Source organism: Apium graveolens, chromosome 10 (assembly GCF_009905375.1).
Source record: "Apium graveolens cultivar Ventura chromosome 10, ASM990537v1, whole genome shotgun sequence".
NCBI lineage: Eukaryota > Viridiplantae > Streptophyta > Magnoliopsida > Apiales > Apiaceae > Apium > Apium graveolens.
In genome coordinates this window covers 237,660,009-237,732,097 of record NC_133656.1, presented here as the reverse complement: position 1 = coordinate 237,732,097, position 72,089 = coordinate 237,660,009, and the positions used below count along the sequence as shown (strand labels likewise).

The following is a 72,089-nucleotide window of genomic DNA, read 5'->3' as shown; positions in this document are numbered from 1 at the left end:
TGCAAAAATTTCAATCATACAAGCAACAACGCAGCCAGAAATTGAACCGGAAAATTATGCCGCCGCCACGGTTAATTTTTCGGCCAACCCATTCCCTTTATCCTCCGTGCATCATATATTTACCATTCGATTCATTTTTCAACGACCTATAAGCTGGTGTAATCAATTTAAATCAATAACCCCCACAGCAAAAACACCTAATTTCTAAGAACATTCAAACACATACACCCTAATTTTATTATTTTGAAAATCAAACTCACTTTTTGTTATGGATAAAAAAATAATATATATAAGTGATGTATTTAATACTAAGGAACGTGAGCTGCGAAGCTCGATTTGACTGCTCTTGTGCTTTCGTGACTCAATCTGCCTTAAGCAAGATGCCTACGTACCTTGCTGATTAGCCAAGGATCAAGTCAAAAAACGTAGTTCTGATTTGTGGGGTGAGACCCCTTATATAGATGTTGAGAGTCCTTGAATTGGACTTGGTATAGGAGACTTGGTGGGCAAGTCTCATAATTAGAATGGACTTTGGAGTCCTAGATAGTAGGAAACTGATTCCTTATCCTTTTAGGTCCCCTTGAGGCCAATCTACAAGGATTTATATCCCCACTAGGACTTATCTTAATAGTTGTTTTCCTCCTTTAATTATTAATTATGAAATTAATAAATAATCAGGGCTTTTGGGCCTTCTTTGTTCCATCAGGCCTGATCTGGTCCATCAGGCCTGATCAATGTGTTGACCTTTTTTGGTCTGAATGTCATACATCTTCTTATTGGGCCTAGCAGCCCACACCTTACAATATTTAATTATACAATCAGGATTTATTTATCCCTATCATTTGCCCCCCCCAACTTTTGGGAAACATTGATTAGGTTTTGCAGAAGTTAAATCTATTTATTCCCTTACAGGGTTTCGTTTTTGCATAAAGTGTGGAGCGACCTACACATTTACAACGATTTTTCCTTTAATTCAGGAATTATCTTAATTTCCTAGGAATTTTTCCTAATTTTCTGGATTTTTCCCTTAATTTCTGGGTTTTTTCCCTAATTTTCTGGGATTTATCCTTAATTTCTGGATTTTTCCCTAATTTTCTGGGACTTTATCCCTTAATTTCAGGATTTTCCCCTAATTTTCTGGACTTTATCCCTTAATTTCTTGGATTTTTCCCTAATTTTCTGGATTTATCCTTATTTTCTGGGATTTATCCTTAATTTTCTGCCTTAAAATCGATCAGGATGTATAAAAAATCGATCAGGATTCCTGACCGATTTCGATCAGGATCCTGATCGAACTAGCTCAGAAACTAACATTCTGGTCGACGGGATCTTCGATCAGGATCTATGCGGAATCGATCAGGACTCTGATCGAACTGGCCTTCAAAGTGACACTCTAGTCGACTGAAACATAGGCTTACTCGACCAGAATTCCTGATCGATTTCGATCAGGATTCTGATCGAACTAGGTGGCTTTCTACCGTTCTGATCGAATGAAATATCGATCTGGATTCTCTTCTGTGTCGATCGGGACTCTGATCGATCTTAGTGGTTTTCTTCCTTCTTGCTCGAATGAGATATCGATCAGGATCCTTTTTGGGGTCGATCAGGACTCTAATCGAACTTAGGGGATTTCTTTCCTTCTATTCGAATAAAGTATCGATCAGGATCCTGTTTGGCGTCGATCAGGACTCTGATCGAACTTAATAGGTTTCTTCCCTCTTGATCGATTGAAGTATCGATTAGGATTTTCTTCTTTGTCGATTAGGACTCTGATCAAACCATTTTAAAATTCTGGTCGATTTTTGACCCTTCATTTTCCAAAGGAGCTTCTAGATTATTCCTGATATTTCTGGTAGATGGGCTTTTAGGTTGGGCCTGGCTAAATGGGCCTAGAAACGCCTCGTATTCTGAGCTTTTCACCTATATAAGTGTAGTGTGAAGTGAGAATCCTCACTTCATTTCACATTTCTCATTTTCTCTCATAAATCTCTCTAGAGTTCTCCCTTTGAGAAGGCGATTTCCGGCGACCTCAGCCACCGCAGCTCCACCTTTCTCAGGTTTTTCTGGGTTTCAAGCCTTCAATCGAAGCATATCAATGGCGGATCGTGACTTGGCTCGTTTGCAGAAGATGAATGTCTCTAAGAGAGGTACAAAGATTCAAATTCAATCTCCATATACTTCCCTACTTGATATGATTAACTTGAGAGGTGATGAATATCCCTCTCTATCTGAGTTAGATTCGTTTAACCATGGTAACACCTTTCATGAGTTAGATGGTAGGATAGAGTCCATGAACACCCTGTACAGACTTCCACCCCACCTTAGGATCACTCCAGCCGCCCCTGGGGATAGGACTTGTAATTGGGAGGGGGATACTTTGTTTATCTATCGAGGAGCCCTGACCGCGGGTCTTAGGTTCCCATTCCATGAATTTATTCCTCGCTTACTTGCCGATGTACAAATTAACCCTTGTCAACTCCCTCCTAACGCTTGGAGGAATATTATCTGTTTTATGGTCCTTTGTCTTAGAAACAATTTTCCTCTTTCCGTAGCTGTCTTTAGGAAAGTTTTCCAATTCTATAATAGCTCCATGAGTCAACCAGGTTGGGTTTTAATTCGTCAACGGCCCAAAATCCCTCATATCTTTGATAGTAATTTCATAGTTGAGAATAACCCCAAATGGAGGGACGAGTTTGTGAGGCTGACCTGGGCTGGGGGTGATTGGGCCACACTCTTCCGTAGGCCCTTTTGCAAAGTGTCAGATGGGAGTCCAGGTAGCATCAGATTATCTGATGAGGAGGAGGTGGCCTACCAAGCCTTAATTTTAGATGATGGGAAAACAGACACCTGGACCCTCTTAGAGGAGTTTTCCTTGAAGAAAGTCGGTCTCTCTCAGGCCAGTGATAAGGGTAAATTTATAACTGGATAACCATTTTTCCTTCCCTTTAATTGTAACATTTTATCTCTCCTGCAATTTAATATTCTTTCTATCTTTCTTTTTCAGCTTGCGAGGCCATCAATAATGTCAACAGGCCCAAGGAAGGGGAGTCAGGCCGCCAGAAGAGGGCCAAGCTAAACAGGGACCCCAGGAGCAAACATGACGGTCCTTCTTTTCTTAATCCCCACGTCCCGGTGGTCGAGCTGGGGGACGATGTGGATCCTCCACTTAAGGCACATTCCTTCAGGCCTAACTGGGGCTTCAGGAGGAGCGATACGGTGGTTGGATCCACCAAACACGCTAAGGATTGGTCGTACCATTCCATTACTCCCCACGACTTTACTGACATTGTTACGGGGAGTGATATCGAGACTATTGAGCTTCTGGGTTCTCAAGCCCAAGCTGCGGTAACATTCTTTTTTCTCTTTTTCTTTGAATCCCAACTTTCTCGTATTTCAACGAACTTGTGCTAACTCATACATATTTCTTTGCAGAGTAATACCTACTTCCAGGCGGCCCTCCATCAGGCTAGGTCCTGGAAGGGTAACTCAGATGGGTTTGAGAAGGAGATGAAGAAATGGGAGGAGAGAGCCAAGGTCCTGGAGAAGAAACTGGACACGAAGAAAGAGGAGCTGGCTAAGGCTCATTCCGAGCTGGTGAAACTTAGGAGCGATAAGGATAAGCTCATTGATGACTACATGGATTCTGACAAGTTTAAGAATCTCATGGAGATTCATGATGAGGGTCTTTATTCCCTACAGTTTACTCAGGGATGGGATGCGGCCGTAAAGGCGGTTTCTGAGAAGCACCCGGGCTTAGTCGACCTTAAGGACTTTATAAGTCCTGAGCAGGCTGAGTCGGAGGACAGCATAGATGCCCTCTTCAACTCCCATCAGCCAGATGATCGCATCTTGGATCCTAACACTGCTTCTCCTCCCGCTTCTCTTGCGAAGGATGCTGAAGGCGCTGATAAGGAGCAAGAGAATGGAGGCTCCCGCATGGAGGAATAGTTTTTTTTTATTTTGTAATTTTATCCTTAACTTATGTCTGGACTTTTGTTTGTATTAAAACTTATTACCCTCCGGGGTTATTTTATATGCTACTCTCCCTATTTGCATCTCTCTCCTTTATTTTTCCGATACTTTAATATGCATTCAAACTTGACCTAATGGGCCACACAAGTATTATCACAACTCAAACATCCATAGATTGAAATAATTTCGAACTCTTCAATTTCAAGTCTGGTTTTCCAAAACCTTACATAATATGGGTTCGACCCTGATCAATAATAGCTAGAAAATAAAAATCATACGCAAACGAAGCTTCAAGGTGCTTTTAAACCTACTTGTCACAATGACAAGTGAGAATCGTACTTCGACTATCTTACACGTAGTAAACCTTCAGGTTTTGCGCGTGCCAGGTTCTCGGGACTTCAAAACCATCCATAGTCTCTAGCTTGTAGGTTCATCTACCCTGAACGCTCTTGACTTTGTACGGCCCTTCCCAATTTGGGGCAAGTTTCCCTTTCTGTCCTACCCCAGAAGCTTCTATCTTCCTCAAGACTAGGTCACCTTGTTTAAAGAACCTTTCTTTAACCCTTAAGTTGTAGTAGAATGAAGCCTTCTTCTGATACTCTACTATCTTTGCATGTGCTTCATCTCGCACTTCATCGATTAAGTCTAGAGCCAACATTTGTCCTTCCTCATTTTCCTCAGCATTGAAAGCCTGAATCCTTGGAGAGGAATGTGATATCTCCACTTAAACTACTGCTTCTGCCCCATACGCCAACATGAAGGGAGTTGCTCCTGTCGTGACTCTACAGGTAGTCCTATAGGCCCATAATATGGGAAGTATCTCATCCACCCAATTATTTCTTGACTTCTCGATCTTCTTCTTTAGTCCATCAAGGATTATTCGATTTGCTACTTCCGCTTGCCCATTGGCTTGTGGGTGAGCCACGGAGGTGAACCGTAACTCAATTTCATTTTCTTCACAATACTTCATGAATTCCTCGTTGTTAAACTGCGTTCCATTGTCGGTGACTAGGACACGGGGAATTCCATATCGGTACATAATGTTTTCCCACAGGAATTGTGCAACCTGTTTAGTTGTGATTTTGGCCAAGGGTTTGGCTTCAATCCACTTAGTGAAATAATCAATGGCTACAATCGGAAACTTCCTTTGTGCCGTGGCCATAGGGAAAGGCCCTAGAATATTCATCCCCCATATAGCAAAGGGAATAGGCGGGTTGATAGATGTCAGCATCTCGGGAGGTTGTCTAACAACAGGTGCATGCTTCTGACAGCGGTCACACTTCTTCACATATTCTTTGGCATCAGCCATCATTTCCGGCCAATAAAAGCCTAGACGAGTTATCTTATGAGCCAAGGCCCTGCCCCCAAGTGTTGTCCACAAATGCCTTCATGCACTTCTTCAAGAGCCAAACGTGCCTCATCGGGCCTGAGACACCTCAAGTAGGGAACCACGAAAGATCTTTTGTAAAGAATCCCATCTATCAAAGAGTACCTTAGTGCTCGAACAGTTAACTTCCGTGCTTCAGTTGCATCACTTGGCAACCAACCGGTTTGAATGTGAGCCTTGATAGGATCAATCCATGACGTCCCCAGGCCTATGGGAGCCACAAGCTTAACATCTATGCTTCGTGTCTTTAAAACATGGAAGTACACACTTCCCAAACTTTCTTCTATCTCAGATGAAGCAAACTTTGATAGCGCATCTGCCTTAGCATTTTCTTCCCTTGGAATGTGTTCAACATGGCATTCATTAAATTGGGTCATCACAGCCCTTACTAGGCGGACATACTTAGCCATCGTATCATCCCTTGCCTCAAATTCTCCCTTTACCTGGGATATGATCAGCTTCGAGTCTCCCCGGACCTTTAAGTTTTTGACTCTAAGTGTCCCAGCTAGACCAAGGCCAGCTATCATGGCTTCATATTCTGCCTCATTGTTTGTGGTTGGGAAGTCTAGCTTCATAGCATACTCAATTAGGAACCCATCAGGGCTTTGCAAAACCAATCCTGCTCCACTGGAGTTTGTTTTTGATGCTCCATCAAAATAGAGAACCCAATATTCTTTATCATCCTTCTCTTTGCCCCCATTATCGATTCCCTTGTCTTGAGGTATGGCATCTTCCTGCCCCCTGACTTCTTGGTTGGGTATGGTACATTCCACCACGAAGTCAGCTAGTGCCTGGGCTTTTATTGCGTACGTGGCTTATACTTGAGATCGAACTCTCCCAGCTCTATTGCCCACTTAATCAATCTCCCACTTACCTTGGGACTGTGAATGATATTTCTCAGGGGCTGATTAGTTAGCACCTCAATCTGGTGAGCCTGAAAATAAGGACGCAACTTTCTCGAAGCCATTACCAAGGCTAAAGCGAATTTCTCAATAGTTAAATAATTCAACTCAGCACCATGCAAAATTTTGCTGACATAGTATACGGGTTTCTGGACTTTCAGCTCCTCCTTAACCAACACTGCGCTCAAGGCGCTCTCTGAAACAACCAAGTACAAGAATAAAACTTCATTCAAAGATGGCTTGGCCAACAACGGGGCTTGCGCCATATATTTCTTCAATTCTTCAAAAGTCTTCTGATTTTCCTCACTCCATACAAAGTCCTTGATATTTTTTAGTGACTTAAAGAATGATAGGCACTTGTCTCCTGACTTGGAGATGAATCGTCCCAGCGCAGCAACCCTTCATGTGAGCTTCTGAACATCCTTGACAGTTTTTGGTGGTTCCATGTCCAGGATCGCCTTTATTTTATCGGGGTTAGCCTCAATTCCTCTCTTTGAGACCATCAATCCCAAGAATTTCCCATATCCTACTCCGAAGGCACACTTCGTAGGATTCAACATCATCTTGTGGTACCTCAGGACCTCAAAAGCTTCCCTCAAATGGGTTATATGATCAGTCTTTACTAGACTCTTGACTAACATGTCATCAACATAGACTTCCATAGTCTTTCCAATAAGGTCCTTAAAATTTTTATTTACCAACCTTTGATAGGTGGCTCCTGCATTCTTAAGACCAAATGCCATAACAAGATAACAATAAACACCAAAGTCAGTGATGAATGATACCTTTGGAATGTCATACTTGTGCATTTTGATCTGGTTGTATCCGCTAAATCCATCCATGAAACTCAGCATCTCATGCCCAGCAGTGGCATCGATCAAAGTATCAATCCTTGGCAATGGAAAACAGTCTTTAGGGCATGCATCATTCAGGTCAGTGAAGTCTATACACATCCTCCACTTCCCATTAGCCTTCTTCACCATTACAGGGTTTGCCAACCATTACGGAAATTGAATCTCCTCAATAAAACCAGCCTTTAAGAGCTTTTCTACTTCCTGTTTTATAGCCTCTTGTCTTTCGGGGGCAAAATTTCTTTTCTTTTGTTTCACTGTCTTCCTGCTTGGATCCACATTTAGCTTATGAGTAATCAGCCCCGGGTCTATGCCCGGCATATCAGCTGCTGACCAAGCAAACACATCACTATTTTCTTGCAAAAATTTCACCAACTTCCCTCTAAGGGGCTCCTCTAATGTGGCTCCAATAAAAGTCATCTTCTCAGGATTCTCGGGGTCTAAAGGAATCGAAACCAAGTCTTCTGCTGGCTTTCCTCTCTTCTCATCATTTTCTCGGACATCCATATCCTCAATAGGAAGAACCTGCCCCCGACTCCATCTGCCCTCAAAGAGGCCACATAACAGCTTCTTGCCATTTTTTGATCTCCTCTTTCTTCTCCAATCCCATCTCGAGTCGGAAATTTCATAACTGAATGATAAGAAGAAGGGACTGCCTTAAAGGCATGTATCCCTGTTCTTCCCATGATAGCATTGTAGGTCGAACTAGCCTTTACTACCACAAAGTCCAACATCTGTGTTGCTTGCCTTGGTTCCGTACCTATGGTGGTTGGCAACTTGATTAAACCTTCTACAGGATATTCTACTCCAGCAAATCCATATATCGGCATGTCAGTTGGTGTCAACTGGGAGTCGTTATATCCCATCCTTAGAAAGGTGTCATGGAGCAAGATATTCACAGAAGCACCATTATCCACAAGGACCCTCTTAACCGGGCTATTTCCTATTATCGGTGTTATGACCAGCGGGTCGTCATGAGGAAACTTTACACCCTCTAGGTCAGAATCATCAAAAGCCAATGTTACTTCTGTCCTGGCCCTCTTCGGGGCTTCTCCTATAATATGCATAACCTCTCTAGTATATGCCTTTCTGGAATTTTTGGATAATCCGGCAGCAGTTGGACCTCCAAAGATCGTGTTTATCACAGGCCCTCGAGGTCGCGGCCCTCCAAAAATTGTATTTATAACTGGCCCTCTAGGTTGGGGATTCCGCCCCTGATCGTCTTGGTCCCTCCTACGATCTTCAAAGTTCTTCCTTCCATTATTATTCCTGTCCTCTCCTTCTCCAGTATACTTGTTCAATCTCCCTTTTCGAATCAAAAACTCAATTTCGTCTTTCAATTGCCTACACTCATCGGTGTCATGGCCAACATCTTTGTGAAATCTGCAATACTTACTCTTATCTAGTTTGGCGGGATCAGCCTTCAAGGGCTTAGGCCAGCGAATATCTCTATCTTTCTCAATCTCCATCAAAATCTGGCTTCTAGGAGCATTCAGCTTATCATATTCAGTGAACTTTTGTCCAGGTCCTCCCTTCTTGGGGGTTGAATCAGAATTTTGTTCGGTTCTAGGATACTTGTCCTTTGCAATATATTCTAAATCAGTTTTTCTCTTCTTGTTTCCAGTGGGCTCATTACTTACTACGGTCTTCCTCATACTTTCTTCAACCTTGATATACTTCCCTGCCCTCTCTTGGAGCTGCAACATGCTTTCAGGGGGACGTTTGGCCAAGGACATCTTGAAAAACTCGTCCCTAGTTCCTTGTTGCAGTGCTATCATGGCTACCTTATCATCAAGGTCCGGGATTTTTAAAGCCTCCTTTGTGAAACGATTCAGGTAATCTCTCAAGGATTCCTTAGCTCCCTGCACAATACTCATAAGAGATGCTGAACTTTTCTCATGGACTCTTCCACTGATGAATTGCTTAATAAAAGCCTGACTTAACTCTCTGAACGATCCAATAGAGTTTGGGGGTAAACGACTGTACCATTTTGAGCCATACCCGACAGGGTTTGAGGGAAGGCCCGACACTTAATAGCGTCATTTACGGGTTGTAGCAGCAGTGCATTAGAGAATGTCCTGACATGGTTAGCGGGGTCTCCAGTGCCATCATAGGCTTTGATAGTGGGCATCTTGAATTTCCTTGAGATATGGGCATTCATTATCTCTTCTGTGAAGGGTGGAGTTGGATCATCAGGATCTCCAAGGGGAAGGAGATTGTTTGGATCAGTTCTTGGGACGACAGCCCTTCTTCGTACCGGACCATCCAGGTCTATGACAGGAGGAGGATTTCTCCCCCTAGGAGGTATCTGGGGTCTGGTGGCCTGGTGAGCTTCCAAGTCACGCCTCAGCCTTTGGATCTCAGCCTCATGAGCTCTTATCCTTTCCTGCACTTCCTGGGGATTCGCCCCTTGGGTGCTTCGAGGGCATTGCCTTCCATCGGCCATCGGCTCCTTGCCAGGACGTCTCCTTCTTGGGGCCACTTCATCATCCGAAGATTCGGAATCTCTCTCAGTGTAAGGACCAGAAAATTTCCGATCCTCGGGGATAGGAGCCAAACCTCGTATATAAGGGGGGGATTGCCTTCGTGCTTCACTTCGCCCAGCATATCCACTTCCTCCAACCTCGGGGTATAGGGGCATCCCATAAGGGGGGTTAGTAGTAACAACAGTTGAATATTCATACCCGACGGGTCGAGAATTCACAGGTATATGTACTTGTTGAACTTGAGGATTCGTACCTTGAATAGTCGGGGGAGTCGTCCCTTGTGGCTGAGGTTGAGTTGCCCCTATCTGGGCTTCCGCTTGAGTAGATGCATAAGTTGAGTGGGGAGGAATCTCCACGGTTGACGAAATCACCTGAGTTGTCCCTGATGGTGTTCCCTCCTCTAGAGCGCTAGTTGTTCTCCGTGTTCTCGCCATGGTTGTTGTTCACTTCCCACAGACGGCGCCAAATGTTATGGATAAAAAACTAATATATATAATTGCTGTATTTAATACTAAGGAACGTGATCTGCGAAGCTCGATTTGACTGCTCTTGTGTTTCGTGACTCAATCTGCCTTAACAAGATGCCTACGTACCTTGCTGATTGCCAAGGATCAAGTCAAAAAATGTAGTTCTGATTTGTGGGGTGAGACCCCTTATATAGATGTTGAGAGTCCTTGAATTGGACTTGGTATAGGAGACTTGGTGGGCAAGTCTCATAATTAGAATGGACTTTGGAGTCCTAGATAGTAGGAAACTGATTCCTTATTCTTTTAGGTCCCCTTGAGGCCAATCTACAAGGATTTATATCCCCAATAGGACTTATCTTAATAGCTGTTTTCCTCCTTTATTTATTAATTATGAAATTAATAAATAATCAGGGCTTTTGGGCCTTCTTTGTTCCATCAGGCCTGATCTGGTCCATCAGGCCTGATCAATGTGTTGACCTTTTTGGTCTGAATGTCATACATCTTCTTATTGGGCCTAGCAGCCCACACCTTGCAATATTTAATTATACAATCAGGATTTATTTATCCCTATCAGACATGCATATCTACCAGTGCATGAGTAACCAAAAACCTTACTATCTTTCCAATTTCGTATATATACATTCCACTCATTTTGGTCTAAGAAAAGAAACCCCTTCAATCATGACATTCCTTAAGCAGAGGGAATTATATCAGAATTGTGTTCCTGATCCTCCGTAAATCGAAAGACAAAAAAGATGGGAGATGATAACATCTATTCGTGTCTTCAGACATATGATCATTTTTTGTGTTTTAACTTTTTCGATCCGGATTACGGTTTGACCCGTACGCGTCCCGACGTATAATTTTGGAGACGATAAACGTTTTATAGATCAACAAAACCCGTATTCTCGAAAAGCGGAATAATATTACGTTATTTTCGTATAAAGTGTTTTATAAAAAGCCCGGTTTTGATAATTATCCAAATCTGATATTAAATTTATTGTTTTTATAGTTACTTAGCGGCTAAGTAATCTATTTTCTGATCCGATATGATCCAATGAGATACTTGTTACATGTTTAAGATGTATTTATATGAATCGATCTGCAATCTGGACTCGTATTTATGTGCATCTTTACCGAGGTACTCGTTTTATCTCGTTTTATGTGTGTTGAATGTATTTTATGTGTTTTCGGGGTTTTTTGTTAATTTAAGTATCGTTTCTGTTTTTCAAAAATAAACGGACCGGGACCCCACCGGGACGTCAAAGTCCACAAAATTCGTGTTTTTATTTTTATAAAATCAATCGTATTTCAAATACCCAATATTTTTGCATTTTTAAATTATTCATAATTTTTGGGAAATTTTGATATAAATGTTGTATTTTATCGCTTTTAAAATTATTTCCCGTAAAACATCATTTCCAGGCTAGTTTTTTTAAAATTACGAGATCCAGAGATCGATTCGTGATTTATCGGGTATAAAATTCTTTAAGTATAAATACCCAAAATTCTGATTTTTTCTATTTATATAAAAATCATAATAATTTGGATAATTAAAAAAAATCAGAAATATTCTTGGGGGTGAAATTCGTTCTTGGCAGAAATCAAGTGATTCCCAAAGTTCGGATCATCCGTTGGTGACGTTCTAGTAACCGAATCGAAGCCCTTTTCAAGCTCGATCTTTTGACACCGATATCACCGTATAAGGTTGATTATCTTGTAAAATCGATTATTTTGACATTCGTCGAAATTGGGTGTTCTTCGTGTGATGATTATCTGTTTGTTTTGATTGTAGAAATAGCTTCCTCGGATTGTTATTAGTAGATTCATGCTAGTAGTACGTGTATTGTATTGATTGATTGTTACAGTTGAACAAAAGCTTTAATCGAAAATTTTAATTCGATTTTCAGGTTTATATGATTGTTGTTTGATGATTTTAATGATACGATTAGATTGTATAGGCTGTAAGCTTTAATTCGAGCTATAGCCCGTTGATTTTGGTTCAGGATGGGTGGATTAATGTTTTCGCCGGAAAAAAATGAATTAGGTTCGTTTTTTTTGATCGGACGATGAGTTCTTGTGATGTTGTAGTGAAGTTATGGTCATTTTTGGGTTGTACTCGCTTCTAGGATCGTTTTGGTGTAAAAAAATGGGGCTGAAGGGGTAGTTTTGGCCGGGTTTAGAGCTTGCCGGGAATGGTTGAAGGTCGCCGGAATCTGGACATTTTCCGGCGAGTTTTTCAACTATTCCGGTTATCTTCCTCAGCCATGCCACCCTTTGATCCAAAATCAGAAGCCCCAACTCTCAAAACTTGTTTGTGATTTAAAATTTAATAAAAATTCTGAAAAATCATTTTTAAATCCAAAAAATTTATTTAGTTAATTATTTTTATTAATTAGCTAAATTATTAAGATTCCAGAAATTATTTCTTTATTATTTTATAGAATTCCTAATTTGATTTCATTATTTATAATTTATTTTGAGTAATTATTTATGATTTAATTAATTGATTAATTCATTTAATCAATTAATTTTATTCATAAATAGTTAAATGAAATGTAATTATTTATAACTAAGTCAAATAATATTTTAAAATTATTTTGAGCTTTAAAAAGTATATAAAGGTATTCAATATTCAATTAATATTATTATTAATTGAATTATATTTATTTTATTCATAATAAATAGAACGTTCGTCCGTTTAATACGAAACGAACGCGTATAGACTCAGAAAAATATTCCGCTTTCATTAAAAATACTTTCGAGACCCAAAACCTTTTGTTTCGAAAGGTCGCTCATTTTGTAAATCGATTCTGAGTCGCGTAGTGACTGAAAAATCATATTTTGACCCGATTTCAGTTTTAAATATACCGAGTCGAATATTTTGACGAACCGAGTGCTGTGTTATATGAATTATGTGATATGTGGAGTATGTGTTTATATGCTATGTGAATTACGTGTGTAAGTGGGTCAAGAGTCCTGTGTTTGACTGTCTTCTTTATGTGTGGGCTATCGTATGGGTAGACGATAGGATTTTGACGCGCAGTTCGTCGAGTAGTTATCATTTAGACGATTAAAATGTTATTTTCTAATTATAGATACGAGTTTTTCAAGATGATCAGGACCCGATGGAATGAATGAAGATTAGAGTTGAATAGTATGGAATATTGGATTGCAGCACTGTATGAGCAACATGCCAAATGATTAGTAAAATAAAGACGGTGATGTTTCGAGGCAGAATGTCAAAATAAATGCGTCTTTGCGAGTATGACTAACTGCTAAAACCCAAAGGCAAGTATTCCTATCATCACTTATTGTTCAAGTGATAATTATTTTGAATCTTATCATGTAGGTATTGTTTTCCCTATTCTCAGTTCAGAATAGATAAATGTTTTACATGTCGCTGAATTAAATGATTCCGTTTATGGAAGTACTCATCTGCTATTCTATGTTCAGAATAGCTAAGTGATTTTACTTATCCAATTATCGGATTTATAAATGTTTTGGATTTTGATAAAAGTGATTTGGTTGCGAATATTCCTACCCAATAATTGGGGGAATAAAATTATTTTGGGTGTCGATTATTATGTTCAATAAAAGGTTTTAAGATTGGATCATAATTGCGTAAGTGACCGGGACGGACGGTCCAGCGGAGGGCTATTTCTAAGTGTCATATGAAATATTATGACACAATTTTTGCCACAGGCAGGTATATTGCCTTTTGTTTGAGTACTCGTGTTTTTGGGGTCACGTTTCTACGAATCATGACCTTGTGCTATCACACGGGCTGATCAGCATGTGATAGTACGTCCGTCGGAGAATGATCCCAATCTAAATTATCATATTGTTTTTAAAATTCATAGAATAAATGATTTATCAACTGTTTCTGTTTTGGACAATGGTAAAATGCAGTTTTGATTCAGATTCTGATTGATGTTGATATTTAAGTTGTTGTTAAATATCAAAGGTGGTATTAATGCAGATGATTGATGTTGACTTCTCTATTTTAGCGCAGGTAGGTTGTGAGCATCAAAGTTCGTATTAATATCTAATTTGATATGACAGCAAACTAAGTATTAATTCAAGAGTTCAATTTTGAATAAAGTTTGTGATTCAATCCATAATCATTGTTTCATGTTATTGTGGTTTACGATATTTCCGTAAACACTGTTTTAAGAGTTTTATTCTCATCAAGATTCAAAGTATTGCTGAAGCATTTCGCTCAAAAATCTCAAAATAGTTTGAATACAAGTAAGGAATCAATTCTGGGATTCCTTAACTAAAAATAATTCAGCAAGTATGATTTTAAATGTTCTGCTCTAATGCAGATGTCGGTTTTATATCAAAAGACCCTATATATGTCATAATGATCTTGTTGAGCATTTCTTTCGCTCATACTTGCCTGTTTTCAAATTTAACCTCCAGTGAGGATTAGCTTGCGCTGTTTAGCTGCGTAATTCGAGAAAGCAAAGAAGAAGCTTTTGGAAGGTGGTTGGTCCAGGGTTTGCGGACTAGTGTAAGTTTTATTGTATAAAGTTGTTTATATTATACTATATTATAGTTGTGTATTTTATAGTTGGGCCTAGTATACTTCTTTTCGAAGTTATACTAGCGGGTTTAGTATTGAGTTGAGAATTATAGAAAAGAGTTTTAAAAGGAAGTGAAAATTTTATTTGTGGAATTTGGATATCTTATTTCTAGAACTGTAATCTTAAAAGATCTTGGATTAATTTGGGGTCATAGATGTTAAATATCTTCCGTTGGCATTTATTTATTGATTTAACAGGTTAATTTGGATTGAGGTTTTATAGTGACAACCAAATCCCTTGACCCCGGATTTGGGGGCGTTACATGTATTCCCCCTTTATCACATTTACCTCCAAAACATGATGCCCTTGAACCAATATATTAGTCTTCCCTTTGAAGAACATACTAGTTTTATCAAAGGAAAGACATTTTCAGAAATATATTAATCAATTCAAAAATCATCATCGGGCTTGAACCCCGATTTCATCCTCAAATGGACCTTAAGAAGGTTTATTACAAAATCGAGCGGGGAATCCCCATTGACACACTTACAACCATGCTACCTGAATAAAAATGGATCATGTGGTTACAAGGATAATTAGCAGTATTTGAATTTCTATCTTAATCAATGGCTTACCTACATATAAATTTCAAACCACTTGGAGGCCCAAGACAAGGGGACTGCAGTCCGCCTACCCCATACAAACTTTCATATAAACTTTCCTAAAATCGGATTGAGCAAGGTGCTGTATTGATATTGTCTCGAATACCTCACAATGAAAGGGAAGAAAACATTGAGAAGATATAGAAAGATAAAAAAGAGAATATGATAATCTATATAGAAAATCCTTTCTCCGGCAGCCGATCGTCAATTCTAGTAAAATGCAAATAGTATGTGAATGGCGTTACTCATGTTTATGCATTCTTTCTGTCAAAATATAATAAGTCTACCGTTCCACTATTTTACATGCAAAAATATGGGCAACGCTGTTCACATACTATTTTCCTTTTACCTGAATTGACAATCCACTGCCGAAGAGGATTTTCCATATAGATTATAATGTTCTCTCTTTTGTCTTTCGGTATCTTCTCAAAGTTTTTTCCCTTTCATTACGGACTTCGTAAATAAGCCCGAGTCTCTCTTGCATAAGGAACAAACAAACAGAGATAGAACTGATCATCCCAATGTAGGTCGCTCCCCCATTCGAAGCTATATTTATCACTCGGTAAACTAAGGGTGCATTGTCCAATATTATATTAAATAAAAATTTGCATTTCCATTGTTATCCTTGTCGAGTTGTTTATTCATGATTGTCATCATAGGCGGCCACACTATTTCCGTATCCCTAACAACTTTCTTTCTAAGGGCTAGAAAATTATCACTTATAAACTAAGAGTTTACTCCTTACAAGTTTGACCACACTCTGGAGGCCTCTACTCCTTACAAGTTGGCCAACTAAGAGTCTATTGCGAGTGGTACCATTTGTTCCCACTAAAGAATTACTCAACAACAGTAGATAGTTTATTCCTATACTAATATATCTAAATACCAAATATAGTATAGAAAAAAATAAATATTTCTACTCCTTCCATAATTTCCACCGAAGACTTGCCTACCAAGTCCATAAGGTCGTGTTTATAATTGCTGATATAGATCAATTTTGTTCCGATAGTTTATCCTTTAAACCATTGCAAAAAGCGAAGACATTTAATTTTCCTAGCATTAAGTCTAAGAAACAAGAAGCAATGTAAGTTTGCTCTTAAGAAGAGCAACAATTGTGAGGATTTTCAATTTAGTTCAACTTGGACCGTACTTAAACTAGATAATTTCTTGAGTCTCCAAAGTAATCTTGTGACCTTTTCTTTTGCACAACTTAAATTTCTCGAATGAACTGTTGATCTGGAGTATGATCACTCCTTCGCTAACGCCAAAGGTATTGTTTTAAGAAAAACCTCAACCATTGCATTCTTGAAATCCCATTAGGGGTCACCATGCTATAAATAAAGGCAAAGAGTCAAAGACCCACATGATACTTGCTCAATTGTTGGATGAGGAGCTGCGTAGGAGGTGAACCTATGTAATTCGTGCGGAAGAAGTCCTCGGACGGAAAGTGGAAGGGTATAAATCAAAGTGCTATTAGGGAACGGGAAATAGTATGGTCGCCTATGGTCACAATCATGAATAAACAACTAGACAAGGATGACAATAGGTAGGTAAATTTTCTTTTAATATGATATTGAATAATACATTAATTTATAGAGTGAAAAATGTAGCTTCCAATAGGGAAGCGGCCTATAGTGCGATGATTATTCTTATATTTGTCTATTTTTTCCTTGTGCCTTTCATTTTTAAAGGAGAGACTCGGCCTTATTTACGAATTCCCCGCAATGAAAGGGAAAAAAACTTTGAGAAGATATAGAAATATAAAAAAGAGAATATGATAATCTATATAGAAAATCCTTTCTCCGGCAGCCGATCGTCAATTCTAGTAAAATGCAAATAGTATGTGAACGGCGTTACTCATGTTTATGCATTCTTTTCTGTCAAAATATAATAAGCCTACCGTTCAACTATTTTACATGCAAAAACATGAGCAACGTTGTTCACATACTATTTGCCTTTTACCTGAATTGACAATCCGCTACCGAGGAGGATTTTTCATATAGATTATCATGTTCTCTCTTTTGTTTTTCGGTATCTTCTTAAAGTTTTCTTCCCTTTCATTACGGACTTCGTAAATAAGCCCGAGTCTTTCTTGCACAAGGAACAAACAAATAGAGACAGAATTGATCATCCCAATGTAGGTCGCTTCCCCATTCGAAGCTATATTTGTCAATCGGTATATTAAGGGTGCATTGTCAAATATTATATTAAATAAAAATTTACCTTTCCATTGTTATCCTTATCGAGTTGTTTATTTATGATTGTCATCATAGGCGGCCACACTATTTCCGTATCCCTAACAACTGTTTGGTGTATACCCTACCACTTTCTTTCTAAGGGCTAGAAAATTATCACTTATAAACTAAGAGTTTACTCCTTACAAGTTTGACCACACTCTTGACCACACTCTAGAGTTATTTATTTCATATTTGTAATTTTTTTATAAATAAAAATTAATTAAAATCACGTGGTTGTACATGAGTATAAAGTTATTATATTGTAGTGAGCTAATTACTCAAATCTTAGAATAATTTTATTATATATCAATATTAGATTATATAGGTTTAGCCATCCAATATAAAGAAACAAATATATAACTCGGTACTTGATGTTATCAAAATATAATCAAATGAGCTTTTAACTCAATCGATTGAAGTCAAATGTTTGGATATAGGAGTCACGGGTTCAATCCTACAAGCCAATCATATTTTTCCATATTTATTCAAATAACGGCGCAAAATATAATTTCGAATTATATGTTTTCCCTAAAAAATTTGAACCTATCGAACTTTTTACGACCTAAATTTCGAGATTAAAATTTAAAGTTCGGTTGAACTTGAGTTCGTGCTCGAACCCGAACATTTTTAATCGAGTACGAGTCTGACAGTTTTCGACTCGACTTGAATTGATTATACCCTTAGTTGTTACGCGAGTATGAAGTTAGTATCTCGATCTGAGTTCATTATCCGATTTTCGATAATTAATAAATTATTATCATATGGTAAGATATTATCAACAAGTTAATATGATAATATATTATCAACAAGAAGTTATTTATTGAATGTATAAATTAAAAAAATTATAATCCAACTGTTGCACATGAGTGTAAAGTTATCTCTTCTATATATAATAGGAGAACAAGGGGATAAATTAATGAGATTAAAAAGTCTCATTAAAAGACTAAATTACCCCTATTTTTAATATTTATATAAAAGATGTGGTTTGTGGGAATCAAACTTGAGATATTTCATTCACCTATACAACTTCATACAACTACACCATATTATCACATGTGCTTTTAATCATACACATAATATGTAAGTGTGCTAAATGGATATTTTATTTAAATTTAAAGATACTTACTTGAATTCTGCAAAAAAAGAATAGTTACTTAAATATTTGTATAGTTAATTTTAAAAAATTGAATTCCATATATAAAGTTAGGCATAATACATAATTGAATTATTATCTTATTTATTAATCATTTTTTAGTTTGAAAATATATCTGATATATTTTTAACATATTTTTTATTACAAAAAGTAGTTACATATATAATTTTTCAAAAAAAATTGAAAATAGAATCGCTTATATATAAATAATCTATACTATATTGTAGCATTTGATTCAATGCATTTTATATTATTTAAAGAAAAAATATATATTGTTCAATAATTTGAAGAAATTAACCAGTTCAACTGATATTTATAAAACTTTATTGAATTGAAAATTATTTAATGTTAGGAGAATAGTATACAATGTTATCAAATTATTATAAGAAGAAATATTAGAGTCGTGATGAAAGAAACTTAAAAACGGTTTAAATAACGATATAATTACAATTTTTCCTTCGAATTCTTGAAAAAAACCATGAATATCAATAATAAGTCTTAAAAATATATAATTTATTTTTATGTTACAACCATGATTGATACTCGGTTTCGTAAAAAATAGATATGGATTGTTTGTCAGATATAATGTGAATATTATATATAAATTATAACAATTTATTTATTACATAATTTTAATTTTTGAATCATTATAAATACATGTTATTTAAGTAATCAATTGTTTCACTAGATGTTAACAATGATTATACATGTACATAAATCAGATATCTAGCATATAAATAATTGAAACCATCATAATTTATTAAAAAATGCAACATACAATAATTTACATGCTAACACACACATACATATAACTTAATCCTATTTTGTTAACAGTAGTATAAATAAAAAAACTAATATTTTCCCATACATACATACGTTGAATTTCAAAAACTAATATTTTTCATTAAAATCAACTTTAATATTAACAGTAATGTAAATTTTACATTATTGTATATTATGATTGCAAGTCATTCTGACTTCAGTTATGTATTTTTTATCTTTTTAAATTGAGTAAGTTAATTGTAAGTTAGTAGTGAACTCAGTAATAATATAGATCAGTACATATAGTTTATTTAAATAAAATTCAAAATTTTTGGTCAACTCTGTATTCAACATATATGTTAATTTTTAGTTTTTTATTTGTAAACATACTAACGGCATTCTACAGATTAAGTTTAATCGTTTCGTTTTAAACGTACACTGACTATCCTGTTTTTATTTATTTTTTAAATACAAATTATACAATGCAAACAAGAATATATATATTTTGCTTAATGAGCTATATTAGAAATGTTTTATAATTTGGTAATGTCTTGTATGAAAATAATACGCATTGATAAACAATCAATTTGTATTTGATATATGTTAGACATTGTACAACATTTACAAATAAGAAAACAACTAAGAGCGACTCCAACAACCTATTTACATTTTCACTACAAATAATATAAATAAATGAGCTCCTAATTAGTTAGAAGCCAAAATCAAACAATTTCTCCAACAATTCTCCTTAAACTCACTCTCTATCTATCTTTTTACTTATTAAAGTCATTTATGTTAAATAGACGGGTAAGAAAAATATGATATAATAATAGTTGAGGAGGGGGTATTCACTTTTAAAAGTGAGGAAGTATTCGAAACTCCTGATATTATAGTGGGGGACAGGGAGCTTATTGGAGAGAAATTTTATCTCCATTTCTTCAAAATTTGACTTAAGAGCCTATATAAGGATAGTGTTGGAGTTGTTATAAGAATATTATAATTGCATGATGCATAAAAAACTCTAAAAAATAACCCGTGCCTCGCACGGGTTATTATGCTAGTTATATTGTAATAAGGTAATTAATCAAGTCTTAGAATAATTTTATTCTATATAAATATTGAATTATATAGGTTTAGTCACCCAAAATAAAGAAAGAAGTATGAACTCAATACTTGATTTTATCAAAATTTAACCAAATGAGCTTCTAGCTCAATTGGTTGAAGTCATATGTTTGTTATAAGTGTAAAGTTAGCATATCGAAATGAGTTATTCAATCAAATTTCAAATCATTATGTTGTATATAAATATTAAAATAAATATAAAATTTAATATAAGGCAAGACTGCACGTGTAAATAAATAAGTTTTAACTCAATATTTAATGTTATAAAAGTTTAACCAAAAGTGTCTCTAACTCAAGTGATTGATGTAGAGATTGATGTGTTTAATTTGCAAATAGTTGATATAGGTTTGATTCCTATCATGAACAACTATTTTTTTATATTTATTAAAATATATGGACAAAACAGTAATTTCAAATAGTGTTTTCCCAAAAACTTGGTGCTGCAGATTATAAAAATAATAGATTTTATATAAATATTAAAATAAATATAAAATTTAATATAAGGCAAGACACCTCGTGTAAATAAATAAGTTCGAGCTCAATACTTAATGTTATAAAAGTTTAACCAAAAGTGTCTTTAGCTCAAGTGGTTGATGTGTTTAATTTGCAAATAGTTGGCATGGGTTTGATTTCCATCAACAACAACTATTTTTGATATTTATTAAAATACATGGTCAAAACAGTAATTTCATAAAGAATAAAATGTTTCCCAAAAACTTAATGTTACAGTATTATAAAGATAATAGATTTCTTTCACAATCCTTTTTCTTATCAAAAGGTAGCCATTAAAAATATTAGTGTTGAAATTCAAAATTAACAAATCAAAATTATTTTTTAAATATAGTTAATCATTATAGGTAAAACCATTGAAGCAAAATTTCTTACAGGTTCAACAAATTTTAGACAATATCTATTTTATCTAATTTTAGCTAAAGATTATAGCTACTCCCCTTGGAAATGCTCTTACAATATTAAAATAATATTATTTAGAACGATTTGAAGAGTCGTAATATTCCTCTAAGATTGTAGTACCAATTTTTTTATTGATTTCAACTATTTATTAGATTTGTTTTACGAAATTTAAGGATACTTAAAAAATAATAGATAGTACTATAATTTTTTGATATTCAATTCAACTTTTGAAAAGTTTATTAAAAATGAAATACTCTAAAACTATTAAATATGAATAATAAATTACCTAAAATTATTTGTTATTCAAAAATTTACTCACTATTGAAGTATTTTAAAAAATAGTGAATCTTATTAAATATTTACGTATAATTTTAATTTTCTTGTAATCTCGTTTATTTTGTTGGATTAACTAAGTTCTGTGAGACAAACAAGGCAAGAATTTTAATTTTGAGATTTCATATTTTAAAACTCGCCCCAAGTTAATTTTGGCATTTCATTTTCTAAACCTTGGTCCAAGTTTAGTCATATTTATACTTTACACTCTTTGATCTTCATTAAATTTTTCGGAACCGAAACATCAATGTTAACACATGATATTTTTATATATACCTTACACTTTACATTTAAATATTTTAGAACTAAAGCAATAATATTAACACATGATATTTTTAATTGTGTAAGTTTAATGATAATTCGATATCTGTTACGATTTAATCAAATATTTGAAATTTAGATATTGATTAAACCGAATTCGGGTAAAAGTTAAATATTAGTGATCCGAAAAATTGAATATCTAATTCGAATTTTAAAACTTATGTCGAACATGATATCCAGTTTTGCACATCCCTAATCGGGATGCATCAATACACATAAACTTTTCTGGGATACATCACTGTACATAAATTATGAGCAGATTAACGGGGTGAATCGGAATGAATAGAGATATTACTCCATTGGGTACATACCGGATCAAAATGAATAGTAAAATTACTACACAGTGTATATCGTGTACATACCACAAAATATACGAAGAAAACAGTATAAGAATGGTTGATTTTAGGCTTTCGTTCCCTAAAGCCTGCCCAAGTTTACTCATATTGTATTACAATTTATAGGCATCGTTAATTTTAATTGAGTCGCCAAATTTTAAATTGACAAGAATGAAATAATAATTTATTAGATAAATGTGTAAGCATGGTATAATTAAACCTCGATAAATTAATATTCGATAAATTAATAATCTCGATTATGAATAATATTTTGTAGTTCCATTGAACTATTTAATATAAATTAATAATTCGCTACATTTATAAAATAATATTTTTTATTAAAATGTATAAATTAATACTTTATATTACGGTAGCATTCAGTAAAAATTTAAAACAATGTTTTAAAATCTCATGATTTTGAAAAAGTTATCCATGTGTCCATTCCTTTGACAAACTCGATTACATAGCAATTTAGGTGCTTCACCAATGAGCCATGTAGGTTGGATCACATGAAATGGAGTCTCTCTATCCAGCGTTGCAGTTGCGCAGTTCACTTGGAAATGCTGGTGGTACTGCTCTGACACTATTTTCATCATAGGTGCAACAAAATGACCAGAAATTAGAATTCATCCAGCACTGCCAAAGCCAGGACGACTGGTACAGTTAATATACATCAAACTTAGCAAAAGGGGTGGAGCAGACAAACACTTGTGCGGTGAACCTGATTCCAACACTTGTAGAGAGACAAACACTTGTGCGGTGAACCTGATTCCAACAGCAACGTTCGTGAAGCAAAAGGTAGTGCTCAGAATATTGGTTCAGTGAGTGGTAGCCAGTAGAGAGTGAGTTGCTCTCAGACTTCCATGATAGGTTCAGTAGGAGTTCTCAGAAGGAACAAAGACTTCCGCCATTTTCTTATGGGCTAAATTTGGGACTGCTTTTAATCAATTGGCTTGGGTGAGTTTCTAGTTTCTATTTTAAAAGCGGTTTCTATTATGTAACACACTATATATATATATATATATAGAAGAAAACAATAAAGAGAAAATGAATTATATCATACCTAATGATCCTCTCCTTTGAAGCTGCAGTTCACAATTGATTAAATCACAATTTCTCGGCCATTTGCTTAACGCAAACTCCTATGGAAAATTCACCAGTAATAAGAAACTTAGAATGCCATGATATTTTAAATTACCATACGGAAAAGGTTTTCACATATGCTGAACTAGATTCGTTAAAATCATCAACATCACCGCCAAGTACAAACTAGAAAATGTACACGATGATATTAGCTCATGTTCTTATCTCGTACTTTATAAAGGCATAAAGCCATATCCTAAAATAAGTAAAAAACCTCAAAATACATGCATTAAAAGTATAGTTATATAACAACACGAGATCTGATTAATATCTGATTTCATCCTCCACTCTATTCAAAATTGCAACATCTAGTTATATGCGGAAAAAAAATCAGAAAGCTTACTAAAAAAAATTTAGTAAGATACGGTACAGTCTAAGATATACACTGGAAGATATATAAAAGGAACATTAAGATTCAACTTCACCTGATGATCGCACGATCTGACTGCAAAAACGAGTCCCAGTACTTAAAAAATTATAAGGTCTGCTATTCCTTGTTAGGTCATAGGTTTATATTCTCTGTAGATATAAGTATCACTTTATTTATATATAACATTATATTATATATATATATCCTGAATTTCAAATCTTTCATTTCTTTTCTAATGGTTTCAAAATTTAAGATAAGGTTAATGTGAATTCAGCTGTACAACTTTATAACCTATTTAATAAGAAATAATCTCATTATATGTCATAGTGTGTTCTGTATTCACTTGCATTGTCTCTGCACTAGGCCTGCATTGTAACTACAGTAGACTCCACAATTCAGAGTTCTTAACATAAAATAAACCTTATTTCTCTCCAATATAGTAGAAAACATCACTCAATAGTCGGTTAATTGGGACAATATTCACAGCAATACCAAACTTCTAAGATAGCCAGAAAGACTATCAAAGGCTGGAATATTAATGAATTTAAGAACACAGAAATCCAGATCCAAATATAGCAGGCGGAAGCAAACCTCGCAGAGGCTAATAAACTAGAGAACAGCCTTGAATATAATCCAAAGTTTCAAGAAACGATATGAACTCTATGACCAAAAAGTCAGGACGCCGAGGCACAAGGATCTGTTTGGTGAGGGGGGAGGGGGGAGTATCATAATGTTTCATCAAGTTGTCGTCGAAAGGAAGAAAAATTCGGTAATTTTTACAAGCAATAGTCTAGACAGAAAGTGGAAGGGTATTAACCAAAGTGCTGTTAGGGAAATAGTGTTGCCGCCCATGGTGACAATAACGAATAAACAACTCGACAGAGATGAAAATGGAAAGGTAAATTTTCTTTTTATATGATTTAAATAATGCACCGTCAATTTATAGAGTGACAAATATAGCTTGCAATAGGAAAGCGGCCTAAGTGTGATGATCAATTATATCTTTGTCTGTTTGTTCCTTGTACCTTACCTTTTTAAAAGGGAGGCTCGGGCTTATTCACGAAGCCAGCAATGAGAGGGAGGAGAACTTTGAGAAGATACAGAAAGAGAAAAGAGAGAAGATGATAATCTATATGAAAAAATCTTCTTCGGCAGCGGATCGTCAATTCAAGTAAAATGCAAATGGTATGTGAACGGAAACACTCACCTTTATGCATGTATTCTTTTCTGTCATAATTCAAGATGCCCATCGTTCCACTATTTTACGTGCATAAACATGAGCAACGCCGTTCACATAATATTTGCATTTTACGTGAATTGACAATCCGCTGTCGAGGAAGGATTTTCCATATAGATTATCATCTTCTCTCTTTTGACTTTCTGTTTCTTCTCAAAGTTTTCTTCCCTTTCATTGCAGGCTTCGTGAATAAACTCGAGTCTCTTCTTTAAAAAGGAAAGGCACAAGGAACAAACTGACAAAGATTGGATTGAACAGCACACTGTAGACCGCTTCCCCATTGGAAACCATATTTGTCATTCAATAAATTAAGGGTGCATAATCCAATATCACAATAAAAGAAAAATTACATTTCCATTGTCATCCTAGTCGAGTACTTTATTCATGATTGTCATCAGGGGCGTCCACACTATTTTCGTATCCCTAACAGCTGTTTGGTGTATACCCTTCCACTTTCTTTCTGAGGACTAGAAAATTATCACTTCTAACTAAAATATCATGACCAAATTGCCATCGGATTTTCCAACAACACTGTTAATATCCCTATAGAATTTACTATCAACAACAATCATTTAAATCCATAGTTTGAATGGCTTTCTGATGTGGCTATTTTCCCCGTGCCACAACTTGGTTCACTAAAATTTTTTGAGAATCACACTTTGATATCTCTTGTAGGATTTTTCTACATGTCTGATTAGTTACCATAACACATGGTTTTGACAATGATTATTTTCAACTATACAAAGTTCATTGGGGTCATCTCCAAGATTCTAGCTAGACTATTGGACAGTACTTAAAACTAGATAATTTCTTGAGTTTCCAAAGTAAACTTGTGACCTTATCTTTTGCACTGCTTATACTTCTAGACTGAACTGTTGATCTGGAGTATGGATGAACTTAAATAATCCCAGGCTTTGAACGACAAATCACGATGAAGGACAAAGAAAAGTTATGAACATGTTAAGGCTAATTCTGAAACTCACGTAAAGTGGTATTAGAGGGCAGACTTATATGCCTTCTATCTGGTATGATTTCTTTTAGCTAGGACCAGCTGAAATATGGGACTGCATTAGCCAGATCGAATAGTAGGTCAACGTCAGGACAAGAGAAATAAACAACTAATGTTAGGCCACCCTCAAAAATTCTGCAATAGGATACATATAGGGCATGGTCTAGTAAATGGCGCTGTCATGAAGTAACTGTTCCAACAACAAATCACCTGGTCTGGAAATGGTGAAAGACATGAAGTTCGTTTACTATATAGCTCCTTTGGTACTTGGGTATGCGGAGGTGTTTTGCAGACAAGTGTTTAGTAGTTGTTTGCCGAAGGCCTCTCTTAGTCTTATAGTCTGATAGTGTTGCTGGGTCGGCTGGTCGAGGTCTAGCAACAATTATGGGTAATGGCACAACCAGAAGAGGGGTTTAAATTAGGTATAGAAAATATTAGGGCTGTTGTGCACTTTTAAAATACGGCTCAGAGGTTCAGATTACCTATTTTTAGCTACCATATCTGATGTAATATGAATGAATATTATAAAAATAGTTATTGGACTAACTTTAAGCGTAAGCTTTATTTATATTTCCGCCTGTGGCATGCATATCTAGCAGTGCATGAGTAACCAAAAACCTTACTATCTTTCCATCATTTATATATTACCAAACTTATTTCTCTAGTCAAGACAATGACATTAACAACCAACCATCAACATTCCTTAAGCAGAGGGAATTGTATGAATTATCTTCCAGATCCTCCGTAAATCGAAAGACAAAAAAGGTAGGAGAAGGTAACATTTATTCGTTTCTTCAAACGTATGATCAAATTACAATAATTTACAAAGAAATAATTCCTTCTAGTTTAAAGCAGGAAGCTAGAGACGAGAGTTGATTAACTAAACAAAGTATACAAAGTATAAATACTAACTAAAAAAACATTTATGTACAAAGTATAGAAAACTCACAAGATTTCAGTTTTAACATATAAAACCTCAAGTGAAACAAGTTTAAGCATATAAACACTAACGTTTAACCTGACTACATGATAGAAAAATATAAACTAAAACAAACGATGTAAAGAGTTACTTCTACATGGTATCTAATAAATGATATGGATCACGCTGCTAATTATTAAAAAACTCTGCCATAAACATATTGGGATATGAAATATATCTTTACAGCTGTTATTCTGATTATATCCATAAGCATACAAAGCTTTCATTATTAGGGCTAGTCTTTGAATCCTGCACTCCCCAGCCTGACACCTCTCCGCATAACCCACATAAAGCTTGTGATTTTTGTTTCCAAGTTTGAAACTTCTGAACATGAGCACAGTTACAATCACTTCATTAACACATTTGATTATTATTGTTCAAATTATTGGGCTCTTTATGTGAGCTATATTTTGGGGTATCATCACAATAGTATTACTCACATGACCGACATTGTAAAGTACTTAATTTTGCACAAGCACAATAGTTATGATAAAGAGCATACATATTCAGCCTACAAACACCACAAATAACATAGGTAAAATAATAATTGATAAGATACATACAAGCAAATACACATACATGACTGATGTTTATATATACATACAAGAGTGTGTATCATACCGATTACGGATGAGTTTAGCAGTAGGAGCGCCGGAGATGACACCAGAGACGATAGACTTCCGGAGTTTAGTTTAGATTCCCATCGGATTTTCTCTCGACACTGTTAAAATCTGTATAGAATTTAAAATCAACGATAATCATTTAAAATCTATGAATTTTTATCAATCCTCAAAAATATTAACTGAATACATCTTTAAGAATTCATCATAGTGCTCGTAAAATATTTACTTCACTTTAAACCGTAGATCCGTAAAATTTAGCATGGCATCTGAATAAGGCACACTTTCATTTCATGACCAACTTTAATTAACAATCAAACCTAATTAGCATGTTATTAAGCTACTATAACCACAAATATGCATCGTAAATATAGTCCTCTTTCCATAATAGGCCTAATAGGCTTACATTTGAATTTGCAACAAACTCGAAATTTTGAATTACGTAAATATAATCCGGGCTTGCAAGGAAAGCCCAGAGACAGATGGCCCAAGAAGGATCCATTTACAAGAGTATAAAAGCAGCAAACTTAGCAAAAGGGGAGGAGCAGAAAGCACCTGTAAAATGTACTTGTAGAGAGACAAACACTTGTGCAGTGAACCTGATTCCAACAGCAACGTTCGTGAAGCAAAAGGTAGTGCTCAGAATATTGGTTCAGTGAGTGGTGTCAACCATAGTTTTCAGAAAAAGACGTCATAGCCAGCAGAGAGTGAGTTGCTCTCAGACTTCCATGATAGGTTCAGTAGGAGTTCTCAGAAGGAACAAAGACTTCCGCCATTTTCTTATGGGCTAAATTTGGGACTGCTTTTAATCAATTGGCTTGGGTGAGTTTCTAGTTTCTATTTTAAAAGCGGTTTCTATTATGTAACACACTATATATATATAGAAAAAAACAATAAAGAGAAAATGAATTATATCATACCTAATGATCCTCTGCTTTGAAGCTGCAGTTCACAATTGATTAAATCACAATTTCTCCGCCATTTGCTTAACGCAAACTCCTATGGAAAATTCACCAGTAATAAGAAACTTAGAATGCCATGATATTTTAAATTACCATACGGAAAAGGTTTTCACATATGCTGACCTAGATTCGTTAAAATCATCAACATCACCGCCAAGTACAAACTAGAAAATGTACACGATGATATTAGCTCATGTTCTTATCTCGCACTTTATTAAGGCATAAAGCCATATCCTAAAATAAGTAAAAAACCTCAAAATACATGCATTAAAAGTATAGTTATATAACAACACGAGATCTGATTAATATCTGATTTCATCCTCCACTCTATTCAAAAATGCAACATCTAGTTATATGCGGAAAAAAAATCAGAAAGCTTACTAAAAGAAATTTAGTAAGATACGGTACAGTCTAATAAATACACTGAAAGATATATAAAAGGAACATTAAGATTCAACTTCATCTGATGATCGCACGATCTGACTGCAAAAACGAGTCCCAGTACTTAAAAAATTATAAGGTCTGCTATTCCTTGTTAGGTCATAGGTTTATATTCTCTGTAGATATAAGTATCACTTTATTTATATATAACATTATATTATATATATATATATATCCTGAATTTCAAATCTTTCATTTCTTTTCTAATGGTTTCAAAATTTAAGATAAGGTTAATGTGAATTCAGCTGTACAACTTTATAACCTATTTAATAAGAAATAATCTCATTATATGTCATAGTGTGTTCCGTATTCACTTGCATTGTCTCTGCATTGTAACTACAGTAGACTTCACAATTCAGAGTTCTTAACATAAAATAAACCTCATTTCTCTCCTATATAGTAGAAAACATCACTCAATAGTCGGTTAATTGGGACAATATTCACAGCAATACCAAACTTCTAAGATAGCCAGAAAGACTATCAAAGGCTGGAATATTAATGTATTTAAGAACACAGAAATCCAGATCCAAATATAGCAGGCGGAAGCAAACCTCGCAGAGGCTAATAAACTAGAGAACAGCCTTGAATATAATCCAAAGTTTCAAGAAACGATATGAACTCTATGACCAAAAAGTCAGGACGCCGAGGCACAAGGATCTGTCTGGTGAGGGGGGAGGGGGGAGTATCATAATGTTTCATCAAGTTGTCGTCGAAAGGAGGAAAAATTCGGTAATTTTTACAAGCAATAGTCTAGACAGAAATTGGAAGGGTATTAACCAAAGTGCTGTTAGGGAAATAATGTTGCCGCCCATGGTGACAATAACGAATAAACAACTCGATAGAGATGAAAACGGAAAGGTAAATTTTCTTTTTATATGATTTAAATAATGCACCGTCAAAATTTATAGAGTGACAAATGTAGCTTGCAATAGGAAAGCGGCCTAAGTGTGATGATCAATTTAATCTTTGTCTGTTTGTTCCTTATACCTTACCTTTCTAAAAGGGAGGCTCGGGCTTATTCACGAAGCCAGCAATGAGAGGGAGGAGAACTTTGAGAAGATACAGAAAGAGAAAAGAGAGAAGATGATAACCTATATGAAAAAATCTTCTTCGGCAGCGGATCGTCAATTCAAGTAAAATGCAAATGGTATGTGAACGGAAACACTCACCTTTATGCATGTATTCTTTTCTGTCATAATTCAAGATGCCCATCGTTCCACTATTTTACGTGCATAAACATGAGCAACGCCGTTCAAATAATATTTGTATTTTACGTGAATTGACAATCCGCTGTCAAGGAAGGATTTTCCATATAAATTATCATCTTCTCTCTTTTGACTTTCTGTTTCTTCTCAAGGTTTTCTTCCCTTTCATTGCAGGCTTCGTGAATAAACTCGAATCTCTTCTTTAAAAAGGAAAGGCACAAGGAACAAACTGACAAAGATAGGATTGAACAGCACACTGTAGACCCGCTTCCCCATTGAAAACCATATTTGTCATTCAATAAATTAAGGGTGCATAATCCAATATCACAATAAAAGAAAAATTACATTTCCATTGTCATCCTAGTCGAGTAATTTATTCATGATTGTCATCAGGGGCGTCCACACTATTTTCGTATCCCTAACAGCTGTTTGGTGTATACCCTTCCACTTTCTTTCAGAGGACTAGAAAATTATCACTTCTAACTAAAATATCATGACCAAGTTGCCATCGGATTTTCCAACAACACTGTTAATATCCCTATAGAATTTACTATAAACTAAAAATATATATATGTGTACAAAGTATAGAAAACTCACAAGATTTCAGTTTTAACAGATAAAACCTCAAGTGAAACAAGTGCAGGCATGTAGAAGATTTTAAGCATATAAACACTAACGTTTAACCCGGCTACATGATAGAAAAATATAAACTAAACCAAACGATATAAACAGTTACTTGTACATGGTATCTAATAAATGATATGGATCACGCTGCTAATTATTAAAGAACTCTGCCATAAACATATTGAGATATAAAATATATATTTACAGCTGTTAGTCTGATTATATCCATAAGCATACAAAGCTTTCATTATTAGGGTTAGTCTTTGAATACTGCACTCCCCAGCCTCAGCCTGACACCTCTCCGCATAACCCACATAAAGCTTGTGATTTTTGTTTCCAAGTTTGAAACTTCTGAACATGAGCACAGTTACTATCACTTCATTAACACATTTGATTATTATTGTTCAAATTATTGGGCTCTTTATGTGAGCTATAGTTTGGGGTATCATCACAATAGTATTACTCACATGACCGACATTGTAAAGTACTTAATTTTGCACAAGCACAATAGTTATGATAAAGAGCATACTTATTCAGCCTACAAACACCACAAATAACACAGGTAAAATAATAATTGATAAGATACATACAAGCAAATACACATACATAACTGATGTTTATATATACATACAAGAGTGTGTATCATACCGATTACGGATGAGTTTAGCAGTAGGAGGGCTGGAGCTGGAGATGACACCAGAGACACAGACTTCCGGAGTTTAGTTTAGAATTCCATCGGATTTTCTCTCAACACTGTTAAAATCTGTATAGAATTTAAAATCAACAATAATCATTTAAAATCCATGAATATTTATCAATCCTCAAAAATATTAACTGAATAAATCTTTAAGAATTCATCATAGTGCTAGTAAAATATTTACTTGGCTTATATTTGAATTTTCAACAAACTCAAACTTTTAAATTTCACAACTAATGCAATCAGAATTCAGAAACACTAAATCAATTTTTCCGATAAACAAAACACTGTAACAAACACATTTGAAGATATACGAGTTGTAAATTTAATCAATACACTTAATCAGCTTACAAATAACACATAAAACAAATGATTGTTAAGATACGTAACGATTAAACAAATAATTTAAGATACGTGAATGCATGAAATTAGTATATTTACGTACAAGTGTGTGTATCGCACCGATTCCGATGAGTGTAGCTGTAGGATCGCCGGAAATGAGACCGGAGACTATTGAACTCCGTCAAGTGTGGCGGCCGTGATTGACGGGGACGAATTGTAGGGATATTACACCACCGTATATATACTATATCGTATTCGGAGAAAACGAGGCGAGCAGGGCTGATTTTGGGCTTTTACTAAACCATTGCCCAAGGTTGATTATCCTTCTTATTTACTAAATCCTGCCCAATGTCAGAAAAAACAAGGAAAAAGATGTTTGTTTTGGATTTCATTTACTAACCTTGCCCATTGTTGGACTTTTCATTTACTAAACACTGGCCCAATGTTTGTGAGACTGTTACAATATCAAAATAATATTATTTATAACGGTTTGAAGAGTCGTAATATTCCTCTAAGATTAAAATGATATTATTTTTTAAATTACAGTGTGTTCTAGTAAAGATTGTAGTACCAATTTTTTTATTGATTTCAACTATTTATTAGATTTGTTTTACGAAATTTAAGGATACTCAAAAAATAATAGATAGTACTATAATTTTTTTATATTCAATTCAACTTTTGAAAAGTTTATTAAAAATGAAATAATCTAAAACTATTAAATATGAATAATAAATTACCTAAAATTATTTGTTATTCAAAAATTTACTCACTATTGAAGTATTTTAAAAAATTGTGAATCTTATTAAATATTTACGTATAATTTTGATTTTCTTGTAATCTCGTTTATATCGTTGGATTAACTAGGTTCTGTGAGACAAACAAGGCAAGAATTTTAATTCTGAGATTTCATATTTTAAAACTCGCCCCAAGTTAATTTTGGCATTTCATTTTCTAAATCCTGGTCCAAGTTTAGTCATATTTATACTTTACACTCTTTGATCTTCATTAAATTTTTCGGAACCGAAACATCAATGTTAACACATGATATATTTATATATACCTTACACTTTACATTTAAATATTTTAGAACTAAAGCACTTATATTAACACATGATATTTTTAATTGTAAGTTTAAAGATAATTCGATTTATGTTACGATTTAATCAAATATTCGAAATTTAGATATTGATTAAACCGAATTCGGGTAAAAGTTAAATATTAGTGATCCGAAAAATTGAATATCTAATCCGAATTTTAAAACTTATGTCGAACATGATATCCAGTTTTGCTCATCCCTAATCGTGGGATGCATCAATACACATAAACTTTTTTTGGGATACATCACTGTATATAAACTATGAGCAGATTAACAGGGTGAATCGGAATGAATAGAGATATTACTCCATTGTGTACATACCGAATCGAAATGAATAGAGATATTACTACACAGTGTATATCGTGTACATACCACAAAATATACGAAGAAAAAAGTATAAGAATAGTTGATTTTAGGCTTTTGTTCCCTAAAGTCTGCCCAAGTTTACTCATATTGTATTATTTGTAGGATTATTACAATTTAGAGGCATCGTTAATTTTAATTGAGTTGCCAAATTTTAAATTGAAAAGAATGAAATAATAATTTATTAGATAAATGTGTAAGCATGTTATAGTTAAACCTCGATTAATTAATATTCGATAAATTAATAATCTCGATTATGAATAATATTTTGTAGTTCCAACTCGAACTATTTAATATAAATTAATAATTCGCTAAACTTATAAGATAATAATTTTTATTAAAATATATAAATCCCATATAATATATAAATGAATAGTTTATTATTACATCGAAATTACATATTTATTTTTATGATGTACATTTACAATAAAATTCTAATATAACCCACTTTCTTTTAAAAATTGTTAGGTCGCCTATTTTGTATCAATCTTAGCATATTATGGAGCTATGGTCAACATACATATTACAAAAGAAAATTGATATATGAGATGGTTGCCTAAGTACGTTTTTGTACTAATTTTTTGTTAATTATTCGTAAGACAAATCACTGCTATATTTTCATCGGATAATCAATAATCTTTAGGCAGTATTGTGTCACGGTAATTAATAAGTTTTCCAACATATATATATTTGAAAATATATGTCAAAAAAATTAAAATTGATATATATCAATAATTTAACAAATTATTAATATATAGGTAAATTAATAATTATTAATTTATCGATTAATTAATAATTTTCTCCAGTCCCGAGAGTACTGGTTTATAGAGATTTACCTGCATAATTATTTTGGAGCCCATTACTAAATTATTTTTATATTTATTTTAAATTTCATTAGATTTTCTTTAAATTAAAAAATTAAAAGTATTTTATTTTGAATTTTAAAAAGCTATTAAAGCATTAAACAAAAAATTCAAATGATAGTTTAAAATATCATAGTATTCGGGTTTTTTTTTTTTTGCCAAATCATAGTATTGATGTTAAAAATTTTAAAAACTTTCAAATAGAATTTAAAATCTAGACATATTCAATATGAACTATAGATAATTTATCATGTCCCAAAAAAATGAATAATATGTTAAAATCTTGTGCTATTCAAAAGTTTATATAATTGTAAAATTCAAGAATTATATTAGATTTGGCCGTATAATTTATTATTTTTGAAATTTTTGATGTTTGATTTAGACTCTAACTTTGTGTTTGAACTTCTCCAATTTTGTATGAATTGTGCATAGAATATAAATGGGGTAAATTCAATTATAATTTTAAAAATTTAATATGAAAGTAATTATATTTAATTTGGTTTTAATAATAATTAATTATAATTTGAAAGTATTTTTATAATTTTAGAATTTTTTTGTTACGAAAAATCAAGTATTTTAGTATGAATTTTAACCACACTTGAATTTTAAATAATCCATTAAAAATTTAAAGGTCTCCAATTTGAATTAAAAAATCTTCTAAATTTCCAAATTTTATACAATACTTTATATTACAGTAGCATTCAGTAAAAATTTAAAACAATGTTTTAAAATCTCATGATTTTGAAAAAGTTATCCATGTGTCCATTCCTTTGACAAACTCGATTACATAGCAATTTAGGTGCTTCACCAATGAGCCATGTAGGTTGGATCACATGAAATGGAGTCTCTCTATCCAGCGTTGCAGTTGCGCAGTTCACTTGGAAATGCTGGTGGTACTGCTCTGACACTATTTTCATCATAGGTGCAACAAAATGACCAGAAATTAGAATTCATCCAGCACTGCCAAAGCCAGGACGACTGGTACAGTTAATATACATCAAACTTAGCAAAAGGGGTGGAGCAGACAAACACTTGTGCGGTGAACCTGATTCCAACACTTGTAGAGAGACAAACACTTGTGCGGTGAACCTGATTCCAACAGCAACGTTCGTGAAGCAAAAGGTAGTGCTCAGAATATTGGTTCAGTGAGTGGTAGCCAGTAGAGAGTGAGTTGCTCTCAGACTTCCATGATAGGTTCAGTAGGAGTTCTCAGAAGGAACAAAGACTTCCGCCATTTTCTTATGGGCTAAATTTGGGACTGCTTTTAATCAATTGGCTTGGGTGAGTTTCTAGTTTCTATTTTAAAAGCGGTTTCTATTATGTAACACACTATATATATAGGGGGCTACTCTAATAGAAACCAAGTTAAAATAGAAACTAGAAACCATCCCAACCCAGCCCATTACTAATTGATACGGTCCAACCCGTGAGAGTACACTTACATAGTAGCATAGAATATACATGCATCAACACTCATCTGGTCATCTTCCATATACACTACGTATACATATATCCTCACCAACCATCATTATAGATACCCTGTTAACATAGAAACATCCTTTGATTGTAATTTGTTTCATCACCGAATACGACCAGCACTTCCGATCAATTTTCCTAAGACCGCTAAATTTGTCATACTATTATTTCATGACTTACAACCTCCTCTAAATATTGTCAACATGTTCTATACCAGAAATCATAATTTCTATTACATAAATCACCTATCTTTAAAACAAGAACACTAATTGGGTTAATTTAATAACAAACTAAGTCGTCATCACTATCTTATAGAGTGACAATCGCTAGATTATGCAGTGAAAATCACTAATTTATACTGTTAAAATCATTGATTATTTCCGGTCCAGCAATTCCAATTTTTACATAAAAATTTATGACTACAAATTTGTTAAAACATGTCATAATCACCAAATCCGAATACTCCCAAAATTGTATTCTGAATATTTTATATTCAATATGCATCATTCATCACATATAACCACCATTGCTTTTAACAATTTACAAGATCTGAAACTTAAACAGAAGACATTAGAAAAAATCTCGTCGGAGAAGACAACCAGATTTTGGCAGAGAAGGTAGCGATGATTCACTGATTTACTGCAATTAGGGGGTATTATTAATTTATCAAGGGAAGGTGAAGGAGAAGATGTCCCAGTTGGAGATTGTTGGAAATATTGTAAGAAAGAAGATGGGCAGGTGGGCTTGATGGGATGAAGGTGAGAAAGAGGAGAAAATGTGGAATTCCAGGGAAATAAACGGGGAAGGAGACCAAAAGAATGGGTGGGGTAGAGGAGCAGGTAGATGGCGTAAAATATGAGCGTATATAATATATAATTTGTGAATGGTTTTTAGCTTTTATTTTAAGTTTGGTTTGTATTTGATCATCTCCCTATATATATATATAGAAGAAAACATGAAAGAGAAAATGAATTATATCATACCTAATGATCCTCTGATTTGAAGCTGCAGTTCGCAACTGATTAAATCACAATTTCTCGGCCATTTGCTTAACGCAAACTCCTATGGAAAATTCACCAGTAATAAGAAACTTAGAATGCCATGATATTTAAAATTACCATACTGAAAAGGTTTTCATATATGCTGACCTAGATTCGTTAAAATCATCAACATCACCACCAAGTACAAACTAGAAAATGTACACAATGATATTAGCTCATGTTCTTATCTCGTACTTTATAAAGGTATAAAGCCATATCCTAAAATAAGTAAAAAAACCTCAAAATAAATGCATTAAAAGAATAGTTATACAACACCACATGATCTGATTAACACATATTTAATAAATTTATATCTGATATCATCCTCCACTCTATTTAAAAATGCAACATCTAGTTATATGCGGAAAAAAATCAGAAATCTTACTAAAAGAAATTTGGTAAGATAGAGTACAGTCTAAGATATACGCTGAAAGAAATAAAAGGAACATTAAGATATAACTTCACCTGATGATCGCACGATCTGACTGCAAAAATGAGTCCTAGTACTTAAAAAAATTATATTTTGACAAGAATTGATAAGGAGGTCTGCTATATATATATATACACTTAATCAATTGCTCGCCTACATATAAATTTTAAACCACTCAGAGGCCTGAGATAAGAGAACTGCTGTCCTACCTACTTCTTAACATCATAGGCGAAGTATGGAATATGATACTTTTCTAATACAGCACATCAAATACAATTATAGAAGGGGTTCAATTTCAGAAAACTTACTCACATATGACCCACCATTTTATATACTAGCGGTTACCTTTAAAAGATGAACTTTTAAAGGACGGGAAATACTCAGCAACCGTGCTCCACCTTATTGTCTAATTTGGGCTCCTTTAAAGGGCGGGAAATACTCAGTTAAGACAGCATATATGCTTGGTATGTCTTGCAACTTGGAAAATTTTCACCAGACTTGGTTAAACATATGGAAGCTAAATACTACTCCCAAAGTGAGGCACCTTTTGTGGCGAATTTGCACAGAATCATTTCCAGTAAGAGCCCTACTTAAGAGGCGACGCTAGAAATTGAGGACTGCCCATGGTGTGTTAACACTCCTGAAACGATATATCATGCCCTCTTCACTTGTCCTGCTATTAAGTCTTTATGGGTTGAAAGTGATTGTGAGATACTTACATGTCACAGGGGATGAAACTGATTTCAAGACCCATTTTGAAATTGAAAAGGGAGCAGATGTGAAAAACCAACTAGGAGCTGCTTTAATATGGTGCATATGGAACAGACAGAATGACAAGATTTTCAATGAAAAAGAGGTTTCTCCGGGTATCATACTTGAAAGAGCACGAAGACGAGCTGAGGATTGCAACAGGTATTTATCATCTATTTATGGTGCCAGAAATTGCAACAAATCCAAAGATCGAAACTCATGGCAGGCTCCTCCCAATTGTGGAAAGATAAATTGTGATGCATCTCTTTGTGATCAAGGATGGATTGGCCTAGGTGTTTTTTGCAGATCGAAACTCGAATGGAGATGTATTTTTTGCAGGAACTAGAAGGATAAGAGGGTACTGGCCTCCAGAGGTAGCTAAGGCCATACTTTTCGCAATCAAGCTGGCAAAAAGATATTGTGTTCAGAAATTGATAGTAGAAGGGGATTGTGAAACTATTATCTCAAGACTCACGAAATCTGCTATATATTTCAGTGATTTAGACTCTATATTAGAGGATGTTTTATGTACCAGCACTTCTTTTGAATTTATATCTTGGTCTCATGTCAAAAGGGATGGGAATAATGTAGCCCATCAGTTGCAAGATTAGATCCTTTTGGAGTTGAACAAGTATGGGAAGACCACTGCCCTTCTGAGGTTTCCCAGTTTGTATTTGTCAAGTAACATATGTCACCACTCTTACGCATACGCCATCACTCTTATGCACACGGATGGTATTTTTTTGTAAAAACCTCGACCATTGCATTCATTCTTAAAATCCCACCAGGAGTGACCATGCTAAAAAAAGGCAAAGGCGCACATTGTACTTGCTAAACTGTTGGATGAGGAGCTGTAGGAGAGGAACCTCCATAATCCATGCAGGAGAAGGAAGGTATAACCGAACTGTTGTTCTTAGGGAGAGGGAAATAGTGTGGCCGCCCATGGTGACAATCACGAATAAACAACTCGACAAGGATGATAATGGAAAGGTAAATTTTCTTTTAATATGATTTGGATAATAAACCGTTAATTTATAGAGTGACAAATATAGCTTCCAATAGGGAAGCGGCATATAGTGTGATGATCAATCCTATCTCTGTTTGTTTGTTCCTTGTGCCTTACTTTTTTTAAAAGAGGGGCTCAGATTTTTTCATGAAGTCCGCAATAAAAGAAAGAGAACTTTGAGAAGATACAAAATGACAAAAGAGAGAAGATGATAATCTATATGGAAAATCCTTCTTCGGCAACGGATCGTCAATTCAAGTAAAATGTAAATAGTATGTGAACGGCTAACTCATGTTTATGCATCCTTTTCTGTCAGAATACAAGAAGCCTATTGTTCTACTATTTCACATGAAAATTATCACTTATAACTAAGAGTTTACTCCTTACAAGTTTGACCACACTCTGGAAGCCTCTACTCCTTACAAGTTGGCCAACTAAGAGTCTTTTGCGAGTGGTACCATGTGTACCAACTAAAGGATTACTCAAAAACTTTAAACAATTTATTCCTATACAAATATATCTAAATACCAAATGTAGTTTATCAAAAAAATGTTTATATTCCTTCCATACTTAGACTGGCCTACCAAGTCCATAGGGTCTTGTTTAAAATGGCTGATATAGATCAATTTTGTTCCGAAAGTGTATCCTTTAAGCCACTGAAAAATGCGAAGACATTTAATTTACCTAGCTGTAAGTCTAAAAAAAAGGAAGCAATATAAGTTTGCTTTTAAGAAGAGCACCAATTGTGAGGATTTTCAATTTAGTTCAACTTGGACAGTACTTAAAACTAGATAATTTCTTGAGTCTCCAAAGTAAACTTGTGACCTTTTCTTATGCACTGTTTAAATTTCTAGACTCAACTGCTGATCTGAAGTGTGGATGAACTCAAATGATCTATAAATTTTAACCTCTCTAATACGTGTTGGAGAAGTCCTCAGAGAGAAGTGGAAGGGTATAAATCAAAGTGCTAGTAGGGATCAGGAAATAGTATGGTCATCTATGGTAATAATGATGAATAAAAAACTCGACAAGGATGACAACGGAAAGGTAAATTTTCTTTTAATATGATATTGGATAATGCACCAATAATTTATAGAGTAAATGTACCTTCTAACAGGGGAAGCGGTCTATAGTGTGATGATCAATCTTATCTTTGTTTGTTTTTACCTTGTGCATTACCTTTTTAAAAGAGAGACTCAGCCTTATTTACAAAACCCGCAATGTAAAAGAAGAATATTTTGAGAAGATGATAATCTATATGGAAAATCCTTCTTCGGCAGCGGATCGTCAATTCAGGTGAAATGCAAATAGTATGTGAACGGCGTTCTTCATGTTTATGCATTTTTTTCTATCTAAATACAAGAAATCTAATGTTCTACTATTTTACAAGCAAAAACATGAGCAACGTCGTTCATACACTATTAGCATTTTACCTTAATTGACAATTTGCTGCCGATGAAGGATTTTCTACATAGATTATCATCTTCTCTCTTTTGTCTTTATGTATCTTTTCAAAGTTTTCTTTCCTTTCATTACGACCTTCGTAAAAAAGCTTGCGTCTCTCTTTTAAAAAGATAAATTATAGGGAACAAATAAACAGAGATAGAATTGATCATCCTAATGTAGGTCGCTTTCTCATTCGAAGCTACATTTGTCATAATAAATTAAGGGTGCATTGTCCAATATCATATTAACTGAAAATTTACCTTTCCATTATCATCCTTGTCGAGTTGTTTATTCATATTATTGTCACCATGAGCGGCCGCACTATTTCCGTATCCCTAACAGCTGTTCGGAGTATACCCTACCAATTTCTTTCCGAGAACCTATAAAATTATTACTTATCACTAGAAAATCAAAACAGAATTGTCATCGGATTTTCCATCAACACTGTTAATATCCATATAGAATTTATATCAACAAAAATTAATTAATATCTCACTTTGATATCTCTTGTGGGAGTTTTCTACATGTCTTAAATATTTGTCTCTTGCTATTTGCGGCAATATTAGCCAAGATGGATGACATGGCCAGTTTCTAAATTAGTTACCATAACACATGTGATTTTGACAATGATTATTTCCAACTATACAAAGTTCATTGTGGTCATCTCCAAGATTCTAGCTGGACTATAGCTTGTAAGATTTGCTTCTTTTCACCCGATTCGTAGTCATAATTGGTATAGGATTGACCATGGAGTTGCATTGATATTGTCTCAGCAAAAAGATATGGACAACTTTGCTGAAGAAAGGGACAAACTTCTAAAGGATCTTGAAGATAGGAAGGCGGAGTTGAAGGGACAGCAGTATAAGAGGATGTCAAGCTATATAAGGAGTTTGATGAAGAGTTGGCTCGTCTGATGAAGAGGTACAGTCATATCAATGAAGAAGAATAGCGCTAGATGTGTCTTGAGGAGACTAGAAGATAGAAGTAGCACAACAAGATCTAAAAGCTACATGCATTCAAGAATGATGAAAACTGATAAATTTTGATGAAACTCATGATAGGACACTATAGGCTGAAGATCAGAACTCTTTAGCATATACTTGAGATGAAACCCAGAACAAAGTGATTAAACAAGGCAAGTTTCGATTTGCTTTTTGTGGGTCTTTGTGATAAAGGTTTTTTATGTGGTATTCTTTGAAAAATAGTCTTTGTGATGAAGGTTTTTTACGTGTTTTCTTTAGAACGTTTTTTTTAAAACAACCTGTTTTGTCTATCTTGCATCATGATTTCTTACACAACATTGGCATGACATGAATGTGTGATATGTGTTTAATAAAATTAATATGAGCACAAGATAATGTGAAGTTTTGGTAAAAAATTGAATAAAAAAATACTGAACTTAAGAGATGAAAAAGGTGAATATTAACTTTTTATCACAAAGACGTACAAAAAAGCATACTGAAACTTGTCGTTTGTTATCACTTAGTTTTAGGTTACACCTCAAGTTTATGGTAAACAGTTCTGATTTAAAGTCTAAAGCGCCTATCACGAGTTTCATCAAAAAATTATTAGTTTTCATAATTCTTGATGCATTTAGCTTTTAGATCATGTGTTGCCGCTCTCTTCCAGTCTCCTCGGGACACTTCTAGCGCCATTCTTCTTAACCAATATTAATGTACTTCTCTATCGGATCAGCCAATTCTTCATCAAACTCGTTTTCTAGCTTGATATCCTAGCCCTAACACTTTCAACTTCGCCACCCTATCTTCAAGGTCCTTTAGAAGTAGTTCTCTTTTTTGAGCAAGGTTGTCCATATCTTTTTGATGAGACAATATCAATGTAGCAACACATCACATAGTACGACACTGTCTCTTTCTTATATGTCATTGTCTTTCTAATATAAAGTTGAGCCTCTTAATTCATCTTTTTTGTATCATTTATTCTTTATCTTTTAACCTTTAAAGGCATCTCTTATTTCGGGTATCTCTGTAAGATGAATTATCTGGCGATTTTGAATTTTACAGGAGAGTGAAAAGAAGTGTCGATCTTTCGAATGACAAATTCAGAACGGGTTTTGTATCGTGCCCCGTGTTGTGTAGTGTCGATTAAGAGTTTCGTCCATAAATCTCTTACCGAATTAACATAGACAACAAGGGGAGAATGATGGATGGTGAAAATAACACGGCACAATACGGAATCCGTCTGAATTCGTCATTTGAATGCTCGACGGTTCTTCTCACTCGTCATAATAATTCAAGGGTCGTCGGATAATTCATCTTAACACAGAGAGACCCGAAAGAAGAGATTACTTAAAAGAAGAAAAGACAAGGAATAAATGAGTCCAAAAAAAAAGATGGCATCATATCTGCCAAAGAAGACACTACAAACCTTTGCATGAGTAACTAAAAACCTTAGTGTTTGGACTCCTTCAGTCATTTCAACATATATTACCAAACTTCGTACTCTAGTCAAGACAATGACAACCAACCATCAACTTTCCTTAAGCAGAGGGAATTCTATCAAAATTATCTTACTGATTCCCCGAAAATCGAAAGACAAAAAAATCTAGGCAATGGTAACTATTCGTGTCTTCGAACATATGATCAAATTACAATATTTTGCATAGAGAAGGTCCCTTCTAGTTTAGATCCAGAAGCTAGAGACCAGAGTTAATTAACTAAACAAAGTATATAAAATATAAATATACTGGTATCAAAATCAAACAATTTCAGTTTTAACAGATAATCCCAAAGGTAAAACATATGCAGGCATGTACAAGATTTTAATTATATAAACTCTAACGTTTAACCTAACTACATGATAGAAAAATATAAACTACAACAAACACTTTAAACATAGTTACTTCTACATGATAGCCAACAAATGATCTAGTTGCTACTAATTATGAAAATATATCTTTACTATTATCGTGATCATATCCATAAAACAAGTAAAGCTTTGATTATTAACTATTTATTATTAGGGTTGGTCATCAAATACTGCACTCCCTACAACCTCCCACATAATCTTGTGATTTTTGTTTCCAAATTTGAAATCTAAAATTTTATAATCTTAGTTAGTTTGTCTCATTATACATGAGCACAATTACTATCCCATCATTTACGCTTTATTATAACACAATAATAATATATAATAACTTTAATATAGTCTCTTTATGTGAGCGATATTTTGGGGTATCGTCACAATAGTAATGCTCACATGACCCACATTGTAAAATAGTTAATTTCGTACGATCATAAAATTCTCTTGAGAACGTGATAAGAAAAAATTTATGTAACAAAGTACAACAATGAAACATATTCTAACGAAGAAGTTATTGCACATATTAGCACAAGATTAACATCTAACCTTAAGCGTGAGCAATATGCACGTCGGAATATCTTAACTCTTAAGGAATTTCAGGCGTTCTGGTGCGGCCTACTTGGTTGAGGAATTAACACCTGTCACACAATTACCGATTTCGGTATACCTACACATAAATATGATGCATTAGATATGATTTCATATTTATTTTTTTCACAAATACTCTCCTGCACATAAATTACTGATAAGCAATTTCATATATATATTATGTGCGATATAAGAAAATTGTCACTTATGATTATAATTAGAATATAATCAACAAATTCAGAAACCATTTAATCACTATATTCATCGATTTTACTGTAAAAAAATAGATCTCACATTATACAAGATGTAAGTTTCAACAATTACACTTAATCAGCAGACAAACCCCAAAAATAACACAGGAATTAGCATCACAATCACCAATTTCGGTATACCTATTGGTTACACGTAAATATGACAAATTTACAATTACCGGTAAACATTTTCATAAATTTACTTAGCTTTAAACTATAAATCGGTAAAATTTAACAAGGCAACTAAATAAGGCACACTTTTCATGAACGACTTTCGATATCAATCAAACCTAATTACCAATTTATTAAGCTACCATAATCACAAATTTTCCTTACCCTCGGTGAATATAGTATATATTCAACTTCTATTAAAACATGGTCCTCTTTCCATTATCTAATAAACAGACTTATCTGAAAATCATCAACAAATTTTCAACAATTACACTTAATCGGCATACAGATAACACAGTTAAAACAAATGATTGATTAGATACATACAAGCATACACGTAAATGTATGAAATGTTTATATATACATATATACAACAGCGTGTATCGTACCGATTAGGGATGAGTTTAGCTGTACGAGCGCCGAGATGACACCGATTTTTCCGATTACAAAACACTGTAACAGACACAATTGAAGACATACAAGTTGTGAATTTCATCAATAAACTTAATCAGCTTGCGGATAACACGTAAAACAAATGATTGATAAGATACGTAACAATTAAACAAATAATTTAAGATACGTAATTGCATGAAATTTTTATATTTACGTAAAAGTGTGTATCATTACCGATTCCGATGAGTGTAGCTGTAGAAGCGCCGGAGATCATGGCGAAGACGTTTGAATTCCGGCAAGTGTGGCGGCCGTGATTGACAGGGGCGAATTGCAGGGATATTACACCACCGTATATATACTATATCGTATTCGGAGAAAACGAGGCGAGAAGGGTTGATTTTGGGCTTTAACTAAACCCTGGCCCAAGGTTGATAGTTTGGGCTTTAACTAAACTTTAGCTTAAGGTTGATACCCTTACCCAGGTTGGTCATTTTACGAGCCTCGTCAATTTTAAGTGAAGACCCGGTATGTCTCCATTTAAAAAGATAAATTTAATCTAAAACATTTGTTTCAGATTAGCGTGTGTTTTGTATACCAGCTTAAAACTCGTGCGATGCACGGATCCATATATTAATTTTAATATTATATAATTTTTTTAAAAAATTGATTTTTGAATTGAATTTTTAATTTTGTTCATTTAAAATTTTAGATGATATGGTTTCATAATAATTATATTAGCAGACGTATATGTTCATAACTTTTTCGAACATTTAAACTTATTTAAAGTGATAACATGGATAAGGAGCTAAATGTTATTGTAACGAAATTATTATTTTATTGAAGGTAAAAATATGTCTTTATTATGTTGGGACCTTAAAAAATATTATTTTAGCATGTTGATTACTTAATCGATTAACAATAATTCTATAAAAGATATTTGAAAAAGACAATATTACTGATTGAACGATATAGTTTTATTGATAATTATAGGTGTATTTTAAAAAAAATATGTTTTAATTAAAATTTGATTTTTAGTTCACATCAATAGGATACGAATTATACTTGGTCTAATATTAATTTGATTTATCTCAAATGAGTGGTTTATATTTATTTTTTTAGCCCGATGTCCAATACACCGACCAAATCAAACTAATTATTTTTAGTTTAATTTTAATTTTTTAAGTGTAGATCAATAAGATAATTTTGTTTTAGACTGAATAATTATATATATTATTTTATTTTTGTTGGTCGAATTGTATTTTTATTTTAGTTTTGTGTTAGTTTGAATAAATTGTATAATATATTTTTTTATCCTGGATAAATAAAATATATTATTTTGTTTTTCAAGTTCATTTGTATAATTTATTTAGGAGGAGTGATATTATTATTATTTTATCTTAATTCGATTCACATGACATATCAACTAAATCTTAATAATTATATTTAGTTTGCTTATTAATTTAGTCCGAAGTAACAAATTAGAATAATATAGAATTCGATATGAATTAAAATATAAATTGGTAGAAGAGGTTCAATTTAATATAAATTATAATTACATACTGTTCGATATAAAATAGAATTGAAATAATTGAGTAAGGATAATTAAGTAATTTCACCAAGTACCGACCGACCGACTACCAAATTTTTAATATTTCGTCTATTATAATATAATATAGATATGTGATATCAAAGGTCTTAAAGGATATGTTATTGGACAATTTAGAACAATTTCACGTGGATAACGATGATGACTTGACAATTTAAAATAATCTTATGTGGATCGGTTTTATTTGTAATTGACTTTTAGGATTCTATTATACCTCTGGAATTGTTATTAGAAAAGATATAGGTTTTCTCTTTTCAATTTTTATTAGACTTTTTTTGAATTTATAGATTTTAAGGTAATCGGTTCACATTTTAAAAAAAAACTAGGTGCATTTGATGAAAGTTTTATATAATATTTTAAAATTTGATGACATTCAACTCAAGTTTAAAAAAAATATAAATTTTAAATAATTTTTAAAATTAAGAGATATGCAAATATAAATCATAAACAATCTATTAAGAATTGGTGGAATTTAAAAACTTACTAACTTTGAAATATTAAAAAATAGTATTTTTTTATTGAATTTCTATTATAATTTATTTTTCATAAACTTGGGGTGGACTTACCCAATTCATTGTAGATTTTATGTAGAATAGTAGTGCAGTATAAAATTAAGATTTTGACAATTTGTTTTATTCTTGAAAATTCAATTACATTCAAATTTGAATTTTAAGGAATTCATTAAAATGTGAATATATTCAATTTAAATTATAGAATGCCCTTTAAAATTTAGGAGTATTCAATCATAATTTAAAACAATACTTTAAAAAAGTTTCGTATAAATTGTGTTTAAAATATTAACGAGTTGAATTCAATTATAATTTTGAAAGTAACTTTTTAATTTGAAAATCCAAATGTATTCAATTTAAAAATGATATAATTATTAAATTTTGAAAGTATTTAGCTATAATTCTGAAAGATTTTGGATACAAAAATTTAAGTATTTAATTTGAATTTTGAACATAGTTTTTGAAAAATATTATGGATCTGTAGCATTGCTCTCTTCTTTCTCCATCTATTCTGCCCAAAACAAATCTGAAAAATATCAAGAGCAACATCTCTTACACTTCTCACACTTCTCTTGTGAGTTGTGACTCTACAGATGGATCATGGAAATAGGAGTATAATCGTTTAATATAAGAGCAAGTCCAATACTAGATGCAAAATAACTATATTAATTGCTATAATATAGCATCAAAAAGTGCAATTTGGTTGTAAAATAAAACTTGTTCTCCAATGCTAGTTGCATAAGTAGTTCCAAATTTTCATAAATCTTTTTACTTCTACTTAATTTAATATTGTTTTGATACTTTAAGATGTACAAGATAATAATTATTTAAATTTTCCCCTTCATTTGTAATAATAGATGATTATTTAAATTTTCCCCTTCATTTGTAATAATAGATGATGTGGCAAGGATGCATATATGTATCCTTGGTTTCAAATATAGAACCAAGGACGCATATTTGCATATGACACCCCTTTGGAGTTGAGTTTTTTTGTAGCAATAACACCAAAGATAGCATTGTTGGACTTGCTCTAAGAGAATAGATTCTCAAAATCTTGTGTTCATAGTTCTAAACAACTCATAACATATAAAATCACTTTGTAAAGCATCATGATTCTCCTGCGACTACCCTGCGACTACATCAGAAACACAGGAGCTAAAGAATCATAACAACAAATCACGATTCTCGTAAGTACATCATCCATGACAATAAAAGCTGATACGTAGCATGTCTTCACAAAGGCTTCACCAGTTATCCAAGAGGGATTGACTTCACCGCAGGTCCTTCTGCCCAATTGTAATTCACACATTAGTAGGAAAATTAAATAAATAGAACTTGATCATCAGATATCAGGGTAATAACAAAAGAAACAAAGTCCTCTGCCATTAAAAACATATAGATTAACAATCTGAATCATAACAAACAATATCAGGAACACCAAAATAGAAAATTAAGCCCAAGGTATGTCAAAGTGAAAACGCAAGAAAATTTCGTGATTAGAGTGATGTTGGGCCTGGAAACTCTACTTTAAAAGATAGCTCAGGTATATCACCTTGAGCTTTTAAGTAAGCTATCATATGTCAGCTGCGTTTATATTTTAGATATTCTCACCGATCTATCTCCTTTCATCAGAACAAAATTTTAAACAGGTCACCCATAATATATACTTTGATGATCTCAGCTGATAATAAATACATCATAATCCCAGTTCTGGTAGATATATCAAAGCATCAACAACAATATGAGTTAACAAAATTGTTAACTCATAAACATTTCTGTTTCTTATATCATAAGTTGCATAATTAATCAAATCGCAAAGTGCTAAAAAATGATTCACGGAAGTACTAAAAATCCTAGGGTAGTACCTGTATAGTTACAAATAAATATCATCACGATGAGGGGTAGGACACAACTAAAATCTAGACATTTCTGTTTCTTATATCATAAGTTGCTTAATTAATCAATTCGCAAAGTGCTAAAAAATGATTCACGGAAGTACTAAAAATCCTAGGGTAGTACCTGTATAGTTGTAAGCTCTTCATGTAGTTGCAAGGCTCTCTTCGCCAAATTATGTGCCACAATGTTGTTTTTATGGTTGACGTGGGAGATAGAGGCCTCACAAAAATTCATTTTTTGTGATATGAGTCCGCTCTATTCAGTGACTGCGCTATGTAGGTTGGATCTATCCATGGAAAACATAAAATGGAGACTCCATTTTTTTCATAATATACCTTCACCATTTTATCTCGCTATACAGCGTGGCAGTTGAGCAGTTAACATGAAAATGCTGGTTGTACTGCTTTAACACTGTTTTCATCATAGGTGCAACAAACAGACCAGACATTATTATTCATCCAGCACTGATCAGGCCAGGACTACTGGACCGGTTAATCTACATCCTGCGTCCAGATGATGCTTCTCGCCTTCAGATTTTCAAACCATGCCTGCAGAAGTCCCCTGTCCCCAAAGAATTAAGGAATGTCATAAAATTCTACTCCAACAGTGTCCTAAACGGCTCCTTAAAATTAAGACACACCTTTCATCCCTCAAACATAAGGAAGCACTAGTCATTCCTTATTTTGTTTTCACCAATAAAATATACATTTCCCTCATATATAGTAGAACATATCGCTCAATAGTCTGTTAATTGGGACAATATTTACAGCAATATAATGTATTCCAGAACATACGCAAACCTTGCAGAGGCTAATAAACTAGACAACAGCATTGATCTCTGTTTTGGGAGGGGGAGGGGTGGGTATGGAAATATTCATCACGTTATCAAAAGGAATATCAATTCGTCTATTGAAATTGGATCCCTGTGCCTATTGTCTCAGAGGAGATCCTCCAAAAAAAGAAGGAAAAAGAACTTGTATGCTTTCTCTATCAACCGGGGGAGTTAGCAATTTGGAGACTTGTCAAAGTAAAATAGCTATATTCCCCCTTTATCGCATTTACCTCAAAGATAGGATGCACACGGACCAAAATAGTTTAGGCCTATTAACTTATCTGCACGATTGAACTCCTGCCAAATATCCTGTCCAATAAGATTATGGATAGTTTTATCTTTAAAGAACAGACTGGTTTTATCAAAGGGAAAGGGAAGGCAGCTTCAGAACTATATTAATTAACTCAGAAAATCATCGCTGCCTTAAGCATAACAGATAAAACACTAGTATCATCCTCAAATGGACATTGAGAAGTTCTTTTACTTAAATCGAGTGAGGGTCCCCCCTTGAATCACCTACAGCTATGCTACCTGAATTAAAATGGATCAAGTGGTTACAAGGTTTTTAGCAGTTTCAAAATATCTGTACGATCAATGGCTCGCCTACAGATAAACTTTACACCACTCAGAGGCCGGAGACAAGAGAACTGCTGACCCCCCCCCCCCACTTAACATCGTAAACAAAGTACGGAATATGATACAAATAGGGAAAAACAAAAACCTATTGGAAAGGGATCAGTATAGGCGAGGAAGGTTTGCAATGCATGCATCTGCAGTTTGTTTGCAAATGCAAATATTTTAATCCTAGAGGATACAAACTCTGTTCCAGGGACTAGGAGAATTTTATACTCTTTGCAAGAAATATGTCGTTTGACGATTAATATTCACAAATAGTAGACTCTACACAATTAAGTACACTACTCAACAGCCATTGGAATTAGTACTTGGCCACTATCATACTGTACCTTGGAATCCCATCGAAAATTTTAAATAATGAAAAGTAAATTCCATAATAAACTTAACAAATGCAACAGCAAGCAACTTTTAATGGTCGCCAGAATGGTCCAAAATACAAATTTTCCCATCACACATCTCATTCGTCAATTTTCAAAAACGCAAAAGTTCCAACTAATTCTCCCTCCATTTCTTTTTTAAGTGTCGTTTTTGATCATGCACACTTGCTAAGAATTGTAGTTAATAGAAAATTTCGTGATTAGAGTGATGTTGGGCGTGGAAACTCTGCTTTTTAAGTAAGCTATCATCTGTCAGATGCGTTTATATTTTAGATATTCTCACCAATCTGTCTCCTTTCATCAGAGCTAAATATTAAACACGTCACTATATTTAGTTACTATAGCATATGTGGTGTTGACAATAATTATTTCAAAATATACAAAGTTCATTAGGGTCATCTCCACAATTCTAGCTACACTATAGTTTGTGAGATATGCTTGTTTTCTCCGGATTTATAGTCATAATTTCTTACATTCATCGTATATACACCTCTTGTTTCCTTTGGGTTTTTGAAATAGGATTGAGCAGGGTGCTACATTAATATTGTCTTAGCAAAAAGATATGGACAACTTTGTTGAAGAGAGGGACAAACTTCAAGCCCTAGCACGTCAACTCCGCCCTCATATCTTTAAAGTCTTTTAAAAGCTTGTCTCTTTCTTCAGCAAAGCTGTCCATATTTTTTTGGCGAGACAATATAAATGTAGCATCACATCACATAGCACAATAATGTCTTTTTCTTATATGTCATTGTCTTCGTAATGTAAACTTGAGCCTCTTCGTTCATCTTTTATTTGTCTCGTGTATTCTTTATCTTTTCTTTTTTCAAGTAATCTCTTCTTTCGGATATCTCTGTGTGTAAGAAGAAATATCCGGAAACCTTCGAATTTTACTAGCAAGTGAGAAAAAGTGTCGAGCTTTCAACATACGAATTTTCATTATAATGTATTAGAGAAATTGTGTGTACTTGCATACTTCCTTTATGTGTCACTGGTAGTTTACTCTATGCGTATTTTATTAATAATAATAATCCTAAGGTATAACTTTCTAGATTCCTTTGAGTATTGAAATCTAGGTTCCTTTTAGTTGCTAGTTGAATTAAGTTTTGTTTAGGCCTCCTATTTCCTTGATCTTAAGCATGCATTAAAAGCACCGGATACACAAATGTACAATAGCACAGAAATATCCTTAAACACTTTAGATCGTGAAATATGGATTAACATAGGTCACATTATATGACAACTACTACCTTGGTTTTAAAACATTATTATTAGATTTGAAGGGTTTTAGGATATGTATTTCTATTGCTTATGAAAAGTGATAATGGAGAGATTTATGAAAAAGATAATAAGCAATGAATTATAGGATTCTCAAGAATAAAATCAATATTATTCCATAAAAAGTGTACAATCAAAGCTTTCTAATAATATGACGATTATAGTACTTATATAGGGAATGAAAACCCTAATAAAACAACCTGATAGACTAAAGACCATAAAAAATTGGGCTTTATCATTGGTAAGGTACTTATTTAATAAAGTACGTATCTACTTAGTAAAGTACATATACAGGGACTAGATACCCTAATTGAATAAGTACTTTACTTATAATAAAGCCCAATTCTTTATAGACCTTAGTCCATTAGGTTATTCTATTAAGATTTCCAATCCCTATATAAGTAATGTGATCACCACATTATTAAAAAACTCAGATTACACGCTTTTCATGGTAATAATATTAATTTTATTCTTGAGACTCATAATTCATTACTTATTGTCTCTTTCATGAATCTGCCCAACATCACTTTTGATATGCAATAGAGATATATATATCAAAAACCTTCAAAATCTCATAATAATGTTTCAAAACCAAGTAGTAGTTGTCATAAAATAACCTATGTTAATCCAAATTTCATGATCTAAGTGTTTTAGAAAACTTGTGTAATATTATGCTCTCGTGTGGCACAACCAGAAGAGAGGTTTAAAATTATAGTTATATGAAATTTTGAGGTTGTTCTACGATTTTGGAATATAGCTCAATGGTTCAGATTACCTATTTTTAGCTATCATGTTCAAAATAATATGAATGAATGTTATAATAATAGTTATAGTAGTAACTTTAAGCGTAAGTTTTAATTGTACTTCCGCCTGTGCCATGCATATCTACCAGAGAATACATTAGCATGAGTAACAAGTAACAGAGAACCTTACTGTCTTTCCATTTTTGTATATATACATTCCACTCATTTTGGTCCATGAGAAGGGACTCCTTCAGTCATTTCAACAAGTTTTAAGCAGCGGCAATTATATCAGAACTATCTCTATGATTCTCCGTAAATCGGAAGACAAAAAAGCTAGAAAATGGTAATAATTATTCATGTCTTCAGACGTATAATCAAATTACAATAACTAACAAGAAAAGATTCCTTTTAGTTGGTAATAATTATTCGTGTCTTCAGACGTATAATCAAATTACAATAACTAACAAGAAAAGATTCCTTTTAGTTTAGATCCGGAAGCTAGAGATGATAGTTAATTAACTAAACAAAGTATATAAAATATTTACTAGTATCAATCCTTACATTTATTGATTTTTCGATAAACAAAACACTTTAACAAACAAGCTATACAAGATTTAAGTTTCATCAATCAGCATACAAACACCACATATAACATTATATTTGATCACAATTCACAATTCAGAAACCATTTAATCATTACGTTCATCAGTTTTTTGATATAAAAAACACTGCAACAAACACAATTCGCCTTATACAAGATGTAAATTTCATCAATTAAACTTGATCAGCATACAAACACCAGGAATAACACATGTTTTCAGGAATTAGCACCACAATTACCAATTTCGGTACACATGTTGGTTAGACATAAATCTGACACATTTACGGTTATCGACAAACACTTTAATATATTTACTTCGCTTTAAACTACAAATCTGTGAAATTTAACAAGTCATCTAAATAACGCACACTTTTCGTGACTTTCGATATCAATCAAACCTAATTACCATTTTATTAAGCTACCATAGTCACGAATATTCCTCGCCCTCGGTGAATCTAAATCTAGTAAGTTGTTCTACTTCTGTTAAAACATACTCTTCTTTCCATTATCCACAAAACATTCTTAAATTAAAAAAAAAACTCAACAAACTCGAACTTTCGTGTTTAAAAACTAACACAATCACAATTCAGAAACCATTTAATCTCTACATTCATCGATTTTTTGATAAAAAAAACACTGTAACAAACATATTTCGCAATATACAAGTTGTGATTTTCATCAATTACACATAATCAGCATACAAACACCACAAATAACACAGTTAAAACAAGCGATTGATAAGATACATACAAGCATACACGGCCATGCATGACTGATGTTAATATATACGTACAAACAAAACACTGTAACAAACACAATTGAAGACATACAAGTTGTAAATTTCATCAATAAACTTAATCAGTTTACAAATAACACGTAAAACAAATGATTGATAAGATACGTAACGATTAAACAAATAATTTAAGATAAAAGTGTGTGTATCGTACCGATTCGGATGAGTGTATCTGTAGCAGCGCCGGAGATGAGACCGGAGACGATAGAAATCCGGCAAATGTGGCGGCCGTGATTGACGGGGGCGAATTGTAGGGATATTACACCACCGTATATATACGATATCGTATACGTAGAAAACGAGGAAATCAGGGTTTTATTTGGGCTTTCAATTTCTAAACCCTGGCCCAAGTTGGTTTGTTGGACTGTTGAAATTTACAGGCCTCGTTAATTATGAGCAAAGGCCTGTTAACAAAAAGAGCAACGATAGCAGTCCAAAATCTAGCCCAAATTTTATTTTGAATACTTGGCATGTTTCGTATTTATATATTCGTCGTCTAATTTATTTATAAGAGAATTATCAATAATTAATTTATATATTATTATCTAGAAACCCTTTCGTGGACAATCTTGATAGTAACGAGAGGTGGATTTTTATTATTTTAAGTCACATACTAATTTTAGTTCATAAGTTACCTATATTAAAATTTTCCAAACAGGCACATAATATATATACAATAATAAAATGCAATGACAAAACTCTAAAACAAAAAGTGAGAATCATATGTGGTTAGAGACTTCCCAGCAAAACCGTCCGATATTAAAATTATAAATACCGGATTAAATCCCGTGCAATGCACAGAATTGTAATATTCAGAATGGTGTAGATATCGTTTTATAAATAAACATTATAGTTATTTTACGTCTCATACAATTTTCATAATTTGTATATGTCGTAGTGACGAACGGAACAAGGGCAAAGATCTCTTACACTTCACTTGTGACTCCACAGATGTAATGTGTTCAATAGTTCTAAAACAACTCATAATCATAACATAACAAATCACTCTGTAAAGCGTCATGATTCTTAAAGGATTCCATCAAAAGGATATCAGGTTCTCAATCTTTAATCTACACTCCAGTCGTTTCCTGAGTGTTCTCAGTGTAAAGATGTCCATCATAGACTAGCTTAATAAATATAGCATCAATATCCGCCATTTTAAACAGATGTGCCTGTTTCAAACACATAACCTTGTCAAGATGAGTGGTTGCACGAGAAACTCATTCTACAAGAGTATCTACAATCATCCATATGTTTCTCCTGCGACCACATCAGGAACACAGGAGCTACAAAAACCAAAACAACAAATCGCGATTCTGGTAAGTACATCATCCATGACAATAAAAGCTGACATGTAGCATGTCTTCACAGAGGCTTCACCAGTTATCCAACACCGACAGGGATTGACTTCACCGCAGGTCTTTCTGTCCAATTGTAAATCACACTTTAGTCGGAAAATTAAATAAATAGAACTTGATCATCAGATATCAAGATATCAGGGTAATAACAAAAGAAACAAAGTCCTCTGCCATTTAAAACATCTAGATTAACAATCTGAATCATAACAAACAATATCAGGAACACCAAAATAGAAAATTAAGCCCAAGGTATGTCAAAGTGAAAATGCAAGAAAATTACGTGATTAGAGTGATGTTGGGCCTGGAAACTCAGATTTAAAAGATAGCTTAGGCAAATCACCTTGAGCTTTTAAGTAAGCTATCATCTGTCAGCTGCATTTAATCTTTGAACATATGCTTTGTTCCAGCAAAATTAAATAATGTCCAAAATTGAAAATTATTATACATAAGATTATTTGGAGAAAAACCAATGCAGTATACATTCTGCATACTTGTGCCTTGCTTTTCTATTTCTATCCGATGCCTAGGTGCTCTTTCTCTTAAAGATGTCTCACATTCAAACCTGAAATCGGTGGTAAAGTGTGATAGGTTTCTGTTGAAGACCTAGGCGGTTTCACTTGTACAACTCTGAAGTAGAATTGGGTCATTAAAGAGGGTTTGTAGTTGAGTTAGTTTGGACTTTTCTAGCGCGGCCAGAATCAGAAAGAGGGCCAATACAAGTCTAGGAAGGTTTGGTTTCCAGGGGGAGAGAACTTCCATAACTGAGGCAATTTACATGCCTTGTTAATTTATTAAATACCTTATGGCAATGTTCATCAGAAAAGAAGAACTTGGCCGAAACTAATATTTTCTGCAGCTGCTATAGTAAATACACGGACTTGCACAAGTACGTCCCGTCGTACTTAATAAAAGCCTGTTTACACTAGACTTACCACCCAATCAAAAGAGCGATCTACAAGACAAGATGTTTCAAACACACACAAAATACACATACAGTTTGAACTTTCGTGTTAGTGATTTCACGGTCTAGTGTGCTTTTAAATTATTAATTGTTGGTAAAATTATAGATGAAGCAGGTGCTTTACCTGTTCCATACATGGATGTCACCCAGGTCCCAGGGTCAAATCAGATTTTTCCTAGGTATTCTACAGCTAACATATAGTTATAAAACCTGGAAATTATATTTTAGATATTCTCACCAATCTCTCTCCTTTCATTAGAGCAAAATTTTAAACAGGTCACCCATCATAATCCCAGTTTTGGTAGATATATCAAAGCATCAACAACAACATGAGTTAACATAATTGTTATCTTAACAAGACATTTTCCAGGTAATAAAATTTAAAACAGAGAGTGGAAAACATTTGCAAAATTAACCAGCCTTGTTTGTTCTACGCACAACTAAAATCTAGACATTTTTGTTTCTTATATTATTATATAAGTTGCTTAATTAATCAATTCGCAAAGTGCTAAAAAAAAATTCCCTGAAGCACTTAAAAATCCTAGGGTAATACCTGTATAGTTACAAACCAATATCATCAGGATGAGGGGTTCCATTCACCAGGGCTTTTATAGCGCAAGCGGAATACCAAATTCATTGTGATATGAGCCTGCTCTATTCAGTGCTGAAACCAGACTTAAAGAATCAGAAGAAAGTTTCTTGTACTAGGTAAAACATATAATTATAAAATTGTACTAGGTAATTTTAAGACAAGTTTTGATGTATTCAAGGTGGACTTTTCATTACCCAGTAGAGCAGCCTGAGAAGTTTGAAAATCTGGCATTTCACCTTGAAAGGATGTTTTATGGGGCTCCTGGCTGCGGTTAAACTTTACTTGCGAAGTAATAAAAGTAAGAGAAATTTTTGACAGTTCCCGCTAACGTCCATGTGTACTTTTCTTTGACAAACTCAGATTCCATCGCAACTCAGGTGCTGCTCACACACTGCGCTATGAAGGTTGGATCTATCCATGGAAAACATAAAATGGAGACTCCGGTTTTTTTCCTAATATACCTTCACCATTTTATCTCGCTATACAGCGTGGCAGTTGAGCAGTTAACATGAAAATGCTGGTTGTACTGCTTTAACACTGTTTTCATCATAGGTGCAACAAACAAACCAGACATTATTATTCATCCAGCACTGATCAGGCCAGGACAACTGGACCAGTTAATGTACATCCTGCTTCCGGATGATGCTTCTCGCCTTCAGATTTTCAAACCATGCCTGCGGAAGTCCACCGTCTCCAAAGATGTTGACCTTCTAGCACTTGCACGTTATACTGTTGGTTTTGGTGGTGCAGATATAACTGAAATTTGCCGGTGTTCCTGCAAGTATGCCATTCAAGAAAATATTGAGAAGTTAAGATTCTAGGATAGCCTAGTTATACTTAAAAGTGCATAGCAATACAAGCTTCCGCCCGTATATCGGAAAACTTCATTTTTATTGCATTAGTCTGTAGGTATGCAATACTGTATATCTGGTGAGGAGCCGTGTTCCGTATTCACTTGCATTATCTCTGCACGAGGCCTATATTGGTATCTGGTAGATTTCGAGTTCATAACATAAAAACTTCACTTCTCTCCCATATAGTAGAACATATCACTCAATAGTCTGTTAATTGGGACTATTCACAGCAACACCAAACTTCTACGATTGCAGGACAGACTATTAGATCAAGTCCAACAGGCTAGCTATCACATATCCCAAGTTATTTTAAGGAATTTGTCACAAAATTCTACTCCAACAGTGTCCTAAACGGCTCCTTAAAATTAAGACACGTCTTTCTTCCCTTAAATATAAGGAAGCACTAGTCATTCCTTATTTTGTTTTCACCAATAAAATATACATTTCCCTCCTATATAGTAGAACATATCACTCAATAGTCTGTTAATTGGGACAATATTCACGGCAATATAATGTATATTGCTGCAAAACTCAAAAGCATAGAGCCTTGCAAAACTGTAAAGTATAGGTAATATATGGAGCCTCCGAAAATGAAAATTCTTTACTGGTCCACAGTTCCGGAGGTAAGTTGCAGGCCACTTGATAGAAGACCAATAAGAAACTAGTTAGAAACTTAAATTTGTATTGAAGTTAAATAAAAAATAGGCCCTTGAAAAGTGAAATTTATCGAACTTAAACCACTTGATAGGAGGCTTAACAGTGAACCCTTCTGCTGCAGAGCATGTCTCTGAAAAGATCAGTTAACTTGTTTGACTGCAGATGTACAAAGTACAAGCTTCTGAACCTCCTACCCTTTAGATCTTGCGTGGTTAACAGTGAAAAGTTGAAGAATAAAAGTCCGGTTAGGCTGCAATATGATGAAGTTCATTTGTTTGCGTTTCCACACAAAAGAGACTGCTTATATGCTTGTGAAAATAGTGGTGTAGTTTTACTGAACAAATCATACATTTAAAAGCTACATTTTTTTTGACTAATTTTGGCTTATAGCCTTACAAATGAGTATCTGTTCTCAACAATTCTCGGGGTGAGCCAGGATCGAACCCAGGATCTGGGACGACAGAGGATAAGCCCTTTACCACTTGAGCTATCCAACCGTGCTCACATTTAAAAGCTACATATTTAAGTGCAGTGTGTTTTTTTTTTGCAAAGTTGAATAGCATGTATGTAGTTACAAAAGGAAGTTCCCGAAAAACAAAAGCCTTATCTTGATATTAAAAGTTCAAAACTTTTGCGAGTAGAGCTCACCTACTTATATTTGATCGTTTTATGTAGATGTCCTACTTATGGACAGACGATAGGTTGGAAGTCCTAGTAACCAAATTATATGACTATGTGCATAGTCAAAAGACATGTCATTTGTATCTGCTGTTATTGCAAGATCTGAGGGAGTCGTTGCTCAGTTTTATTGATGAAGAAGCTAAAGATAATCCCAGGGATGCTGATATTATAAATAAACTCTCTGAGATTGTTGAATGTTATGAAAATAAAAAGCAATATTATTATAGCTTGAAAGAAAGACTGGGTAAATCTACATGCAAAAAACTTAGGGTGTTGGTTAAACATGAAAGGTTTAACGAATATCTTCCACCTGGTGCTAATCCCACGAGTGTCATCTTTGTAAATGTAAGTAACCTAATGATTTTGATCTATTTGTTCGTCTTGCCCTCTAATTTTTATTGCGCTCTAACATATTTGTTGGTTTTTTCTAGTTAAGCGGGTCTCCTATGTAACACCCCACTTAAACAAGTAGATGCTACACAAGCTAAGTCTTATTTATTAATGAAAGCAAAACAAGTTAAACATAATTTTTTAAACTAATAAAAGTTCAAAATCTTCAAAATAAAGTTCTCTAACAAGATCCAAAATAATATGGAATAAAACATGTCCTTGACTTTATTTTCAAGTAGATAACAAGCTAAAATCTGGGCAACACTCATCACACCCCCGCTTTACCCCTGACTACCTGTAAAAAGAAATAAATACGAGTGAGCCAAATGCCCAGTACGAATATATTATTAAAAGGTAAAGCAAAAGAATATATTTGATTTTAATAATTAGCCAAGAAGATGAGTAATATGACAGTAATTATTTAGAAGCAAGGAACCAACTAATCCAAACAAAATCAAAGAAATGGCTGAGAACAAGGTGGGTACTAATAAGGGCATCTTATAAAACCTCTGCTCGCTAGTAAACACCAAGCAAAACACAGTGAAAACAGTTCATTCTCCGGTTATCCACAAAAAGGATAAAATGAAATGTATAAAACATTTCCCAAACAAACAAAATGATCATGATCTTAATCATGCCTCATACCCCAGAGACATGCTCGTATACTCACAGCATTGATACGAGTTAGTGCCGAGAGCACCAAAGACTGCAAAAACTCCATGTGTCTCGTCTGTGAATTACCCACCCAGATAAGTTTAAGAGCCCATAACAAATGGTTACAAAATGTTGCCAATGGTATTGAAAATAAAAGCTGTATGTGACAAATCAAATATACTGGTAGGCAACATGGATCAAAAGTGGTTAAGCAACAACAGGGACCAAAGATGGCTAAGCAAAAATTAACAAGTGTACATATACAAGATGTACAACTTAACAAAATAAAATATGATAAGATAAATATGATAGGGCAATAAGTACAGAGGAAGAAAATATATTTTAAATGGAGAGAGAATGAAAGATACTCGTACCTGGAATGAGTCTAAAATATTCAATAATGTTCACACAACTAGCTCCAAATAAACCTCCAAATCAATCTATAATATCAACAGAAATATAATTTATAAACGCCAAACTCTAAAACCCACTAAAAAGTAAAGCTAACAAAATTATAATATTTTATACAGCTACCACAACTAATACAGATCATCACCATCTCATGCTAGAGTAGTATAAACATATAACTAACAAATAATCTGAATAATATACAAGCTGGTTCACAAAATGTAAAAGATATTTTATTAATTTATAAAAGTAATGTAGAAAACTTTAAATATATGACTTTATAAAAGTAGACAAACTTAAATTATACATTAATTTAACACATTAAATTGTAACAACAATTTAAGAAAATGATAAAAATAAATATAGCATGCTCTCTGTCTATCAACACATACCGACAATATTTATCAAATCCACCTCTCACACATTTATTAATTAATAACATATTGGTAAAAAAAAAGTAACAAATATGTTATGAGGAAAATATAATAAGATTAACAAATGTAAACAATTTATAATTTTAGATAAACAAACAACCAATTGTTAATTACTTAACTTATTTAACAAAATATTTTGACTACATATCTCCTGTAAAATAAAATACTATGCATATCATTAGTCCTACAAATACATAGTTTGTCAATTTTAATAAATCTCAATAAACTAAATCTTGTGAAAATAGATTTTATTTTACAAATACTTTTACATATCAACAAACTAGCACAATATAACATGATAATTATTGTAAACAACTCACACACATAACTAGTAATTAATAATTAACAAAACTAGCCAAATATTAATAATATTAAAATTTATCATATCATCCGGTTCCTAATGACATACAGATTATAAACAAAAACAACAGGGAACATGACTAATTAGATTACTACTAATTAAACATCTTGTAGCCCGTACAAATAACAATTAATCAATTAAATCAATTAAACATGCATTAAACAATAACCTAACACAATATATAAACACATAAACAAATAATATAATAATTTGATAAAACTTACCTGAATTTAGAGCCTGATATAATATGTAAAAAATGTGTACAAATAGTTATAAACCTGAAAATAAAATGACTAATATTAGTATACAATATAAATAATAATCATCTTAAATTACATAATCAAATTTTAAATAAACCTCCTCAAGATGTACACTTCTCTGAAAGTTTTGGCCGACCTAGCTATCTTTCTCCTCCTCTTGATCTTTAATAACCCAAAAATCTATTTCTCCTTCTCTTAATCTTTAATAACCCAATATTTTAACAGTGACACTCCAGTTAGCTCTTCTATGACCTTCTTGCACATGTAGATCCAAAGCTTACTTTCTTATGCATCAACTCTTCTATCTCACTCATAAGTTATATAATACAACTATTTTTCCATTTTGTTAGCCGTCGCTCTAAGATGAGTTTTTTTTTGTGTGAAAGCAATAACAGGGTGACTCTGTTTATATAATAAGTAGCTCAACAAACTATTAAACTATCACCCGGTTTGACTCATATTCAAATTTTAAACAACTAAAAGATAGCTTACAAAATTCAAATTTTTAACAACCTATTATCTACATAAAACATAATCCATAATTTTGAATTCTAAAATCAATTAATAAATATTTACTAAGTTATTGCACCAACAATGTACCAAATAAAATATAGGGTATTATATCCTAGTAATAATTTTTTTTTGTTGGTCAGATAGACACATGCGAACCCTAGTGTATGTTTATTACTCGTGTCTACAAGATTTTGATCATGGAAAATGTACTACAGAAAAGAATGCTAAAATGTTTTGACGGGTCTGAATGGACGGTTAGGATGAAAACTCGAGAAAAGTGTTTTGAAAACTAAGCTCCTCAAAATGTTTGTTGATTATGAAAATGTGCCTCGTGGAAATGGCTATCGAATATTTAGGATCAGACTTGGCAGGGATGCGCGTTGCATATTTGACCAACTGGTAGCACGTGATGATTATGACTTGTACAATAAAGTTGATACGACTTTTTCGAGGAGTCGTACAAATTCTAGCAAGAGGAGTCGTGTCTAATCCACAGTTAAGAAGCACCGAGAACAGGCATCCATGAATAATGTGGCTTTGGAGTTGGAAAAACTCGGGTTAAACGATGATTAGATGGGAAATGCCCTTTTCAAGCTCACTGATTCTAATCCGCGGGATGGTTTTTGGACATGTCGACTTAATGAAGTAAAAAGTAATCAGGTTGGAAAAAACCTGATTAACAGTTCCAGAAATAGAAAAAGTAATCAGGTTCATTAAGTAACAAAATAAAACATGCACTGATTCTTTGCGGCTTGGCTCCTTACTCCCTCAAGCTGCCTCTCATCTAACAGCAGAGGGTACCCAATTAATCATCCTTGCAGTGTAAAAGAACACAATAGGAGAACTAGTTATACTCCAAGTCTACTGCATTCAGCATTACTAAACTTCGTATATACAAATTTTAATATCTGGCAGAATGACCGTTAATAAACAAACCTGGCCTAGCATACACAGCACGTAATGTCTTTTTACTTCATTAAGTCGACATGCCCAAAAACCATCCCGCATATTAGGATCAGTGAGTTTAAAAAGGGCATATCCCATCTGATCATCGTTTAACTCGAGCTTTTCCAACTCCAAAGCCACATTATTCATGGATGCCTGTTCTCAGCGCCTCTCAACTCTTAACTCTGGATTAGACAATGTACGACTCCTCTTGCAAGAATTTATACAACTCCTCGAAGAATTCATGTACAAGTCATAATCATAACGTGCTACCGGTTGGTCAAATATGCAACGCGCATCCCTGCCCATTCTAATCCTAAATGTTCGATAGCATTTTTCATGAGGCACATTTTCATAATCAGCAAACATTTTGAGGAGCTTAGTTTTCAAAACACTTTTCTTGAGTTTCCAGCCTAACCGTCTATTCAGATCCGTCAAAACATCTTATCATTCTTTTCGATAGTACCTTTTCCATGATCAAAATCTTGTAGATACGAGTAATAAACATATACTAGGGTTCGCAGATGTCTATCTGACCAACAAAAGTTATTACTACGAGACCCGCTTAACTAGAAAAAACTAACAAATATGTTAGAGCACAATAAAAAGGGTGTTGGCCCTAAATGTCACTATTTGGGGTCAAATGGTCCTCAATGTCATTTTTTGAAAAATTGGCCCCAAATGTCACTTGAAAACGGCGTTTCGGGTGAAGTTTTTAAAAATAGACGAAAAACGCAGTCTCGTGTTGAGTTTTTCTATAACAATTTTTTTTTTTTTCAAATAAAAGGAAAATGCAATTTTGTTTCGTGTTTTTCTTGAAAAACATGGTTTCAAACCGTGTTTTTGCTGAAAACGCAATTTCAGAAATTGTTTCGGTAAAAAACGCAGTCTCGTCTTGAGTTTATGGATATAAAAACGGCGTTTCAAAATGAGTTTTCCGTAAAAACGCAGTTTCAAACCGAGTTTTTCTCAGGATGCAAAAAAAAAAATCAAAACGCAGATCCAAAACGAGTTAATATGAGAAACTCATCCTGAGATTGTGTTTTGCCCTGATAACACGAATTGAAGTTGCGTTTTTCAAAAAAATTTTTTGAAAAAAAAAAATCAAAACGACACACGCAACTTCGTTTTTGATTAATAACAAAAACTTCACCCGAAACTCCGTTTTGGAGTGACATTTGGGGCCAATTATTTAGAAAGTGACAATGAGGGCCATTTGCCTCCCAAAAGTGACATTTGGGGCCTTTTTCCAATAAAAAATAGAGGTCAAGACGAACAGATAGATCAAAATCATTAGGTTACGTACATTTACAACGGTTACACGCGTGAGCTTAGCACCAGGTGGAAGATATTTGTTAAACCTTTCATATTTAACCAACACCCTAAGCTTTTTGCATGTAGTTTTACCAAGTCTTTCTTTCAAGTTATAATAATATTGTTTTTTATTTTTATAACATTCAGCAATCTCAAATAGTTTATTTATAATGTCAGCATCCCTGTAATAATCTTTAGCTTCTTCATAACTAAAACTGAGCAACGGCTCCCTCAGATCTTGCAATTACAGCAGATACGACTGACATGTCTTTTGACTATGCACATAGTCATAGAATTTGGGTACTAGGACTTCCAACCTATCGTCTGTCCATACGTAGGACATCTACATAAAACGATCAAAAATATAAGTAGGTGAACTCTACTCGCAAAAGTTTTTAACTGTTAATATCACGATAAGGCTTTTGTTCTTCGGGAACTTCCTTTTGTAACTACAGACATGCTATTCAACTTTGCAAAAAAAAAGCACACTGCACTTAAATATGTAGCTTTTAAATGTATGTTTTTTCAGTAAAACTACACCACTGTTTTCACAAGCATGTATGTTTTGTTCAGTAAAACTACACCACTGTTTTCACAAGCATACAAGTAGTCTCTTTTGCTTGGAAACGCAAACAAATGAACTTCATCTTATTGCAGCTGACATAGTGACATAAGTAAAAGAACAGGAATGACAAGAAAGCATCCTAACCGGACTTTTATTCTTCAACTTTTCACTGTTAACCACGCAAGATCTAAATGGTATGAGGTTCAGAAGCTTGTACATTGTACATCTGCAGTCAAACAAGTTAGCTGATCTTTTCAGAGACATGCTCCGCAGCAGGAGGGTTCACTGTTAAGCCTCCTATCAAGTGGTTTAAGTTCGATAAATTTAACTTTTCAGAGGCCTATTTTTTATTTAACTTCAATACAAATTTAAGTTCCTAACTAGTTTCTTATTGGTCTCCTATCAAGTGGCCTGCAACTTACCTCCGGAACTGTGAATCAGTAAAGAATTTACATTTTCCGAGGCTCCATACATTACCTATCTTTTACAGTTTTGCAAGGATCTATGCTTTCGAGTTTTGCAGCAATACTGGGTACACAGCAATATAATGTATTCAAGAACATAGCCATCCGGATTCATATCTAGCAGACATAAGTTAACCTTGCAGAGGCTAATAAACTAAACAACAGCCTTGAATATAATCCAAACATTCAGCATGCCAAGGCACAAACCCTAGATATATGGATCTCTGTTTTGGGAGGGGGGTGAATAATAATATTTCAAAACCTGGGTAGTAGTTGTCGTAACATGACCAATGTCAATCCATATTTCACGATTTGAAGTGTTTTAGAAAACTTGTTTAGTATTTTATTATACACTCGTGTATCTCCAATGTTTTTAATAGGTGGTTAAAAATAATGAAATATTTTTTTTTGACGTAAAAAAAATGAAATATTAATCCTAAAGAAAACTTAACTCAACTAGTAACAAAACAGAAACTAGAAAGCTATACTTTGGGATTATTATAAATAAACTACACATATAGTAAATTACTAGTGCCACTTAAAGCAAGTATGCAATTTCATAAATTTTGTGCGATATAAGAAAACTATCACTTATAATTATAATAATCATTACCAGATTGCCATCGGAGTTTTAAAAACTTAATATCATTTTAAAAATGCATCATAATGCTCATAAAATATTTACTTAGCTTTAAACTGTAATCCGTGAAATTAACAAGGCATCTTAACAAAGTACACTTTTCATGACCAAATTTTGATACAATCAAACCTAATTAGCATGTTATAAGACTACCATAACCTCCCGTGAATATAGTAAGTTGTTCTACTTCTATTAAATTATAGTCCTCTTTTCCATAATATACTTAACAGGCTTAAATTAAAATTTCTCGAAAAGATCTAACTTTTGTATTGCATAACAAATGCAGTCAAAATTCAATCTTCATTTAAACTCTTCATTCATCGATTATTCGATAAACAAAACACTTTAACAAACAAATTTTAGCTATACAAGTTGTAAGTATCATCAATACACTCGGCTTACTAAAAAACACGAATAAAACAAGTGACTAATAAGATACAATTAAGACTTAATTTTTCGAAAATTCAAGGAGAACATAATATGAAAAAATTTAGGATACAACAAAATACAACAATGGAACATATGCTAAAGAAAAAGATATTGCATAAATTAGCACACCATTAATATCGAACCTTAAGTGTAAGCAATACTCGCACATCAGGATATCTTAACTCCTCTCTTAAGGGAGCCCGTTCAAGTATCGCCAGCATACTGCATATTGGTAAAAGTATATTCAGGAATTAGCACTACAATTACCAATTTCGGTATACCTGTTGGTTAGACATATACATGATGCATTAGATTAAGATTTAGCACATTTACAACTATCGAAAAGTATTTTCATATATTATGTGCGATATAAGAAATATATACTTATAACTAGAATAGTTTTAGTTGGTAGTTAGTTAAATTTTCTTTAAACCTCATATTTTCTTATTTTTAAGCACGTATTAAAAGCATCGGATACACGAATGTACAATATCACTAAAGTTTTAACATTTTAATCGTGAAATTTGGATTAACATAGGTAACCTTACGAGAACTATTACCCTGATTTTGAAACATTATTATTATATTTTGAAGGTTTTTAGAGGGAAATTAAAATGTTAAAGCAAAAAATGAATTAGAAATGAGAACCTGGTGATATGTTGTTAGCTCATAAAAGGGCTCCTTCAGAGCTTCAATGACAGGTGTATCGCAAGGTCAGAAGCTTCCTTTGCTAGCGAGGTTAGATCAGTCAAATGAAGAGTCTCCATGTCGTATTATTGATAAGATACATATAAGACTTAATTTTCCCTATGAGAAAATTCAAGGAGAACATGGTATGAGAAAATTTTAGGATACAACAACTTACAACAATGGAATATATGCTAAAGAAAAAAAGATATTACACATATTACCACAAAATTAACATCTAGCCTTTAGTATGAGCAATACTCGCACGTTTGGATATCTTAACTCCACGCTTAATGGAGCCAGTTCTAATACCACCAGCATACCTGGTAAAAGTATATTCATGAATTGGTAAAATCAAGATAGTAGTTGCTATAACATAACTTATGTTAATCCATATTGATCTTAAGTGTTTTAAAAAACTTGTGTAGTATCCAATGCTTTTAATAGGTGGTTAAAAATAAGGAAATATGAAGGCTAAAGAAAACTTAACTCAGCTAGCAACAAAACTGAATCTAGAAAGCTATACCTTGGGATTATTATAAATAAACTACACATGTAGTAAACTACTAGTGCCACATAAAGCAAGTATTCAATTTCATATATTTTGTGCTATATACAAAAAACATCACTTGTAACTATAATATCATTACCAAATTGCCATTGGAGTTTTTAAAAACTTAATATCATTTTAAGAATGCATCATAATGCTCATAAAATATTTACTTAGCTTTAAACTGTAATCCGTGAAATTAACAAGGCATCTTAACAAGGCACACTTTTCATGACCAAATTTTGATGCAATCAAAATCCGTTTAAACTCTACATTCATCGATTTTTCGATAAAGAAAACACTTTAACAAACACGATTTAATTTATACAAGTTGTAAGTATCATCAATACACTCGGCTTACAAATAACACGGATAAAACAAGAGATTAATAAGAAACATATAAGACTTAATTTTCCCTATCAGAAAATTCAAATTCAAGGAGAACATGGTATGAGAAAATTTTAGGATACAACAAAATATAACAATGGAATATATGCTAAAGAAAAAAAAAGATATTGCACATATTACCACAAAATTAACATCTAACCTTTAGTGTGAGCAATACTCGCACGTTTGGATATCTTAACTCCACTCTTAATGGAGCCAGTTCAAATACCACCAGCATACCTGGTAAAGTATACCTGCCGATTAGACATGAATATGATGCATTAGATTAAGATTTAGCTTATTTTACAATTATCGAAAAGCATTTTCAAGTATTTTGTGCAATATAAGAAAATCGTCACTTATAACTAAAATATGAGTACCATATACGGATGTTCTGTCAACATTGTTGAAATCCGTCCATAATTTAAAATCAAGAACAATCTTTTATCATCAATCCTCAAATATTTAAAATCTAAAATGAATAGAAACCCTTAATATCACTTTAAGAATTCATCACAGTACTCGTAAAATTTTTACTTGCTTTAAACTGTATATCCGTGATATTTAATAAAGCATACTTTTCAAGACCGACTTTCGATATCAATCAAACCTAATTACTAAGTTATTAAGCTACCATAACTATTAATATCCCTTATGAATATAGTAAGTTGTTCTCTTTCCCTTATCCACTAAACAGACTTAAATTTGAAAATTCTCAACTAACTCTAACTTTCGTATTACATAACTAAAGCAATCAGAATTCAGAATCCGTTTAAACTCTAAAATTGTCGATTTTTCGATAAACAAAACACTTTAACAAACAAGCTATTCAAGATGTAAGATTCATCAATCAGCATACAAACACCACAAATAACACTACATTTAATCACAATTCACAATTCAGAACCATTTAATCTCTACCTTCATCGATTTTTCGATACACAAAGCAATTCACATGATACAAGTTGTAATTTTCATCAATTACGCTTAATCAGCATACAAACACCACAAATAACACTGCATTTAATCACAATTCACAATTCAGAACCATTTAATCTCTACATTCATCGATTTTTCGATAGACAAAACACCGTAACAAACGCAATTCACATAATACAAGTTGTAATTTTCATCAATTACGCTTAATAAGCATACAAACACCACAAATAACACAGATAAAACAAGTGATTGATAAGATACATATAAGCATGATTGATGTTTGTATATACATACAAGCGTGATTGATAAGTGTGTGTATCGTACCAATTAGCGATGAGTTTATCGTAGGAACGCCGGAAATGAGACCGGAGAGGATAGAGTTCCGGCAAGTGCGGCGGCCGTGATTGACGGAGGCGAGTTCTGTGATATTACACCGCCGTATATATACGATATCGTATACGTAGAAAACGTGGAAAGAAGGGTTTTTTGGGGCTTTTATTTACTAAACCCTGGCCCAAGTTGGTCTTCTTTGTATTGTTTGTTGGACTGTTGTAATTGACAGGCCTCGTTAATTATGAGCGAAGGCCTGATAAAATGATAAGAATTAGAGACTTTGTTTAAACCAATCTCATTATATCGACCAACGATTAATATTTCGATTTTAATTTTGAAATATATTGATTTATTTGTACAATTTTTTTAGTCGAATTATTTGTATCTACTATTTTACTTTAATCCGAGATCCAATATACTATTATGATAAAAAAAAAATTATATATTATTTTATTGCTCGAAATCTATATACCGACCAAATTTTTATTATTTTGACTATTATTATATATTATAAATTGAAAGATATATTTTGAACCGATGAAAAGTGTACAAAGGCTTAGGGGTGAGAGAAGTGACTTGATTACCTGGTCTTTTTCTTTTCATCTTAATTGACTTCCATTAATGAATTGATTAGAATAATATAAATTAGAATTAAGATCAAATTGGAAGAATTTGAAATACAACGCTAATTAAGTTAATATAAAATATAAGGGCAATTAAGTAAAATATTGAATCATTAAATAAGGGCTAGTTAAGTAATTAAACAAAGTATTGGACCAACCAAATTTTCAATGTTTCGTATGTTATATAATAACTAGCCTAAAACTCGTGCACGAATTGTTTTTTAATATTATACTTTTTTTGAATTTAATTTTAAGTGAAAATTATAAACTCTAACATTTATTTATTAGAATTTTTTAATAATATGATTTGATAATTATTTTAAATATGCATGTGTATAATTTAGTAAAATTTTAGTATTTAAAAAAATATCACTAGTCGCAAAATTTAGTGTTTTTGAAATTTAAAGGTGTGTTTACAAAAGATAATTATATTTTAATCAAAAGATAATTAATTCACATCAATAGTTTACGAATTATTTTTAATTTGGTATATCAAACAAATCTAACTAATTAGATTAAAATTTATTTTAGTTTAATTTGTTTAAACCCGGATCGATGATAAAAAAATTATGTATCAATAATAAAAAAATTTATGTTAACCCGAATTAAAGTACATGTTATTTTATTTTATCTGGTATAATTATTTTCTTATTTAAATTTTGATTTATCATGAATCAATTGTATAATTTTTTTAACCCGGATGAATAACATGTATTGATTTATATTAATCCGACGCAATTATACTGACTAAAGAATCATCTCTATTTTTTAATTAAAATAGTTTTCAAAATTACAGAAATTGAAAAATAAGTAATTATATAAATCAAAACATTCTACGGAAAGAGATATGCAATCAAAGTTTTTAGGGTCGGATCTTAGTTACCCACAATCATAAGTCTACATTATACCTAACAACGAATTAGGTTGACTTTAATTTTATTTTAACACTGATTAATAATATAAAAATTATCTTTAGTTTGAATTTAATTTTAGTTTTAGCGTAGATCAATAATATACATTATTTTCTTTTAGCCTTGGGCCCGTTATATCAACCATCTAATTATATTTAGTTTATTTTTAGTTTTATTTTAGCTCTAGTTATATATTATTTTGTTTCAAGCCGGATAGATAACATATTTTATTTTATTCAGATGATATTATAGCGATCAACACATTATATTGTAGCCCCGTTTGATAATATTATTTTTAGCTAGATCATTAGTATTTATTATATTGTTTAACCCCAAGTTAGTAAATCTTGATTTTAGTCACAAAACCGTTATGTCAACCAAATCCATCTAATTATATTTAGTTTGTTTGTTTAATTTCATTTTAATCCGACATGAATATTATTATGTTTTAGACCAAATTGAAAATTTGTATAATTTTACTTTAATCTGATGATATTATATTTGTCAAAAGAATTTACTTTCAATTTATTTTGTTTTAACTCGTTTATTTTTTTGTTTTAACCTAATGACATTATATCGACCAAACGAATTTGCTTTTAAATTTTTATCAGTTTTTATTATTTTATTTTAGTCGGAGGTTTCAAATCCAACTAATTGTAAGTAACTTATTTTTATCTTTTATTTAGAATTGGAACAATAGTATAATTTTATTTAATAATATATATTATTTTGTTTAAATCAAAATCACTAGACATATTATAATTCTATTTGTATTTATATAGTTATATTGTGAATAGTAATCTATTTGTGAGAGTGTTTTATTTCAAACATTACTGTAATTATGGTGACCACACCGACTAACAACTAAATTTTCATTATTTTTAATTTTATTTTAGTTCTATTTAAATATTATCTTGTTTTAAGCCGAATATATAACATATTTTATTTTATTTTGATGACATTATATCGACCAACACATTATGTTGTAATTCGGTTTGATAAAATATTTTGTAACTAGACCGTTAGTATTTATTATATTGTTTTACCCTGAGGCAGCAAATATTGGTTTTAGTCTCACACGTGTTATGTCAACCAAATGTAGCTAATTATATTTTGTTTTTTGTTTAATTTTATTTTAGCCTGAAATGAATATTA

At 33.2% G+C, this 72,089-nt stretch overlaps 4 long non-coding RNA genes across 15 annotated transcripts; all 4 read right to left on the bottom strand.

Moving 5' to 3' along the window:
* Nucleotides 1-22,781: 22,781 nt before the first annotated feature.
* Nucleotides 22,782-32,378, bottom strand: LOC141690302 (uncharacterized). 4 transcript variants are annotated; one of them, XR_012562717.1, is made up of 8 exons: nucleotides 32,164-32,378; nucleotides 31,670-31,784; nucleotides 28,875-28,915; nucleotides 28,710-28,788; nucleotides 28,345-28,588; nucleotides 27,791-27,900; nucleotides 23,495-23,573; nucleotides 22,782-23,365 (listed from the first exon to the last, which is right to left on the bottom strand). It is a non-coding gene; the product is annotated as an uncharacterized LOC141690302 (long non-coding RNA). The 4 variants fall into 4 exon arrangements; XR_012562716.1 differs by lacking the exon at nucleotides 28,875-28,915 and having other exon boundaries at nucleotides 22,782-23,368; nucleotides 32,164-32,375; XR_012562714.1 differs by lacking the exon at nucleotides 28,875-28,915 and having other exon boundaries at nucleotides 32,164-32,374.
* Nucleotides 32,379-35,007: 2,629 nt separating this feature from the next.
* Nucleotides 35,008-45,107, bottom strand: LOC141689306 (uncharacterized). Of its 2 annotated transcripts, XR_012562336.1 has the most exons (6): nucleotides 44,991-45,107; nucleotides 44,753-44,816; nucleotides 43,900-44,020; nucleotides 37,007-37,047; nucleotides 36,842-36,920; nucleotides 35,008-35,921 (listed from the first exon to the last, which is right to left on the bottom strand). It is a non-coding gene; the product is annotated as an uncharacterized LOC141689306 (long non-coding RNA). The 2 variants fall into 2 exon arrangements; XR_012562335.1 differs by lacking the exon at nucleotides 37,007-37,047.
* A 2,631-nt stretch (nucleotides 45,108-47,738) lies between these two features.
* Nucleotides 47,739-54,396, bottom strand: LOC141693434 (uncharacterized). The gene is made up of 3 exons (XR_012563122.1): nucleotides 54,179-54,396; nucleotides 48,891-49,328; nucleotides 47,739-48,157 (listed from the first exon to the last, which is right to left on the bottom strand). It is a non-coding gene; the product is annotated as an uncharacterized LOC141693434 (long non-coding RNA).
* Nucleotides 54,397-54,796: 400 nt separating this feature from the next.
* Nucleotides 54,797-69,636, bottom strand: LOC141689179 (uncharacterized). 8 transcript variants are annotated; one of them, XR_012562274.1, is made up of 11 exons: nucleotides 69,392-69,636; nucleotides 68,289-68,382; nucleotides 67,416-67,514; nucleotides 67,153-67,311; nucleotides 66,648-66,726; nucleotides 61,732-64,749; nucleotides 61,599-61,652; nucleotides 60,546-60,611; nucleotides 57,130-57,710; nucleotides 56,897-57,007; nucleotides 54,797-55,448 (listed from the first exon to the last, which is right to left on the bottom strand). It is a non-coding gene; the product is annotated as an uncharacterized LOC141689179 (long non-coding RNA). The 8 variants fall into 8 exon arrangements; XR_012562275.1 differs by lacking the exon at nucleotides 61,732-64,749 and adding an exon at nucleotides 65,116-65,197 and having other exon boundaries at nucleotides 69,392-69,629; XR_012562272.1 differs by lacking the exon at nucleotides 61,732-64,749 and having other exon boundaries at nucleotides 69,392-69,627.
* Between the last annotated feature and the right edge of the window lie 2,453 nt (nucleotides 69,637-72,089).